This window comes from Vicia villosa, linkage group LG1 (assembly GCF_029867415.1).
Source record: "Vicia villosa cultivar HV-30 ecotype Madison, WI linkage group LG1, Vvil1.0, whole genome shotgun sequence".
Lineage (NCBI taxonomy): Eukaryota > Viridiplantae > Streptophyta > Magnoliopsida > Fabales > Fabaceae > Vicia > Vicia villosa.
The window spans coordinates 23,118,013-23,190,101 of NC_081180.1; the positions used below are offsets into that span (position 1 = coordinate 23,118,013).

General features: G+C 34.7%; 8 protein-coding genes and 1 non-coding gene across 11 annotated transcripts; 4 read left to right on the forward strand and 5 right to left on the reverse strand.

The window, feature by feature from the left end:
• Positions 1–5,705: 5,705 nt before the first annotated feature.
• On the reverse strand, positions 5,706–6,436 carry LOC131602724 (ABA-responsive protein ABR18-like). The gene has a single exon (XM_058874903.1). The coding sequence runs from the start codon at positions 6,352–6,354 to the stop codon at positions 5,878–5,880; it is 477 nt and encodes a 158-aa protein (XP_058730886.1). The 5' UTR covers positions 6,355–6,436; the 3' UTR covers positions 5,706–5,877.
• Positions 6,437–9,033: 2,597 nt separating this feature from the next.
• LOC131602733 (ABA-responsive protein ABR18-like) lies at positions 9,034–9,789 on the reverse strand. The gene has a single exon (XM_058874911.1). It carries the CDS (start codon positions 9,698–9,700, stop codon positions 9,224–9,226), a length of 477 nt encoding a protein of 158 aa, XP_058730894.1. The 5' UTR covers positions 9,701–9,789; the 3' UTR covers positions 9,034–9,223.
• A 2,524-nt stretch (positions 9,790–12,313) lies between these two features.
• On the reverse strand, positions 12,314–13,111 carry LOC131602741 (ABA-responsive protein ABR18-like). The gene has a single exon (XM_058874923.1). It carries the CDS (start codon positions 12,979–12,981, stop codon positions 12,505–12,507), a length of 477 nt encoding a protein of 158 aa, XP_058730906.1. The 5' UTR covers positions 12,982–13,111; the 3' UTR covers positions 12,314–12,504.
• Positions 13,112–26,364: 13,253 nt separating this feature from the next.
• On the forward strand, positions 26,365–26,475 carry LOC131645400 (small nucleolar RNA R71). Its single transcript, XR_009297025.1, has one exon. It is a non-coding gene; the product is annotated as a small nucleolar RNA R71 (small nucleolar RNA).
• Positions 26,476–33,479: 7,004 nt separating this feature from the next.
• LOC131602747 (nodulin-13-like) lies at positions 33,480–34,370 on the forward strand. The gene is made up of 2 exons (XM_058874936.1): positions 33,480–33,716; positions 33,890–34,370. The coding sequence occupies exons 1-2, from the start codon at positions 33,533–33,535 to the stop codon at positions 34,192–34,194; spliced, it is 489 nt and encodes a 162-aa protein (XP_058730919.1). The 5' UTR covers positions 33,480–33,532; the 3' UTR covers positions 34,195–34,370.
• A 470-nt stretch (positions 34,371–34,840) lies between these two features.
• LOC131602757 (large ribosomal subunit protein eL14) lies at positions 34,841–36,400 on the reverse strand. The gene is made up of 5 exons (XM_058874946.1): positions 36,346–36,400; positions 36,138–36,239; positions 35,366–35,495; positions 35,175–35,287; positions 34,841–35,054 (listed from the first exon to the last, which is right to left on the reverse strand). The coding sequence occupies exons 1-5, from the start codon at positions 36,346–36,348 to the stop codon at positions 35,001–35,003; spliced, it is 402 nt and encodes a 133-aa protein (XP_058730929.1). The 5' UTR covers positions 36,349–36,400; the 3' UTR covers positions 34,841–35,000.
• Positions 36,401–44,344: 7,944 nt separating this feature from the next.
• Positions 44,345–45,390, forward strand: LOC131631174 (pathogenesis-related protein STH-2-like). Its single transcript, XM_058901956.1, has 2 exons — positions 44,345–44,696; positions 44,950–45,390. The coding sequence occupies exons 1-2, from the start codon at positions 44,513–44,515 to the stop codon at positions 45,246–45,248; spliced, it is 483 nt and encodes a 160-aa protein (XP_058757939.1). The 5' UTR covers positions 44,345–44,512; the 3' UTR covers positions 45,249–45,390.
• A 192-nt stretch (positions 45,391–45,582) lies between these two features.
• On the forward strand, positions 45,583–47,335 carry LOC131631164 (uncharacterized). 2 transcript variants are annotated; one of them, XM_058901938.1, is made up of 3 exons: positions 45,583–46,214; positions 46,317–46,413; positions 46,500–47,335. In XM_058901938.1, the coding sequence occupies exons 1-3, from the start codon at positions 46,197–46,199 to the stop codon at positions 47,267–47,269; spliced, it is 885 nt and encodes a 294-aa protein (XP_058757921.1). In that variant the 5' UTR covers positions 45,583–46,196; the 3' UTR covers positions 47,270–47,335. The 2 variants fall into 2 exon arrangements, with proteins under 2 accessions (XP_058757921.1, XP_058757927.1); XM_058901944.1 differs by having other exon boundaries at positions 46,329–46,413.
• Positions 47,336–47,470: 135 nt separating this feature from the next.
• LOC131631151 (uncharacterized) lies at positions 47,471–55,597 on the reverse strand. Of its 2 annotated transcripts, XM_058901929.1 has the most exons (13): positions 55,239–55,596; positions 55,006–55,143; positions 54,803–54,918; positions 54,239–54,393; positions 53,717–53,805; positions 53,079–53,625; positions 52,650–52,805; positions 51,820–51,977; positions 51,579–51,658; positions 50,726–50,834; positions 48,449–48,523; positions 48,206–48,367; positions 47,471–47,847 (listed from the first exon to the last, which is right to left on the reverse strand). In XM_058901929.1, the coding sequence occupies exons 1-12, from the start codon at positions 55,326–55,328 to the stop codon at positions 48,224–48,226; spliced, it is 1,857 nt and encodes a 618-aa protein (XP_058757912.1). In that variant the 5' UTR covers positions 55,329–55,596; the 3' UTR covers positions 47,471–47,847; positions 48,206–48,223. The 2 variants fall into 2 exon arrangements, with proteins under 2 accessions (XP_058757912.1, XP_058757917.1); XM_058901934.1 differs by lacking the exon at positions 47,471–47,847 and having other exon boundaries at positions 47,862–48,367; positions 55,239–55,597.
• Positions 55,598–72,089: the final 16,492 nt, after the last annotated feature.

Consider the following 72,089-nt stretch of genomic DNA (forward strand, 5'->3'; position numbering starts at 1 on the left):
CTTCAATATAATAAAATTTATATACAAATAGAATTTATTTATTTTGTATAAGTTTATTATATTGAAGTGGTACTAAAGATCGAGAAGAAGAAAAATTAAACTTTAAATTTTAAAATTAAATATGTTTATTTTATAGAGGATGAAATATGTTTTATTTATGGATTAATATTATAAATCTTTAATTTTTGTATTTATTATACGAGCCTTGCTATTTTGACACTAGAAAAACATACACCGTATCTTACACCCTATGAATTGCAGCATGATTATGTATTTGTTTGCATGAGAAATAAATAAAATATAATTATTATACATGATAAACATACAAAACCGTAGACAACTACGGTGTAGTTGTCAACATTTAGTGTATGATTAGCCTTTCTCTTATTATATATGATTGGTTCAGAATTAGAAATGAGCGGTAATGTTATTCAGTTAAGGTCTTTGGGACAATTTTATACTCTTGACATCCATTAAAAGTCTTTTTCAATCTTTGATAGGGGTGGTAATGTTTAAGAAATCTTCAATGTCCAAGATAAACAGTTTTCATTTCCTTCTCCAACTGATGGTAATGTTTAACCTGAAAATTTGGTAAAAAAATGTTAGTCTTCCAAAAACAAAAGTTTTTGGTTACACACAAAATCGATTAGATTGATCCTAAGGTATGTGTTTTTTATTTTAAACTCTATTATTGAAAATGAAGAACATTTCGACTATGTTCATGTTCTTATTAAAATGTTTGTTTTGATCTAAGTAATTCTTTATAGCAATATTGTAAACTTGTTAAGAAAACAAAGTAAAGGCAATTAAAAGTAAATTGCAAGTATGTGAAATTCCGGAAATGACAAGTTATATAAACTCTAAAAAAAATTTTAAAAAAAAAGTGTTTACACATACATTCTCAGAAGACTCTTTTCTCAATACGCAGATACTTTGAGTTTTAAGTGAGATTTGTACAAAGTGGATGAACACACTTTAGTTTAACGCTAAGACTCACACACACACACACACACACACATATATATATATATATATATATATATATATATATATATATATATATATATATATATATATACACACACACACACACACACACACTAAATCGAACATAACCGCTTTCAAAGGACTTTCGCTTAGAACATGCCACATTTTGCTCGGTGTGATTTCCTTTCGCCCTGAAGCTCCACGCGTCTTCTAATAAAACGGATAAGGATGAAAGGCAGTTACGTCTTCTTTCAAACTCAACTTCCCTGTCGAACACTTCTCTTCTTTGTCGAGCCAACTACAAAACTTAGTAAATATTTCTAAGTCCGTGTCCAACACTTCCTTCTATAAGGAATGACTTCGACAGGCTTTCAGCAAGCTGTTAGATGGAGATTTCGACATTTAGTTAAATTGAATTTGAGAAAATCATGTTGTACAAGAAGGTATGAGATATGGCTTCATAAGGCCATTTATGAGTTTTTAGTTTGACGCGTCGAAGTGGAGTCTAGAATCCAAAGGATAAGAAATATTGCAAAATATTTGGAAGAGCGCTTCGACAGTCACGTTGGATAATTTCAAAGTTTCGAGTGGGAAAAGTTTAAAATTCAAACTAATTTGTCTTCGCTAGAAGGACGCGTGGAAGCATTAGGATTTACGCATTTGAAAACGTCGAACATGGCGTAATTCTATAGCAAGACCGTTAGGGTTGAATTAGTTTAAATAGGAGTTTTAGATGTTAGGATTCAGGGGGTATTCATATTTTGTACAAAAATCACTTAAATACTTGAAGTACTAGAGCGAGAGAAAAGAGTTTGCTGATAATGTATATGTAAGAACATGAGTTATTTTGCGTTTCTCAAATACAAGTTACTTTAAATACTTTCATATTCTTTTTCATTTCGAGTCAGATCTTTACATTTCTGTCAAACCTTTCTATTGTTATCCTTTATATTCCTAAAATATTTAAATCCATTTCCTTTTAGTTCTAATTAGAATTCATAGTCGAACTTTAGCATCTTTAGATAATCATAACCATAGAAAAATCTTATTACCATTCATAAGTCAAAAATGATATTTAACTATGATTCAGATTGTAAAAGCACCGAGACACATGTCCTGGAATCAATCTACTCGATCCTGTAAGTTACAAAAACGTAGAGTTTGAAAGACTAGCAGTTATTTGTCAGAAATCACTAGTAAACAAATTGGCACGCCCGGTGGGACCGTGTCAAAGTGTCTAATCACACGTAGTTGATTTTATTTTTCTTCAAATTTGGGTCTCTATTGTTTTTTTTGTGAATTTGTCTTTGCCATTATTGTATAAACCTTAGGAGTGGTAAGACAACCAACAACAACCAACAACAACCAACCAATACCCAAAAGAATGTATACCAGAAAGATGGTTAATACTACCAATGATGGAGGGGGACAAAATCCTCCACAAGGATTAGACACAGTCGTTAAGAGTTCGACGAATGCATCAACTACAATCGCTGGTTCACAGGCCATGCCCACGTCCACATGATCTATGCCCACGTCCACAGGGTCCATACCCGCAAGCAATTCGACAACCATGCCTATCTTTGTAAGTACGACAGAGATTCCTTCGAATACACAAACTGGGATTGTATTGACATATATTGGAAATCAAGCCCAACCTACGACCCCTAGGCCACCAGGGTTCGAAAACTTTAGGCCTTGGAGGGAGCAACCCCAATATGGGATGCCAACTTCCTTTATGTCAGGATTACACAATAGTACATCTACATATACACAACCTGCCATGACATAGACGAGTACCGTAGGTTGAGTATAACTGGTCGATAAGTTTAAGTTAGTGACGAGTGAGTATATTTGCATGCCTGATAAGTTATTTCTCTCCTAAGAATGTGTTCTTTTTTCCTGTCTATATCTTTTTACCTTTAGTTCATTCAAACCCAAGCTCGAAATCATATAAGCTATTGAATGACATTTCACCTTCTCTGTGGACACGATAAATCCTGGATGAATATTTCCAAATCTTTTATTGCTTTCCGCTATGCCTGCTTCAACAATATACAGATCAAAATAAAAATTATGTATTATAAAAAAATCAATGTTTTCCCCGCGATTGGAACCACTACTACGAATAATACATTTCATGACAAAACTTTTACCTCATCCAAAAAAATCGAGGTATTATGCCAAGGCGCACCATGTTTTATTTTTTTATAAAAATAAAAAAAAAATATTCCCTTGGTTTTTAATATAACTGAGGAGAAAAAAACTCAGAACATGCTTCGAATCACAGTTATTTCAATTTATGTTTTTATTTGCTTATAAGAGAAAAAAATTCTATCTCTTCGGTTTTCTCAATACCGAGGGATAAAATAATATGAATTTCCTATTAAAACAATTGTAAAACACATTTTATCATAATCTTAACTTAGATATTTCTGTCCCCAAACTAATACGCATCATTCTTTGGGATAGATTGAAATTAATATTCTTCTATCTTCGAACAAAATATTTTTTTCTTCCCTTGCAATCTATATCAAATAATGGTGTTGATGTTGTATTTTTGGAACTACTCTCTGTTAAAGAATGTTGGAAAAGTTCCCTATGATAGATTGCAAGTGCAAAAAATCATTCTTGCTTCCCGGTTAAACAAATAAAATTGTTCTACCTTTGAAAGGATATATGCAACAAAATTTGGAATTGTAAAACTGATGATGATGAATCTGGATTTTTTTTAAGTATTTTGTGTATACAATGTAATGTTTTAAAAAAATTAAAATAAATATTATTCACCTCGGTGTTCTTCTAAAACCAAGAGACTTACATATTTTATTTTATTCTATTTAAAAAAGAAAATATGTTTCCCCTCTATTTTTTTAATAAAAACTGAGGGAATATGTTACACAGCTACAACAATGAATCTCTACCTTGCATTCTTAAAAGAGCAATGCTCAAAATATTGCCTAAACATCAATCCACAACATATTATCTATATTCACCACTATATATCTTTCTTGTGAAAGCATTTGTCTTGATAACATTTGCTCAAGATAATGAAATTTTAGAACTTAAAGAAGCTTGAAAAATTTCTCTATGATGAATTGCAAGTACAAAAAAAAAAAACATTTCCAATGTATAGAACTAATAACTCCTTACTTGGAGTAAATTGCTCCTTAGAAGTTGATTGCGTGCAATCCAAAGAACTTTAAAATAATAAGCACAAAATGTATCCAATGGGATCTGGATTACAGCAAAGATGTGTTGTTCTCCAAGAATAACAGCTACTATGATAATGCTACATTTATTGTAATAATGTAATTTAATATTCTGTGTAAATATTTTAATGTTAAGAAAACTTATACACATCGATTTTCTAATGAAACCGAGGGGTAAATATTTTTTACCTTGGTTTTTGGCATGGTAATTGAGGATATTCGTCCTTAAACAAATTTGTGTCGTCCATTTCATGAGTATCAACGCTCAAGACACTTAGATTAGTGATCCACGTGAAACCTAACAGACATCCATTATAAAGGCATTCTAAATATAAAAAATTGTTAATGAAATATAAAACATAAAAGTTTTGAAACGTAAAAAACTTGGTAAAGTTCTATACGATGGATTGCAAGAGCAGAAAATAAATTGTGTTTAAGGTATGGCTATTCATGATACAATTCGTGAGAAAACTAAACTGAACGTAACCATAGTAAAAGTTCACTCGAGCTGAACCAAAATGTTTCAATTTACTAAGAACCGTAACGAACCAAAATCATTGGTTTGATATACTGTTTTGGAATTCTGAACTGTACTAAACCGTTAAAAGACAATTTTTCTCAAACCGAATTGTTTATTAAAGAACCGAATCGTTAAACTATTTTTCAGTTTAAAATAAATTAGTTTGTTTTAAGTATTTTCATTTTCAGTTTTGGTTCAGTTCGGATTCAGTTTCAATTCCGTTTGATTCTAAAAATGTTTGTGCATTATGGTTTGATTCACTAACCAAACATAGCGATTCAGTTATTTAAACTTCAGTTCGGTTCGGTTTGATGGTTCAGTTTAGTTCTTGGATTTTTTTAACAACCCTAGTTTAAGGTTCGTGTTTTTCAATAATCATTTTTTGTGGTGTTCTTCAATAATCATATATTCATTCATTTAACTAACTCTTTTCTTGTTTTACATCATAAACAAATAAATACAAAAGAGATCTGGAATATATTGCATCCAACATTTTATCTTCGTCGACATTTCAATGAAACGAGGATCCAACATCTAATCTTCACCAACAATGATGATGATGAATCAGATTAAAAAATTTATATATATTTACAAAAATATTATGTGTAAACAATGTAATATTATGGGTAAAAAAATTAATTTATTAACATTTTGTAGTTTGCAACGAGTTTAAAAAAATATAAATCATACCCCTCAGTGTTATTGATAAACTAAGAGGCATGATGCGCTAGTTTTGAAAATATTAAAAGTATAGAAGTTGAGTTTCGAACTCATGTGCATAAACATTTTCCCCTCAGTATTTTAAATATCGGGGTATAAAGTTGATACTTTTCATGACGCCCTTCATAACTTCGTTTCTGTAGCCAAAATTAAATGCATTTCGCGTCCGAGATAAAATGTGTTATTTATAGTAGTTAACTACCAACCGAGATAAATACTAAACTTTCACCTCAAGTCTAAAAGAAATCGAGATATAAAGTTGTGTGTGATATAAAGTTGCATTAAGGTTTTGATTATTGATAGGTGAAATAATACAAACTACAAAGATACCAAACCTCAAAGTTCAGAACCAAAAGAAACAGACACTTTATTAGCATTAAAAGATAACTTGTATTAAGGAGATAGCAACAAAGCTAGAAAAGGACAGTAATGATAGTATCAGTTGTAATTAGGATTGGCCAAAACGAAACCCTCAATGGCTTTGAAAAGAGCATCACTCTTAGCCTTGCCTTCCTCAACTTCCTTTTCAATAGGCTTAGCATCTCCTTTGGTGTGATATTTAACAGTCATCTTCCCAACAGATCCTCCATTTGGACCTTCAAACAATTTGGCCTCAAATGATATCTTCTCAACAATGTCCGATATACTGAATCCTCCAACTATACTGTAATTATATTCAAACTTTGCATCATCAATGGTTTCAATTTTGTGCAACACATACAAAGTTTGTCCTCCTTCAACGAAAGTGATCTTCTTTACGGTTCCAGGGCCACCATTTCCTTCAACGATTTCAACAGTTTTGATGGAATCAACCACCTTTGGAACGATGACATCTGCATCATGCACGACAGCTTTGAATAACTTAGCAGGTGCAACTGTAGAAGTGGTATCATTCTCAAATATGAAAATACCCATAATACTTATTGATTTGATAATATGACAATGATGAAGTTGTAAAGTAAAGAGGAGTTTCAGAAGAAGATAGTACTAGTATTAGTGTGTCTGTTGGTGTATATTGAGCATAGGAAAGGTTTGTATTTATAGGCACTCTGCCTTCTTTGCCTACCTCAATTTATTCCCCGGCTGTCAGCGTGAATTCTTTGACTCACCGTCACAGTTCGTGGCACATTGTTTTTATTTTTCCATTATTGTATACACACGACACACTTTTATTTTAGGTAAATTCTTAGGTACTCATGATAAGTAGTTAGGTACCAGTACCTGTAAATTAATTAAAAAAATTAATTTATATTAAAATAAAAATAATTTAAAAGATAACATGACAATGAATAATTTTGTTTGATTGGATGAGGATACCAATATTCAACAAAACTAAAGGATACCGGAGTGTTCACCTTTATTTTATATCAACATTCATATACTGCTATATCTGTTTTCAATTATTTTAATAATGTGTCAAATTCAGCAATTGTGTGCTGTTTGTGAATTAAATTATATTCAGAGATAAAACATTATATTCAGAGATAAAACAATAACCATGAGAAATATAGGATGACATTTTATATGGACGGAAATTTTTGATGCCCTTCCAGAGGGGGTAAAAAAAACTTTTTTAATTCATATTTTAATTTTTAATTTAATATTTTTATTTAGAGTTCAATCATTGCTAAAAAAATTTAATGTGTGAGATAAAGAACAATTTCAATCAGACAAATGACTTAAAACAATAAAAATAATAATAGGTGAGAACACAAGAAGTTTAGTTATCAAGTTCTATCAAATGATTTTACCTATGAAAGAGAGTAGTTTTCTAATTCACTATAGTTCAAAAGTTATTACAATAGATTACAATGAGTTATAAGAAAATAGTCTTTCAAGTTCTCAAGAATAAACAGTATTTTCTATTCAAATATTTTCCAATCTTTTTATTTCAATATAAGAATCACACAAACTCAAGGTGTTTAGAAGTGTTTCTCAATCTCTCTTAAATACCTTCAAAGGTTTCTCAAATTGCAAGAACACATTCTTAAAAAAATTTCCCATCTCTAAATTTACCACTAGGATTCTCAAACTCCTCATAATGTCTTCTACTATCAGAATTCTAAAGGTTATATAATTATTGAAACCCTATAGATCTATGACAAGGCCAAAATATAGTTCATAAATAAATGGATCTATAAATTAAAACAACGAAGTCTAATACACGTTAATCAAAAAAACTAGACCCCAGCTCTTACAAATCGAATTGCTGCCGATCCACTGTCGCTGTGCCACCACTGGCAATGATGTCAGCCGTATTTCTTGTTTCTACAATTTCAAAACATGTTTCATTTCGCTTCATCTCTTAAGGTTTTCTGACATATTTATGTTATGCGTGATGGATATAATAAATAGTCTAATTGCCTATATCTTATTGTCAGAGGTTTCCACTTAAAAGTTTCTCACATTGACGACAGCCATGCACCACCTGTGTCCGCATTCCCGAAGGCACTCCTCTCTTTCAAGAGGATTTGCGGCATATCAAACCCTGATAAGGTTCTTCGCTTTGCATCGAATTAAACCACATGATTCACCAAATAGGATACTTAACGTATCCCCCAAATTTTCTTATCAGTTGTTACTTGTTTTTTAAAACGTGTACTATATGTGATGATTATAAATTTTTTGTTGGGATTAACGGAGTGGATGGTTGCAAGTGTTGGATGTAAGTGTGAGTAGTTAAAGTCCCACATTGTCTATAAATGAGTCTTCTCTCTTATAAATTTAACATTTCATTCATTTATAGACAATGTGGAACTTTAATCACTCACACTTGCACCTAACATTCTTCTCCACTAGTGTGAGTCCCCCACATTCTATAATAAGATCCAATACTTAATCCAACTCCCACTCCTCCACCAAGCGGAACCACACTGATACTACTGTTGGGGAGTCCGGAAGAGTTTGAAGCATTATCGGGACCAATGCTCCATAACAATTAGGTGAAGATGTAGCGTCTTTCTCTCTTGTGGTCCTGAAGCATGGTCTCATTGGTGCTCCCGACTTCCCTTGAACTCCCCAACCGAAACTTCAACATAAATATTTTCAATCAAACCCAACAACATGTTCATGAGATTTATGATCTTTTGGAGCCCTTTCAACCCGTGCAGGAGGTTTTTGATGTGTGCAGATGGATCAAGGTTGCTGATAAACAGTTCACGGTTAAATCGAGTTATGGTGTTGTTGCTGCTTGTTCCGAATCACTTATGTGGTATGGTTCAATCGGAACTGCTCTCAAAATTCAATTGCACAGTAGGAGTTTATCCAAATTAACCAGACTGTTATACAACAAAGTTTCTATACCAAACTTATGAATTTAATAATGAGAGATGGAGATGTTACTATTTTCAACTAGATTCAAACTCATCCAATCTTTTCATATGCTGCTATCATAGAATTCACTTGTCCCAAAATAACTACATGAACCACCAAATCCTTACAACCAAAACTCCTTAAAACAGCACGACCTTCAAATTAAATGATATGTGATATATATAGACAAAAGTACTAAATAAATCAATAACTTAAATCAAACTCTAAATTCCTGCCAAATGATTTTTTCATTAAAAAAATAGGTGAATTTTAAAAGGAGACTTCTCCAAAAACTATTAAGTTGTCGATTATCGATAAAGTGAGATACAAATTACAAAGTACCAAACCTCAAAGTTCAAAAGCAAAAGTAACAAACAAGACAGCAGAACACATTATTACATTGAAAGCTAACTTGTATTAAGTAAACAACAACAAAGCTAGAAATGAAGGACAGTGGTGTTGTATTACATCATCAGTTGTAATTAGGATTTTCCAAAACGTAACCTTCAATGGCTTTGAAAAGAGCATCGCTCTTAGCCTTGCCTTCCTCAACTTCCTTTTCAATGGGTTTAGCATCTCCTTTAGTGTGATATTTAACCCTCATTTTCCCAACGGATCCTCCATTTGGACCTTCAAACAATTTGGCCTCAAATGATATCTTCTCAACTATGTCCGATATACCGAATCCTCCAACTATACTGTAATTATATTCAAACTTTGCATCGTCAATGGCTTCTACTTTATGCAACACATACAAGGTTTGTCCTCCTTCAACGAAAGTGATCTTCTTGACAGTGCCAGGACCACCATTTCCTTCAACAATTTCAACAGTCTTGATTGAATCAACAACCTTTGGAACGATGACATCAGCGTCATGCACCACAGCTTTGAAGAGCTTGGCAGGAGCGACGGTAGAGGTGGTATCATTCTCATATGTGAAAATACCCATAATGCTTATTGATTTGATAATATGGTAATGAAGTTGTAAAAAGGAGTTTGAGAAGAAGATAGTATGTATAGTATTATTGTGTATAATGAGCATAGAAAAGATTTCTATTTATAGGCACTCTGCCTTCTTTGCCGACTATAATTTATTCCCCTGCTGCTAGCGCGACTTTGTGGACTCACCGTCACAGTTTTTTTTTTTATTTTTCTATTAACAAACAACCATTATTATATATACACACAACACACTTTTATTTCATGCTTCTAGATAATAATCAATTTCAACATTTGCGTTCTGTTTGTTTGCATCCAATGTTGTGAATTAGATGACATTCATACACTACAAAAAATTTAACTTATAGCAAAAACACAATTTCATAGATAAAGGTTGCAAAACCGTGGGTATATGCCATAAAACCTATACCGATTAATATTTTGTTCCGGGATATCTATGAAAAGTTTCGGTTCCAATAGCCTAAAGCTACGGAATTTTAAGGTTGTTGGACAAAATCTCAAATATATACCCACACTATAATAAATTAATTCTCCCACGCATTTTTCTGTTGATATAGCATTGGAAAACATATTTTTTAATTATATTAAAATTTTAATAAATCTCACAAACATCTCAAACTAACAAAGTATGTTAAAACACCAAAATAGAGTCACCTAAGTAAATCTCTCAAAATTGATGATATTCCAAATAACTTAGAGTATCGCAAAATCGGTATAAACTTAAAAAAAATAATATGACAACCTTTGTAACAAGCATATTCATTATTGAGTTTGACAAGATGTTGGATCTCACTCATACGTATCCTCTGGTGCGATGAAGAACTCAAGACTACGTAGTTCTTAATAGAAAAGAATTGTGTTTGGTTGATTTTAGTGAACGATGCTAAGATCGCATTTTAGCAGTTAAACATTGTTTGTATGCTCGCGCGTGGGAGCTAGGCTTAAGCGTTTGTTTGTATTGTGGTAGAATAGATAAAATATGTTCGCTTATGAAATGCTTGGAGTCACGCTAGGGCAGAAAAAAAGAAGTTTAATGAGTTGAGATTGTTTTTAAATGGGAGATGAGTATTTGAAAGGCAATCTATATGTACTCAAGAAAAAAGGAGCATACGCCGAACTAGTTCTTTCATCCCTTTTGTTGCGAAAAGTATTTGATATGAATCTAATTAAAATCCCTTATCCCTTGCGGGAGACGAGTACTAGAAATGCAAGTTATACAGCAGGTATCCAAGTACTCAAAGAAAAGAGGGTCATATGTCTAACTAGTCCTTTTTCGTCCGAATGGGAATGAATTAGATTCAATTGTATTATTATGTTTTGAGAGGGAGACGAGTACTCAAAATGCAAGATATACAACAAGTATTCGAAACGCCTAACTAGTTCTTTTTCGTCCATTTTTATTAAGAAAAAGATTTGTAAACGTTTTTTATTAAGCGATAAAAGAACTTGGTGTTGGTCATAGGGGAAGGAAAAGATTGAGAAAATTACACTTCCAATGATAGAAACCATAGGGAAAAGAAAAGATTGAGAAAATTTCTTTTTTAGAACTAGAAATCAAGAAATCGAAACGTGTATATGGTAACAAGAAGAAGAATCAAGGACATACATCAAGGGAAACTAAAGTAAATAAATTGAGAAAAGAGAAAGAGAATTAGAACGAGAACGAGAAAATGCAGCGGAAAGATTGTTTAAGGTGGATACCAGATTAACTCTGATACCATGTTAGGAAACATGACATCCATGAAAGGTGGGAGAGAAAAGCTTCAAACTCATTATATTGATCAAGATAAAATATTACATATGAGTATAAAGTTATTACATTTGCCTACACTTAGGCAATTTATAGTTACTAAAAGACTAGTAACTAACTATGAAACATGGACACCGCAACACGACACGGACAAGGGATCTCCGACACCGATATGTCAAAAATGTAGGATACCGGCAATGCTATAATATATGTCATAGTATTTAAGATTCATTTATTTATCTAATATCAAAAATAATTAACAATATTCTAATTAAAATTAATGTCTTTGATTCTTCATTGATAACATTATTTCAATACATGTTTAACCCTTTTAATCGAGTGTTAGATTTGTCTAGAAAATCTATAAAGTGGGTTGAGGAAAAGAAAAACATGATTTTTGTAAAAAAAAAATAAAAATTGTCTGAATCATCGGACACGTGTTATATGAATGTCATATGGGTATCGATGCCGATTAAAAATATGTCGAAACAAAGGAAAAAAAATAAACTTATTTGATTTTTCTTACACGTGCTGTTCGGATGTCATACAAATGTCGGACACTGCAACACATATATTTCTAGAGGTGTTTGTGCTTCATAGTTTATAGATACTCACTCATAGCTATTTCCTATATCTCTAATAATATCATATCAAGATTCTTAAGAAAGAGGCAAATTGGAATGAAATCCAAAGAGACCTCAAAATCCTACATCTTGGTTTAACGGTACTTCAGAAAAACAACATTCAGTTTAGATTGTAGAAGAAAGCCTAGTTTGTGGGCATACTGAGAAAAAAAATTACAAGGGCAGTAACAAATATGTGATGATTATAAACTTTACAAAAGCTACTAAATTCAACAACAAAAGTATTATATAGGATATGCTTTCATTTTGCATTAAGTTGTTGATTATTGATAAGGTGAAATACAAATATGCCAAACCTCAAAGTTCAGAACCAAAAGAACAGACACTTTATTACATTGGAAGAAAACTTGTGTATTAAGACAGCAACAAAGCTAGCTAGCAAGAACAGTAACGATAGTATCAGTTGTAGTTAGGATTTGCCAAAACGTAACCTTCAATGGCTTTGAAAAGAGCATCACTCTTAGCCTTGCCTTCCTCAACTTCCTTTTCTATGGGCTTAGCATCTCCTTTGGTGTGATATTTAACCGTCATCTTCCCAACGGATCCTCCATTTGGACCTTCAACCAATTTGGCCTCAAATGATATCTTCTCAACTATGTCTGATATACCGAATCCTCCAACTATACTGTAATTATATTCAAACTTCGTATCATCAATAGCTTCAATTTTGTGCAACACATACAAGGTCTGTCCTCCTTCAACGAAAGTGATCTTCTTGATGGTTCCAGGGCCACCATTTCCTTCAACGATTTCAACAGTTTTGATGGAATCAACAACCTTAGGAACAATGACATCAGCATCATGCACCACAGCTTTGAATAACTTAGCAGGTGCAACAGTAGAAGTGGTATCATTCTCATATGTGAAAATACCCATAATGCTTATTGATAATGAAGTTGTAAACAGGTGTATGAGAAGAAGAAGATAGTATGTATGTATGTTGGTGTGTGTGATTTATGAGCATTGCATAGCTTTGTGTTTATAGGCAGTCAGCCTTGTATGCCGACCTGAATTTATTCCGCTGCTCCATGTGTGAATTTGTTTATACAAAAAGCTGTTGGCCCAATGTTTCTATTTTTATATTCAAATTTTTATGATAGGAGCATTCAAATTCAAAGAAGTGCGGCAGATGAAATTCAACAATAGTATACTGTTTGTTTAGATCGAATCTCATGAGTTAAATGACGAAGCAGAAACAAATAATAAACAAAGAAACATACCAATGCGACGGTGTTTTATGTGGACTCATTTATTTTACACCTTTCGAGAAAGAAAAAAAACTATTAATTTATTTGTTTTATATTTTAAATTAAATTTTAATATAATAAAGAATGAAGTGGTATTAAAGATCGAGAGGAAAAAAAATTAAATTTTAAGTTAAATATGTTTTTTCTATAGAAGATGAAATATGTTTTAATTATTATTAATTTTTTAATTTTTTTGTATTTATTATATATTTTTCGTTCAGAATTGAAAATGATCGGTAAAATAATGAGGTAATGTTTTGGTGTGGTGGATTGTGTTTCTAGTACGGTGGAGAAAGAGTGACCTTCAATGTTACTCCAACGCTCAAGTCACTAAGGAAGTAAAAAGTAATTGAGAGTGAAAATAGATTTGGATCATATCTTTTTCCTCAAGTGGGGTACCTTATATACGAAAGTTAGTTAAGAAGTTTCAAGCATGGATCAGGCGTGGGGCTTTCTCTTATTAAGTTTTTGGTTCGCCCAGAACAGTTGCCACCAAAACTTTTTGTGGCATGGCAGCAAAAATTCTTTCAAAGAACTAGGTCGTGTTCCTCGTTTTGAGGTCACTAGTTTGAGAAACGAATCAAATAGGGAACAAGTGTATTAAATATTAATCTTACCATTGAGACGTTTTGCAAGATCATTTTGACTCATATCCCTAGGTTTCTCGACTAGGACATGGCGCCTCATCCTAAGATGTTCAAGTGCACTCAAATGATATTGTATTTTTGACGTGAAATTCAATTGTTGTTTCTCGTCTCCTTATTTTCTTTCATCCTGGGCCATTGAATGGCTCTATGTGTTCCCCTATATAAGGGTCACTTAGTGTTTCAAACACTCTTTTCATCTTTTGTGCAACCCTTAAGTTTCCACTCTGCTACAAACTCTAATTGTTTTCTCTGAGCTCCGACGACACCCGTTTTATCAACCCTTTTCCACCTTTGGGCCCTTTATTTCCTAGTTCATCGCAACCTCGTAGTCACCTTTCACTACAAGAAACAAGTTGTCTTGCCAGGAATTTATGCTAGGGGTTAAACCCCGGACAAATTACAATGCATTGCTTGGGGTTAAACTCATTGCACAATGCAAAAAATAAATAATAAATAAATAAAGAGCTTAGGAGGTGTATTCCCTCACTAAAAAAACAAGTGTACGAGGGGTGACCCCTCGCAACACCGGAGGATGAAAATGGAAAATTTTGAATTGCACATTGCGAAGGGTTACCCTACGTGTAAAACAACAGTGCAAACTTAATTTTACTTGGGGAAACAACTACCATGGAGAAGATACGCCTTTTTAGGTGAGGAAGTGACCTCTTTGACATGTGCAGCATTTGCAAGGGGTGTGTGAATATATGTGCTTGCAAGTATAAAGTTGATAATTCCTCAAAAGATCATTTTTGAAGTGAAATTCTGGTGACAGCAGACTCAGATGTCATATATGGATGTCATGACATCTGATCTAACATTATAAAAACAGACAAGATAGGAATACAAATTTGTTAGAACAAGATTTGTTCTGATCAATTATCTTAGTTTTGATGATAACAATAATATGAATTTTGCTTAAGATAATATGGTACTCTAATCCAATGCAATTTCCCTTTCAGGAAATATATAAAGAGTACGCATAATTCAGCGCTCAGAAGCTTTGTCTCAAGGGTTCAGCATGCAACATCAGAACATGGTCTGGCAAGACATCAGAAGATGGTCGAAGCAGAATCAGAACATGGGTCTATGGAAGCATCAGAAGAACATGAGATCAGAAGCACTGAAGCTCAGAAGATGGTATCACGCTCAGAAGCACTTCAAGGTCAGAAGATCAGAAGATGCTATGCACCAAGCTGTTTGACTCTGATGATATTCAAACGTTGTATTCACAAACATCAGATCAGAAGGAAGTACAAGTGGCAAGCTACGCTGACTGACAAAAGGAACGTTAAAAGCTATTAAAGGCTACGTCAGTAGACACAGCGTGAACAAGGCTCGAGGTAGTTGACAAAAGCGTATAACATTAAATGCGATGCTGTACGGAACACGCAAAGCATTAAATGCATTCAACGGTCATCTTCTCAACGCCTATAAATATGAAGTTCTGATGAGAAGCAAGGTTAACGATTCTGCACCAAAACAACTTATATCAAACTTGCTGAAACGCTGTTCAAATCTAAACTCAGAATCTTCATCTTCATCAAAGCTCACTACATTGCTTTTGTAATATATTAGTGAGATTAAGCTTAAACGATTAAGAGAAATATCACAGTTGTGATTATCGCTTTTAAGAAGCATTTGTAAACTCTTGAATTGATTACATTAAGTTGTAAGGAACTAGAGTGATCGTGTTGATCAGAATACTCTAGGAAGTCTTAGGAGTGAACTAAGCAGATTGTAACTAGAGTGATCGTGTTGATCAGTAGACTCTAGAAAAGTCTTAGAGGGTATCTAAGCAGTTGTTCCTGGAGTGATCAGTGTGTGATCAGAAGACTCTGGAAGACTTAGTTGCGGACTAAGTGGAAAACCATTGTAATCCGTGCGATTAGTGGATTAAATCCTCAGTTGAGGTAAATCATCTCTGCGGGGGTGGACTGGAGTAGTTTAGTTAACAACGAACCAGGATAAAAATAACTGTGCAATTTATTTTTATCTGTCAGTTTTTAAAGCTACACTTATTCAAACCCCCCCTTTCTAAGTGTTTTTCTATCCTTCAATTGGCATCAGAGCGCCGGTTCTAAGGTGCAAGCACTTAACCGTGTTTAGAAAAGATTCAGGAAGAGAAAAACGCTTCAGTAAAAGATGGTTGATGAAAGTGAAAAGTCTACACCTACACCTGCATCTACATCTGGCTCTGCTGAGCAATACAACGGTAACAATGGTTATACTAGACCGCCGGTATTTGATGGTGAAAACTTTGAATACTGGAAAGATAAACTGGAAAGTTACTTTCTGGGTCTAGATGGTGATCTATGGGATCTTCTGATGGATGGTTACAAACATCCGGTAAATGCCAGAGGCGTAAAGCTGACAAGGCAAGAAATGGATGATGATCAGAAAAAGCTTTTCAGGAATCATCATAAATGCAGAACTGTTTTGCTGAATGCTATCTCTCATGCTGAGTATGAGAAGATATCTAACAGGGAAACGGCCTATGACATATATGAGTCCTTGAAAATGACTCATGAAGGAAACGCTCAAGTCAAGGAGACCAAAGCTCTAGCTTTAATCCAGAAGTATGAAGCCTTCAAGATGGAGGATGATGAAGACATTGAAAAGATGTTTTCAAGATTTCAAACTCTTACTGCTGGATTGAGAGTTCTTGACAAGGGATACACCAAGGCTGATCATGTAAAGAAGATCATCAGAAGCTTACCCAGAAGATGGGGTCCCATGGTGACTGCATTCAAGATTGCAAAGAATCTGAATGAAGTTTCTCTGGAAGAGCTTATCAGTGCCTTGAGGAGTCATGAAATAGAGCTGGACGCAAATGAGCCTCAAAAGAAAGGTAAGTCTATTGCATTAAAATCCAATATCAAGAAATGCACTAACGCTTTTCAGGCTAGAGAAGAAGATCCTGAAGAATCAGAATCTGAAGAAGAAGATGAACTGTCCTTAATCTCCAGAAGGCTAAATCAACTCTGGAAGACCAAGCAGAGGAAGTTCAGAGGCTTCAGAAGTTCAAAGAAATTTGAACGTGGAGAATCTTCTGATGACAGAAGATTTGACAAGAAGAAAGTCATGTGCTATGAATGCAATGAGCCTGGACACTACAAGAACGAATGTCCAAATCTTCAGAAGGAAAGTCCCAAGAAAAAGTTTCATAAGAAGAAAGGTCTTATGGCAACCTGGGATGAGTCAGAAGATGACTCAGAAGATGAGCAGGCTAACTGTGCGCTGATGGCGACAGAAGATGACGGATCAGAATCTACATCAGAATCAGATTCTGAAGAGGTATTTTCTGAACTTACTAGAGATGAGTTAGTTTCCGGTCTAACTGAACTACTGGAACTCAAGTCTCAAATTAGTCTCAAATACAAAAAGCTGAAAAAGCAATTTGAATTTGAAACAAAGAAGCTTGAGTTGGAAAATTCTGAATTAAAAGAAAAACTTTTAAAATTATCCAATAATGTTGGATCTCCTTCTGATTCAGAAAAATCCACTCCTAGTCTAAACCATATTCTGAAAGAATATGATTTAAGTTTCAGGAAGTTCTTATCTAGAAGTATTGGCAGAAGTCAGCTAGCTTCTATGATATATGCTGTGTCTGGAAACAAAAGAGTAGGCATTGGTTTTAAGGGTGAAACCCCATACAAACTTGAACCTGTTGATGAAATGAAATTAACATACAAGCCATTGTATGATCAGTTCAAGTATGGCCACTCCCATGATATTAGGCACACTTCACATGCTCAAAGTTTTCACATAACACACACCAAAAAGCATGTGACACAACCTAGGAAATATCATGAAACTCACATTAAGAATTATCATGCTGTTCCTCCTATTGCTTACAATGCTAAACCCAAGTTCAATCAGAACTTGAGGAGAACTAACAAGAAAGGACCCAAGAAAATGTGGGTACCAAAGAAAAAGACTATTTCTTTTGCAGATTCTCTTGGTGACAAAGAAGATAAAAGTCAACATGACATTTCTCCTGGACTCAAGTTGATCTCAACACTTGAAGGGAAGAAAGATTATCTTCCAAGTTCTGGTTCTTAAATCTGTTGAAGAAACTATGTTTGTAGGAATTCAGAAAAGAAAGTTTATTAGTCTTGGAACCATCTGTTTTGTTTGTCTCTAAAGCATTGATGTTTCATTCTTGATTATTCTGAATGCTCTAAATGCTACAGAATATACAACATTGAAACATTGATTGTGGACAAATCAATAAACATCTGTTTTGATGATAAACTTGTTTCTGATGAAACAAGAGCTTAAGAATTTCTGCAGATACAATTTTGTCTTATCAGAAGCTGCAGAACAAAGAAGTGAATCTCCAGAAGCTGTGTACATCAGAAGTAATGAATCAGAAGATCATTCAGATTTATATCAGCACACTTCAGAAGGAATGTTTCCAGAAGAGAAAGTTGATCAGATCAGAAGCAGTGATCTAAATCTGAAGGCGTAAAATCTCTCTGATATTTACAGCTGTCATCTATTATCTGATGATGAACACGTGTCTGTACGGTTTGTACAAAGCGTGCAGTTGAAAAGACGCCGACCTAGGTAACTGTATTAAATCATTTCATTTACTGTGTTCTCTCTCCTAATGTCATTTCTCATTAAATGCAAAATGATTTCTTTTTAAATCTTTTAAATAACCCGCTTCATCTTCATTCCCTCTTTTTCTCTCTTTCTCTCTCTTTTGTGCATTCACTTCGTTGCATCTCTCTTCAAACCCTAGTTCTTGATTTGATCTCAAAGCATTATCATAATGAATCCATCTTCTCGTTCATCAATCTCTAAAGATAGAATCACTTCCACACAGAACCGTTTAAGCAAAAATGATGCTCCATTGAAAACATGCTTAATACCCACGAAAGAACTGGAAGTTCTATGTGAATCGGCTGTGGACGTCAACAACCTTAAAGCAAATGGCTTTCAGTGTGATGCAAGAATCTTTGAGCAAGGATGGTCTAAATATCTTGATAGATTGGTTGGTCCAATTTATCCTGAACTTGTAAAGGAGTTTTGGGTACATGCAACAGTTACCCCAACTGCCATCATTTCATTCGTGCTAGGGCATGAAGTGACTATCACTGAGAAACTCATCAGAAAGCTGTACAATCTTGATGATGAAGAAGGTTGGTCTGAGTTTCAACCCCATACAGTTGACTGGACTTTAGTTGAAAAACAAATCTCTACGGTTGTTGGAACTGATTCTCATTTTACGGGCAACTTAAAGCCTTTTTATAAAGTATGGGCTGAGATTATTCTGGGTTCTCTTCACCATAGAAAAAAGATGCGCTGCTCCTCCTACATCAGTCCGACTCACAAGTATACTCTTTTCTGCATTGGCAAAAAGATAGAGATCAACATCTCTCATATTCTATTTGAGAATCTGAAAACCTCTATCTTTGAGTCAAGAGAAGATGAAAGGGCGAAGTACCCTCATATTCCAAGAACAACCATTCCTTTCGGAAGGATGATTTCAGACATTCTGATTGAAAGCAAAGTGGTGGACTCCATCAGAAATCGTAATGCCTCGCATTTTCTTGGAGTAACTCAAGGTCCCATCTTCAATGGTGTTGATCTGTTCGGACTGGAAGTCATTAAGAATGTACCTGTTATGTGCACAAGCTTTCCTGACATTCTGTCAAGAAGAATTGCTGTTGAAGGATTCATATCTTTGTATCATAAAGAACTTGATCAAGTTGTCAAGTTTTACTTGGAAGATTGTGTGAGGAAGCAATCAGACGTTGATCCTGCTTGGATCCGTGGCAGAGTACTTCCATCCAAAGATGATATTCTGAAGAAGGATAAAAAGGAACGTCAGGCAAGGCTAAAAAGAAAGGCACAAGAAGATGAGGCTGAGAGAGCCAAGAAGTTGAGGGTCACCTATGATCCTGACAAGGTGGACTCTAAAGAACGAAGAGATAAAAGGATCAGAGATTCCTTTCGCAGAACCAGATCTTCTTCTTCTGTACAAATCTCCAGAAAGGTCTTTACTCCACCTCCTTCTGTCCCTAAACCATCTTTCCAATCACCTCCATCTGAACCAAAAGTAAACTTCACCCTACCAAATCCTTCTCCATCATCCTTCTCCTCTCCCATTCTAAACCCCACACCTTTAAGTATTCTTCCCTCAACTCCTTCTGATAAATCTCTCTCACCAATTCCCTTTATAAACACTCCATCCTCGTCTCAATCCATCATTCCTGATATTCCATCCTCATCAATCATTCTCTCAGATATCCCCTCTTCCTCATCCACCGTACCTCCAACTTCTATATCTCATCCCTTACCTATCGAAAATTCCGAACCTTACTGTCTTCTCTATCCTGACTACAAATTCACCTTCAATCCGCCTGAACCTGAACCCTATACCTACCTGGAACTTTTCAGACTTGAGGTGATTAGCAGTCTAGACCTTCTGAAGGATGCATTCCTAAATGGTCTGGATGATGTTTCTACAAGAAATCTCTGGAGAAGATTTCGCAAGGATTTTCAAGTAGAAGCAATAGCAGTACAGAAAAGACTAGTGGCTGCTGCCCCTGGTTACCCTGGTTACCTTCTGGAGGGAGATAATGGTATATACTACCATCCTCTCAGAAATTGTGTTGCTGCTGAGGAGAAGCCCTTTGTGGATGAATTGGAAGTATTAAGACTGGCTGCTGAAATGGAAGCAAATCCATGCAGGGATATGGTTATCTTTATTCCTGACTATCCTGTTCTGCTCGGAGATTTCAAGACTCTCTTTGACTATCTGAGGGAAAACCCGTCTGAGAAAGATCCAAACTTGGTCATTCCAGAAGTTGTTGACCCACCAGTAGTTGAAGGTCCTTCTGCTCCAAGGAATCTAGCTGCCATTCTTCAGGCACTTGAGAATGGAGACTTGGAAATTCCTGCTGCAGAATATGGAGATGCTTCTATGCAAGAAGCAGATGCTAAAGATCATGTTGCTGAATCAGATCCTGTTGAGGAAATCCCTGCAAATGATCTATCTATGGAAGCTGCAGATCAACATGCCATTCCTGTGGTTGAAAGCGGTGAAGCTTCTTCTGGTGAATCTTCTCGTCTTGCAAGGACTCTAGAAGAAATTCAGAAGAGACAGGATGAGCAAAGCTTCATTTGATTATGGAATTATATAAGGAAAATTCTTTGCCCACCTCCCAACCTTCTAGTCCACCTCTGGTGAAAAACCAAATATACCCCTAACTTCGGAAATGCATTTCCGAAACGCAAGAAAAAGGTGTTTTTGGAGATGCATCTCCGAAAGCGCTTTTTTTTTCAAAATTTGTCATATTTCGGAAATGAACTTCCGAAAACCCCAATTCGGAAGTTCATTTTCGAAATACTGCGCGTTTTGCAGATTAAGCAAAACAGCCCCCCTCCCCCATTCATTTAACCCTAATCCTATTCTAAACTCAACCTCTCTTCAAAATTTCTGCAAAAAGCAAGTGTGAAGTATCAGAGATTGCCAACATCTTCTTCCAATCTCAATTTAAATCATCTCAAACTCTATTAGTGGTAAGTTTAGTGCATTTTTTTCAATTTTTAGATCCATTATTATATCTCTATTAGGGTTGTTTAGGTTGTTTAGATCCATTAGTCAAACTCTAAACTGCTATTTAGGTTGTATAGAATGAATAAAATTAGTTATATTTTAGGATTTTGGGGTCTGCCATTGGAGGTTGCAGAGAACTTCTTCGCAGGGGTGTTTCGGAAGTTCATTTCTGAAAACACCTCCATTCCCAGTTTCGGAAATGAACTTCCGAAGTTTATCAGAATTTCAATTTTTTTTAGTTTTTTCTGTTGTCTTGCATATTAATCGATTTCAATTGTTTTCATGAACATGTCAGGCAACCAAGCATGCATCATACAAGGTAGAGAGACACAGACTGCGTCGGCTAGAGCGAGCGGGCGGCGGCGCAGCTGGCGTCGACACAGGGACGGGGGCAGGGCCGGGGACGACGTGTGCGAGTTCCCTTGGAGATGGACGAGGGTACCTCTACATCTGGATTGAGGAGTCGGCTGGCTCGGGTATCTTCTTCCCGCCAGCGAGAGGAGGAGGAGGAGGAGGCAGTGCCATACCACGAGGCGGAGGAGGTACTGGATGTTGACCCTCCACTCGGGGAGGAGGATGAGCAGGAGGATAGCTACCCGGGAGGGCCCATTGACACTTTGTGCCGATTACCTACCACGAGCACGTCGCTCGGCGTATCTGGGAGGGAGAGGTATTTTTTATAATTTGCCCGACTACATTATTTAACCGTTTATAATTTAGACGTTTATTCAATATTTTCTTAACGGTCTATTTAACATACGCTTTTATTTGTTTTTTTTGTAACAGGAGAGAGAGCTGTTGAAAATGGTGAACCATGCCCGGAAGGTTTTTAGTCTGTTTAAACCGACTGCTGAGTGGTTTAACGACTCGGTGAGAGCTTCAGGGCTTAGTGGGCTCTGCATGACGGGGTACACCACCATTAGCCACGGCATGCAGGGGGCCTTTGTGGAGCGTTGGCACAAGGAGACGTATTCTTTCCACTTGCTGGTTGGGGAGATGACGATCACCTTGCATGATGTGCTGTGTCTTCTCCACCTGCCGATCAGGGGTCCGCTGTTGACCCACTCCCGGATCCAGAGGGTCGAAGCCAGTCAATGGATGGCGCTCAATTTGGGCATGGAGCCCGAAGTTGCTGACTTCGAGTGCATCACGACATCTAGGCCTCATATCCGGTTCACCACACTGAGCCGCTATTTTGAGCATCACCTGGACGCGGTGGCCGATGCCGAGGATGCGGGTGACGACCTATTTACACATTATCATCGTGGTTGCGCTCTCCGGTGCTGGTACATGCATGTGGTAGGCGTTGCAGTCTTTGTGGACAAGAGTGCAAGGTACATCGACGTGACCTACCTCCTCTACTTCATGGACCTGACTACCGTTCACCAGTGGAACTGGGGGGCATCTACTCTGGCATACATATACCAGAAGCTGAATGAGGCCTCCAACTGGAGGACGAGGCAGTTGACCGGATCCTGCACACTACTTACGGTACGTTTCATTTTAATTGTTTCGTATTTATTTATGTTTCGTATTTATTTTTAATACATTATCGTGTTTGTGTTCAGAGCTGGATCATCTCTTACTTCTCCCACATCCACGGCTTCCACATTGATCCTGTGTACGTTGACGCCATGCCTAGGGCCGCCAGATACGTTCTCCAGAGGGAGAACAATGCGGTGGGACCATACCGTGGGTACTTGGATCGCACGGTGCATGATGACATCACTTGGAGGCCATTCAGCGACTACACTCAGATTGTCCCCTTTGACGACATATCCTTATATTCTGGCTGGTTGGCATGCGGGACCAACATCATGGTCCGGTATCTCCCTGAGCGGTGCATGCGGCAGTTCGGATTTGTGCAGATGATACCCAGGTCACCTTTTGAGGTTGCTCCCGACACAGTGACCCGAGTGCAGCTCACTGCCATATTTGAGGATTGGGAGCATCATGTGGTACCGGAGGAGTACCGTCGCATTTGGGTCACCCAGGACTGGCACAGTGTGGAGGGATACGTCACATGGTTCTACCGGGTGTCACATCCTCTGCTGAGACCCGATGCTCCCGGCGCTCCTAGGCCAGCACACGAGGAGATCCTGGAGAACCAGCAGGCCGAGGATGACCACGCCATTGATCTCCTGCCGATCTGCCAGCGGATAGAGATGCTTGGGCGTGACGCGTTGGATCGAGGTGTCGTTCATCAGAGCGGTCCAGAGGCAGTCGCCATGATGGAGATGATCATCACTGATGCGGGCCGTGCGGCGGCATACAGGCGGCAGAGGAGGTCCCAGGGAGAGAGGGTTAGGCGCACCCAGTAGTGGTCGGGTTTATTTATTTTTTGTTTTCGGATTGTATCTTTCGCACACTATTATTATTTGGATTTGGATCGGCTTGTATATATTACTATTTTTATCATATTAGTATTTTCTGTTTATATGTCGCTTATTTTATTTGCCGTCTTCCTTTAATTAAAAATACGAGACTGTTTCCAAAAACATAAAAAAAAAACACAGTTTCTACATAATTCGGAAGTGCATTTCCGAAACCCCTAAAAATTTGAAAAAAGGTGTTTTCGGAAGTGCATCTCCGAAAACACCCCCCATGAGGTGTTTTCGGAGATGCACTTCCGAAGTCTGAAAAGTATTTAAAAAAAATACTTCGGAAATGAACTTCCGAAGCAGGGGTAATCTGGGGTTTTCACCGGGGGTGACCCCATAGGGAGGTGGGTAAAGAAATTTTCTTATATAATGTATGTAATGGGTAGAATACATTATTTAGGGATTTAGATTTCAATTTCTAGGTTTTTCACATGTTTAGGTCTTGAATGATAAATCATGAAATTGATGTTAGAATCATGTTTTGATGTTTACAATTGAACCTACATGTTAGATATAGGTTATAATGCCTTAAATCGCATAAAAATTGATGTTAAAACGTATTTTGAGTGAAGAAATCGCACAAAGAATCATTTTATCCGCGCAGAACTTTCTGCATATCGTAGAGTTCGCTTAGCGAAGTAGTCTAGGAGCAGAATTTTTGTAAAAATTTAAAAATTCATAACTTTTGAACCATAACTCCGTTTGAGTCCCCATTCGAAGCGTTAGAAAGCTAGCGTGACATTATTTTCAACAAAAATAATTTTGTTGGCAGTGGGTGATTTAATCATTGTGTGATTGTGTAAAATGACATGTATGTGTGTATATATATGTTGAGAATTGATGTTGGATAGGAATAACATTGTTTGGCATTACTTTTTATGTGTTCCTGTGATGTGTTGAATTGATTAATGTTATGAGAATGCATTGTATGTGATTGATGACATGATATATGTATGTTTGTGCAAAAGTGAAGATGATTCATATATGATGAATTAGGTGATGTATGTTTGTAATTAAGATTGAGAGATGGTCTTAATTTACATATGATTGTTGATGTTTGCACATGCATCATTTGTTTTCAAGAGGCAATGTTTACTAATTTCGTGGAAGTTAGTGACTTGTCCCAAATCTAGAGGGTTGGCTTGAAAGCTTAGAGGACATGCTTTTTGGTGGTTATCTGTTTGAGAGATGGACTCAGCAGGGTCGTTAAGATTAACAATTGGTACCACATGCATATTGCATTGAGTTGAATTGGAGTCACATTAGTCAATGTGAAATTTTGTGTTGGTGTGCAGTATGTGTTATTGATGTGAAGATTACATTAATGGTATTTGTGATTGATTATCTTTGATTCTTGGATTATTGAGCAATATTGTACATGCGAAATGTGTTGGAATGTGTTGAATACATGAATATGTGAAGTTTGATGAATTCAATTGTTGTATGTATGTTATGCATTACTTATTATTATATATTTCTATAATAATGTGAATTCTCGCCCTTATGTTGAAATGATATTTTTTACGACATCGCTCAGGTACCAAGGATAGAAGTGCTCCTTGCAAGGATTAGTCGGAGGAGCTAGTTCTTTGTTTATCCTTATCTAGGTAGTGAGTCATATGCTTTGATTATGTAACATGGAAAAACATTTGAACTCATGTTTGTTTGACAGATGTTTTGTTATACTCTATTCCATATTATTGTGTATTGAGATTATGTGATGATTGGCCTTTGATACCTAATATTTTTAAGACATGATGTCTATTAAGAGATTCACTTATTGGTATCATTTTGAAAAGAGAATTATTCCACTGTGATATGCATATGTGTTAGTATATGGAAAATGATTTTAAATGCGTGTTATGAGCATGACCAGGTGTATTTGTGTTGGTTTTGAAATACATGTGACGCCCTCTTTTGATATGCATGCTAATTTACACTGATTTTCTATATTATTACGTTGGGGTTTAGAGGGTATTACAATATGTAGCTCAAAAGGGAGACTACTATGGGGAGGCTTGCTAAAGATTTTCAAAATATTATTCTCCAGCGCTCAACCTTATCATTTTGTCTTTACAGCTCAGTGCTAATTTCTTTACTAGAGATTCTTCCACTTCATCCCTAATCATCACTCAAGACCTCTTCCATCCTCTTCTGCCTTAGAGCCTGTTAAGTATTGGCATTAAAACTCCGCCACGACAGTAACTTGATAACATGGCTACTCATGCACATCAAAAACAACATAAAAACTAAACGAAAGAGCACCAGGTATGCTCATTACTAATTAAGACAGATGACTATAAAACATATGTACAATTAACCCCTTCTTTAGCCCACCAGCAATAGCGCATATCGTCATTCTTGTTATGTATATGAGAGCGTTATAAAACATATTTATAATCAATCATTTCTCTAGCCCGTGATGAGGGAATAACCTCAACATTTCATTAAATTGCTCCCATGCTTCATAGATCGATTCCTCGTCCTTCTGAGTAAAATTGGTAAATTGATTTCTTAATTGGGTTGTTTTACTATACGAGAAATATCTAGATAGGAAAGCAGTTTTCAATTGATCCCATAAAGTAATGGAATCAAAATACAAGAATGCAACCATTCTATCGCTTCGTCCCTTAACAAGAAAGGAAAAAGTCTTAGTCAAATTGTTTCATTTTCACTCTATTCATTTTTTTAGTTTCGCAGTATTTGAAAGATATAGATAGATGATGGTTCGAATCATTTGTTGGCAAACCATAAAACTGGTTCTATTGTACCATGGACATTAAGGATGTTTAAGATCAAAATTATTTACATCCACTATAGAACGCACAATACTGGAATGAGGTTTTCTATTGTTTGGGTACGCATAATCCTTTAACATACAATTTTTAGCAATCGCTTGTTTTTGTTATTGATGTCTACTCTTCTATGCCAAAATTGTTCGATCACAATACCTTTTAAGAAAGCTATCTTTTAGAACACTTGATGTTCTTAGTTAACACTTTCATGTCTTGGTTTAATAGTCTAACTTTTTAACTTTGATATAAGTCATCGCGTTTTAGTGTATCAACCAGTATTTGAAGTTGTCTCTACTATCATAGAATCATGTGTGAAAAACCAAAGAAATCATTGCATTATTATAGATTCCCATATCAAGGTTTAGATAAAGGGTTTAAAAGATGTCTATCATTTTAGAAAGTCCTCATAATCCTAAGCTTATTAGGAAACTATTCACTCATAATATTTAGAAATGCATACATGATTATAAACATATACATTTGCATAAAATAAAGAGATGATAAAAAATACAAACTGAATAAAGCAAGATAATCAAACATACAATTGAAAATGCATAAAGATAGAAAAGGAAGAGCTCTGTTCTTCAAGTTACAAAGAAACCGAAAGTGCAAAAACAAAATGAAATTCTAAAATTTGTATAGTGTAGAATGTGTAGCAGACTCATAAATTGATACTTTACAACATGTTTATATAGTCTTCAACTCATTATGGTGGTGGATAATCATTTGTATTTAATTCTTGGCTAATTAGTTTGTAACAGATGGAAAGTACACAAGTCTGAAAATGAAACAGCAAAAAAAGAAGAAAAAAAAATCAAGAGTCAATAGGGCCATTACGGACATAATACTCATTTCGAGATGGTCATAATGGCCTCCACTGCGCCAATTTTTCTTTTTTTTTTAGAAACTTGAAATCCTTGGGGTCATTAAGGTTGTAATTAGGGGAGGAAATAGGTCAGACCGATAACAGGGACCTACAGATTAGCCTATATAGGCTCAGGTCATGCCACACATTATTTTTAAATAGAAAAGGACTACGCTTTTTGATAAGCCTATTTAGTTAAAAAGGCTAGGCCCCAGGCCCTAAAAGAAGCCTTTTAAGCCTATCAGGCCGACCTATTTAAATAAATATGAATACTTTTTTATCATCATTATGTTATGTTTTATACTTTAAATTAAAATACATAAATAAAATTTGGTTATCTTGAAAAACTTATGAAAATAAGATGAAAACATCTGATGAACATTGTTTTCATAAGTTCTCTTAAACAAATAGTCTTCTAAAACTTATGCTAAGAGGTAGGTAAGTTAAAATAAGTCAATGCAAACAAATTTTTAGTCTCTTGGTCTTTTAGTTATTTAGTCTATTTAAACATTATTTTAATTGCTTATATACATATGTCTAAAACAAATTGGCTTTTATATAAGCTAACAGGCTAACCAGGCCTTCGAAAAGGCCAGACTCGGGCCTAAAATATTAGCCTACGACAGGCCACATGCCAAGCTTAGGCTTCCGTTTTTTGACAGGCCAGGCTTAGGCTTGGCAAAGCCTAACTCGGCCCAGCCTATTTCCAACCCTAGTTGTAATACCTATTACGGGATGATCATTGTTATTGGGCTCAACAATAATCATTGGGTTTACTTAAAGTTAGAACTAAATTATCTATTGTCTTCCGTCACTCACCGTTGAAGACAGAATTGTACGGATGATACAAAAGCATGAGAATTAGCATATGCGTGTCGCTTTAATCATTGAGAAGACGAAGTTAGAAAGTCATCTTAGTTTGTTTTGTATGCTTATATGTATGACAATTATTGTATGTATATATTTAGTCAGGTAATATTTTTATCGATTCAATTATTTGAGAAAAAGTAATAAAAAGTGGAAAAGGCTTATTGATGCTATATCAGAAATTTTATATTTTCGAATATTTTTTGCAAATACCGAAAATTTCAAAATTTTCAATAATTTATATCTTTTGACCGAAAATTTGAAATTTTCAATGAACTCCCACCTGTTACGATAAAAAATGTAAACTTTTTGAGATTTTCATATAATCGCCTGTCCTTTTCAATTTTCCGATATTTACATGAACCCGCGTAAAAGCACTAGAAATTTTCATTCACACCCAACACTATTGATTTGGTGTGTTGATATAAACAATAGATGACCCGCATCAATAGGATTTAATAAGTTGAGCCCAAAAATATATATAAAATAAGAGATGAATGATTTATTGTGTTAATTCAATAATAAAATATTTATTACCTTGAATATATTATTCACTTTATACAGTGATTATGATCAATTAATAAATTTTAACTAACTATAATAAAACTAACTAATTGTTAACTATTTATAATCAAATATAAAAAATGACACAACTAATTATAACCGATAAATCATTACACATATTTAATTTTTATTATAATCTACTTATTATAAATCCAAGGTTGTCATGATGGCAACCCTAGCCACATGTCACCTTGGTAGCAACTCTAAACACAAACCCTAATTGTATTTTTACTAATTTGTCCCTACGTCATAAATAAATAAATAATAAAAATAATAATAACAATAATAATAATAATAAACAAAATAATAATAATAATTAAAATAATAATAATGATAATAATAATAAAAATAATAATTATACCTATATTATTAATATTGAGCCATAGCAATAAAAAAATATAATCATAATAATAATAATAATTATAATAATAATAATAATAATGGTACGGATTAAATTATACAAAATCATTTTAACAATCAAATTAATTTATGATGGAGAAGAAATAAAATAAATAAATAGGATTTTATAATAAATAATATATTATTTATTAAATAGACACAATAATAATAATAATAATAATAATAATAATAATAATAATAATAATAATAATAATAATAATAATAATAATAATAATGAGCTAGCTATAAAAATAAAAATAAATAAATAATAATCAGGATTAAATTATACAAAATTATTTTTACAATCAAATTAATTTATAAAAGAGAAGAAATAAAAAAACATAAATAAGATTCTAATATATTTTTTTGGAATCAAAATATATTTAAATTTTTTTATTATTATTATTATTATTATTATCAATTTAATGAATTGTAATTCCAAGGTTGTCATGATGAAAAATTTGGTAACATATTACAATTTTCAATTTTATATAATTCAATATTTCAAATTAATTATAAAATAGATTAAATTATTATAATAAAGTAGTTAAAAATTAAACTATCCAAAATCTTGACAACATTTCATATTTTATATTTATACTTAAAAATATAAACGTGTTTAATTTTTAAAATCTTGATTTCATAGTTATAATACTTTTATCATGATGCATATAGTAATTAAATATTATTTTCGTGTTATCATTTAATTATAATTAAATATTAAATATTATTTTTATGTTATATTATAAAAAATATTATTAATATATTTTATTAGTATTATAATAATAATTATTCTTATTGCAGTTACTAGACATTAAATTAGTAACAATTATTATTATATATTTCATAATAGTTATATTATATTAAAATGATTATTAATATATAGTAACTAATTATTATCACATATACTAAACATTAAGTTAGTAACAATTATTATTATATTTCATAATGGTTATACTATATTAAAATAATTATTTGTATATTTCAATTACTATTATAATAATAATTATTATTATTCTTATTCAGTTACTAAACATTAAATTAGTTACAATTATTATTTTATTTCATGTCTTTTAATATAAGTAAACAGTCCAACAAATTTTATTTAATGTATTAATTTTAAAATTCAATATTAATTACTTCATCTCATTACTCTACCACTAATTCTACGTACTTCAACCATTCAATCAACAAAATTCTAAAAAAAAAAAGCTTCTCACGCTTAAATATTTTCTTTCTCTATTTTCAATACTATGTTTTGTCAGTTACTAATTCCAAGAACTCCAACTCCACTAATTAATTGTATTGCGTCCATTCACATTATCACATAATGATTTTAGTACAAATACATATACACCCCATCTATTTTTCATATTCTCCAAAATTTTCAGCAGGTAAGTAACTTTTTTCTATTTTTCTTCTTCATCTTCTTTCTTTTCTTTTGATTTTTAATTGGGTTTACTGTTTCTTTTTATTTTTGAATTCTACATACAAATATTGCACCAAGATTCCTCAAATTTCTAGTATAGAAGTTTTTGAATTTCTATTTTGCTTGATGAAAATGTGAGTATTTCATTTGTTGTTTATAACCTATTATGTGTTATTTCATATTTTACCAAGTTATTATATTTTCAATATAATTTTTTCAGTGTTCAAACATCCAAGTTTCAGTTAAACCGGCATTATTTGGTGATTTTAAGTCATCTTAAAGAGGACTCGTACTATATAAGTTGCAATATATTATGTTACTAGAGAATTCACTTTGTGGCTAAAAACTTCCTCAATAAAAAATAATAACTGCATCATATTCCAGTGTAGTAGTGCAAATTTGAATTCGGTGTACTCTATTTATTTAATATTAAAAAAATATTTGTAGTCATTAAACTTCTAAGAAAAAAAACTTTGTAATTGTTTCGATTGAGAATTTGATTTTTATTTTTATAAAATTTTGAAATCCAAAACTAAAATTAAATATGAATCATGTGACTTCACATGAACTATCATTATTTATGTGATTGTGTGAGAGAGGCTCACATCTAGATGGATACATATTTTGAATTTGATTCATATCAATATTTTTTTGTTTTTGTCTTTGACAATGATAGATATATGCTTTTATGTTATTAATCCATAAAGAAGATTTTTAATTTTTTAAACGGCAGACAAATCACTTTAAATATAAACTGAAAAACAATAAAAAATTACAGTAAAAAATAAATTAAAACCATTTTTTATTGTTAATTATTATTATTATTATTATTATTATTATTATTATTATTATTATTATTATTATTGTTACATTGTTAATTCTATCAAATATTATGCGTCCTTTTATACTTTTAATAAATAAAAAAGATACTCTTCCAAAAATAAATAAAAGAATAAAAGGATAGAAATAAATGTGGTTTATTTTATTTTGTATCAGTTTGTTCTAATTTTTAACCATAGACTCAAGCACATGTGATTCATTAATCGCTCTAATAGTAGTTACATTTTATCCTTAAATAATTTTTTTCATTAACCACTAATTCCACCCACGTACAATGATTTTTTCATTAAAAAAATCACTCTGATTAACACATATATAATTTTTTATAAACATAATTTTGTATTTATTTATGTAAATGTTAAAATGTAAAATAATTATTACTCTATAACCCTTTCATATAATAATAATTTTTATAACTAATTCAAAAATGCAATATTAATTCAAAAGATTGTTCTATTCAATTACACATATAACATATTTAATTTAACAAATGAATAATTTTTTTATTTAAAACGGTACTCCAATTTATAATAATTTTATACTATTATTTGAATGTACTCTCTCCATTTTTTATTTTTTATTATAGATTATTTTTTAAAAATTATAACAAAGTCATTTTACACGTCAATAAATTATTTATCATATTTTTTTATTATACTCTCAAATATTTATTATTCACTTTTCTTTCAATTTTTTAAATTCATTATTTCTATATCATCAATAAAAGATAATTTTATAAAAAATTTATCAATTTTTTTTAATATAATAATATAATAATAATTATCTATATATAATAATAGATAGAATAATATCATACTATTATATGTAAATTTTAATGCTATATTTTCATTCCAAATCTCAATTTTTTCTAGAAAAAACAGAGTCTTCCTCTCTTGAATATTTAATGTTATATTTTCGTTCCAAATCTTAGTGTGATCCTCCAACCATATAAAATTTTAATTCCACTCTCGAATATAGAAATTGATATCATATATATCATAAGTATACAAAAATTAAAAAACTAATGATCACTTTTCCTTTATATTTTATTAATATATATCATGGTTAAATTTGCGGTGGATGACGCCAATTACCACTTCAAATTTTGTGATATTTTTTCATGTTTTTGTATATGTTTTTATTGTACGGATACACCTATAACTTTGCATTTGATAAAGTATAAAGATATAAAATTTTGTTAATTTATATTCATTTTTGTTTTAAAAAAATAAATCATTTATCCATATTTTTGTCCCGTGCATCGCACGGGTGAAAGTACTAGTTACTCTAAAATTAGGGATTCTAATGTGCTGACTGAATAAAAAAATTTCCACTCTGAGTGCATGGCAATTAAACTATATATATATATATATATATATATATATATATATATATATATATATATATATATATATATATATATATATATATATATATATATATATATATATATATATATATATATATATATATATATACACACAACAAGTCCTAATTAATCTAACATCCATAGATATAGAGGTTTATGTTCAACATGTGAGTGGCGACTTTTTCTTATAGCTTAATAATGCAAGTATTTCCCCACATCAATTATTATTCTTTCTGTAAGAAAAACAAGTAAGATTAATTCAATTAATTTGACAAATAAAGCATAAACAAATCATCAACATGAAGTTGAAAAATGAAACAAATTAAATAAACTTTCGTGTTCTAAAGGGAACTTCACAGTAACCATTTTCAGCTCCTATAAATGAATGCATATACCAACATATTAATCCACACACAAACAAAGAGCATACATTGTCCAATCCTTAATCATCATCATGGGTGTTTTCATTTCAGAAAGTGAGTATGTTTCTTCAGTCTCCATTGGAATACTATACAGAGCCATTGTGCAAGATGCAAACATCGTCTACCCGAGAGCTTTACCACAATTCATCGAGAGAGCTGAAACTCTCGAAGGAGATGGAGGGCCTGGAACCATTAAAAAGATTACTTTTGTTGGAGGTAATTAAATATATTTTTTTGTCAAATAAATTAGTAGCTACAATTACACATTTAAACATGAATAAGTGGGATGTTACGGGTTGAACTCTCGTCTCTATATCAACTGAGTTGTTTTAACAGGACAATTAAATATGTTTAGTACATCTAAAAATGTATTATTAAAATTGTTACAGGTCTTGGGTCTACTAAGCAGCATGTAGATGTGGTTGACAAAGAAAACTATATGTACAGTTATAGTGTATATGAAGGTATTGCTTTGTCAGATCAACCTCTAGAGAAGATATGTTTTGAATACAAGTTTGTTCCAAGCACTGAAGGAGGATGCATTGTGAAATCAACAACTAAGTATTATACTAAAGATGGTGCTGAAGTTAGTGAGGACTATTTGGAAGGTGGAATTCAGAGATCTGATGGTTTCAACAAGGCTATTGAGGGTTTCCTTTTGGCTAATCCTGGTTACAATAAAGACAGCAACTAGTTCTGCTTATGTTGTGAATTAATGAGATCCATTTATCTGTTTCTCTGTTGTGTTTTCTGAGTATGTAGTATTGCTTTAAGATTTCAAATGTGCATTGTGAAAAGAGTTTGTGAGCTTATTCAAAAGTGGTTTCTAAACCTCTTAATAAAGATTTCATTATCCTACTGTTTTTAAAACAAATTTATTTTCATTTTTAAGGCTTGTATAGAAGTTATAGGGCCTTAAATAGATTAAAAGTCAATCTCTAACCAGTTTAGTATCTCAAATTATATCACTTTGGTGACAAATAACGGAATGAAATATATATCACTTAAGGTCGATCAAAAAATCTTTATAAAAGTTTTTCTATTTATAAATAATTCCTACTTTTTGTCAGATTAGAACTAATATGGTGACTCAACATTCATTTTATGCTGGTTAGATTTGTAACCACCTAATAGATTGTTGTCACCCAACCAAGGCCACTAGTGTAACTTACTAGAGGATTTAACCATCATGAAGATAAGACTAGATGTGATAAAAACACAAATGCAAAATAAATGACAAAGAAACGGCAGTTGCCATCAATATGCAGTTCGAGACTTCTATTAGTCTTAGAACATCTTTGACACAAATTATGCAAATCATCCGCAAGCAAAAGAAAAACTTGGCAAGAACTGAATATCAATCCACTAATATGAGCTTTGAAAATAACCCTTTCTAGGAAGTCCCTCAATGATTACATAGAATATCATAAAACAAACCGGAGTGTACTAATATCAAAATAAAGTCATTGGAATATTCAAAATTTGATCACTAACTAATGCCTAAGCTGCAGTCTTCTTCAGCTTAGCAAGCTCTTGCCTAACACCAGCAGCCCTCTGCATAAGCCAAAAATGAATAATTTAAAGTTAATAATTTAATTCGACCCCCATACAAGCCACTCAATCAATATTAGAAACAGGAAAGAAAATAACATAGATGTGTAAATTGAAACAAACCTTGATCTTTGCCAACATTATCTTGAACCTATCAAAATCATTGAGTGCTGCTCTAGTCTTCTTCACAATCAATTTTCTGCCCCATGAGCTCTTTGCCCACTTGTTCTGAACATCTGTTTAAGAACAAAACAAATCATTAACAAAAGAATCCAATATCAAAATCAAATTTCTTTCTAAAAAGTAGTACCAACCAGCAGCCTCCAAAGCTTTGACGAGATCCTTCTTCTTGGGAACCCTCTTAATATCAATCTTGAGGTCAGTGAGTGAAAGTCTCTTGAAATTTATAGGGGACCTCTCCATATCAGGAGCATCAACAAGAGCCTGATGAACATAAAGTATACAATTTATCCTATATACCTTCACCATCAAATTTACAACCAGGATATCCAACTCAAACCAAAAATGCACACAACTCAATCTCTCAATTTTTTCAACAAAATTTATTATCATAAGGTATCAAATCAAAATTGCCTAGATTCAATGTTTTGAAAAAACCATTCCTTACGCGAACACATTCAGGTATTATTCAGATACCAATACCGTAACAAAAACAACAGCAGGTCTTATTCCACTAATTGGGGGCGAGTACATGAATCAATTTTTGCCACATAATATTCTATCCAGAGTATGCTTCTATCCAAATCGTTATCGTTAATGTCAATAACAATACGGTTCATCGTTTTTATGATAAAGAAAAATGGCAATTAATTCACACTACAACCGCAAAACCTTGCCTAGACTAACAAATTGCTAGAAACTTCATTTAATTCAACACACGAACACAAATCAAACAAGTAGTCATAAAAAACGTTAATTCACCAATAAGAACCCTACTTTTTTGGCAATGAAAAAATTCAAACATTTTCGCTTCAAGTTTCTAAGGAAACAAAGCTAACAGATGGGCACCACTTGGATCTGATATTTAAAAAAATGTAAGAGAAATTGAATTATAAATGTGCATACTCTGGTCTGGTCGATGACATCAACGATGACAACGAGTCTACCGTAGTCTTTTCCGTAGTTGATCAGAGCAACCCTCCCAATCTCGACGAACCTCTTGAAAGGCTGCAAAAAAGTTCAGAAAAAACAATACAGATGAATATTGTTAGAATGAGGAAACTCGGAAATAGGAAGCAACGAAATGATGAGAAAGTATAGTGAGAGGACTCGCCATTTTTTCTAGGGTTTCTGAGATTCAAGGTTGAAGCACGGAGAGACTGAAAAAAGTGAGAGACGGGTTTTTGTTAAGGTGATTTGTTGGGCTTAGAGTGACGGGTTCGGGTTGCATGTAAGACTAGCTCAATCTTTGGGCCCAATTTGAAGTTTTCTTTAACTCTAGAAAGCTTGATATAAGTTGTTGGAATATTTAACTATTTGTTTCTTCATAGTATTAACTAACACCTATGATTGTAAATTCAATTAAAAAACCTAAATAAATATATTATATGTTTCTTGTTAATTTAATCCAGTTGATAGTTGTGTTGAAATATAATATTTGATGATAGGGACATATATTCAAACTCGTGTTATCCACAAATCAATTTTTAAAGAATGTAATTTTATTCATTAAGTTATTGACTAAAAATAATTAATATATATGTGGCATAAAAAATAATAGTTTAATTAAAACTTTGATTCCCTCTCATGTTTTTTTTTTTTAAGATTTTGTCATCATATATTAAAATTTGAAATTTTTCCCTAATTTTATTTTTTTTGGATTTGAGTTGAGTCCTTCAAGAAAGACTTAACTTGAGTCCCTCTGATGATATTTAAGTTGAGTCTCTCATGTGAGATTTTGAATTGAGTTCCTCATGCGAGACTTTGAGTTAAATCTCTCAGACAAGACTTTTAGTTGTGTTATTTATTTAGTTGTTATTAAAGGGTTCATGATATGGTGTATTTTATGATCTAACAAGAGGGCTAGTCAAGTGGGTTGACGAAATCTGTGAATTCTTAGTATTTGACCAATATTTATATTATCCTTTGGCCAAAAAGGGTATTTCATAGAGGATCCAGCATTTATATTGCCTCTTTGGGAGACAATGACTCTTTAGAAAAGATCCAGCTTTTATTTTGCCACTTTTGCCTCTTGGGAGGCAGGACAATTTAAAGAATATCCAACATTTATATTACTTTTTAGAAGGAAATGACTCTTTAGAGAATATTCAACTTTTATATTGCCTCTTGGGTGGTAGAGATTCTTTAAAGAAGACTCAACCATGGGCGAAGCTACAGCCCAGCGAACTCGGGCACGCGCCCGGGCTCAACCCCTCCTTTCGTTATATACTCCCCACCTAATAGTTTATTTTTAGACAACATCAAGGGCAACGTTAATAATTTTTAGACAAAATTAAGGGCAAAATTAGTATAAAAAAAAGAATGTGAAAATTTTGGACAAAATCAAGGGCAGAATTTTTAGACAAAATTAGTAGAAACAAGGTGTACAATTAGTAAAAACAGGGAGTAAAATTTTTGTCCAGGCTCCCTAAAATTTTTGGCTCCGCCACTGGACCCAACATTTATATTTTATCTAACGGCAGGCCTTCCTTTGTAGGTTTCCTACTCTAGGCGAAGCTGGTAACATAATAAATTTTAAGGAATTTCATACATTGACAGACTAAATGACCATTTCCTTATTACAAAAATAAAACAGTAAATGGCTAATTGTAAAAGTATCTCAAGTTAATTAAGTTACATGTTTTAGGGATGAGTCTTCCATCTAGCTCTTCGTGTTTGTAAACTTCATGACGTAACTTCTGACATATGCGATATGGACCTTCCTATTTAGATTGTAGTTTCCCCATGCAAGCTGGTACGACAACTTATATGAGCACGAGGTTGCCCTCATGTGATTCCCTTGGGAACACTTTGGAGTTATACCTTCTAGAAGCCCTTCGTTTGGTGGAAAATTCTCTGATATAAGCAACATCGTGGATTTCATCGATTAGGTCGGTTGCACATCTAAGCCTTGCCATATTATTTTCTTCCTTGAATTGAGAGTGTCTTTATATGGGTGTATCGATTTCAACAAGCAACATGACAACAGCATTGTATACCATTGTGAATGGAGTTTCTTTGGTAGTTGGATGAGGGTGGTGTGATATGACCATAGTATTTCATGGAGTTATTCGCCCAAGAGTCCATTGGCTTCATCCTATTTTTTCTCTATCCCACCGAGTATTACTTTGTTCATCAACTCGGTCTACCCGTTCACTTTTGGCTAGACAGTTAAAACAAACTTTGTCTGCACTCCCACAAGTCAAGGCAGAAATCAACCATAGTGGAGCAGGAATACTAAGTATCTTTGTCTTAGATTATAACTTCTGGTAAATAAACCTACATATGATCCACTATCAATATAACAATGAACCCTTTCTACTTCGATTTTCTAGATGCCTTCAGCTTCTATCCACTTCGTGAAATATTATATTTCAATGATCAAGAACTTCAGTTAGTCAATCACCAGCACGAAAGGAAATAGGATGTCAACCCCCCGTCGGTAAAATGGCCATTGTGATGTGATAGAGTGAAGGGCCTTAGTTGGTGCATAATGTAGGTTTGCATGTTTTTGGCATTTTTCGTATTTTCTAACATATTTAACACTACCAATCATCCGAGTAGGCCAATATTAACACGCATTGAATAACTTGTAAGCTAGGGATCTCCCACCAATGTGACTACTGCATGTTCCTCGGTGGACGTATGTAAGGACCAAGATGATTTCTTTTTCCCTTAGACATCTTAGCATGAGGGAGGCATTTCACATCTTATAAAGCTTCCTAGACATCAAGGTATACTTTGTTGCATTTTTTAAACCTTTTTTGCTTCCATGTGATTTGGGGGGGAGTTCGTCTGACAATAAACAGCGTGTCATGGACACAATTCAATTAGTGGTAAGGGCCACTTCAAGAGTGTTGGTTTCCTCCATATCAATTTTGAGGGTGGTGAGATTTTCTTAAATTACAATACGGTTATGGCCTGCTCTTTTTGTATTTGTGAGCTTGGAAAGAAGGTCAGCCCGAGAACTTTGTTCCCTGGGTACATATGTTATCTCAAATGCTTTAAAGTGTTTAGATAATTCAAATAACTTTTTCATATATTTGATAATATATGGCTCTTTCGTTAGATATTCCTTTGTAATCTGATTTGCCACCAACTGTGAGTTGTTTGAGTTTGAGGCTTGAAGCACCCATCTCAAGGGATAGGATATGCCAGTATGAGGGTTTCATACTCGACTTGGTTGTTCTTGGCCTTTAACTAAAACTTCATATACTGCTCGATCAGTAGGTCTTTTGATCCATCTAATACTATTATGGTGCCACTTTTTTTCAAGTTCGAGGATGTCTTATGGGTTTATAAGGTGGTTTTCTCCTTATGATGTCTTGACAGTCATATCATTGATGTAGAGTTTCAAGTTGTGCCCTATTTATTTTGAGAATACAAAATCCATAAGATTTTGGTAGGTGGTTGTTTACTAGTATTTTTAGATAATATATGGCTCTTTCTTTAGATATTCCTTTGTAATCTGATTTGCCACCAATTGTGAGTTGTTTGAATTTGAGGCCTGAAGTATCCATCTCAATGGATGGGACCATGCCAGTATGAAGGTTTCATACTCGACTTGGTTGTTTTGGGCCTTTAACTCAAACTTCATATACTGCTCGATCAGTAGGTAATTTGATTCATCTAGTACTATTATAGCACCACTTCTTTTCAAGTTCGAGGATGTCTTATGGGTCTACAATGTGGCTTTCTCATTATGATGTCTTCACAGTCATATCATCGATGTAGAATTCCAAGTTCTCCCCTATTTATTTTGAGAATACAACATCCATAGGCTTTTGGTACGTGGTTGTTTAGTAGTATTTTTAGTAAATCAAACCACAATTTTTTGTTCACTTAATGGATTAAAGTCGGGAAAAATCCCAAGGATAGTTTGTGTAGAAAAGTACAACGAAAAGTGTTTGTGATTGGAACATAGATGTTTGAATGTTGACAAACTGAACATAAACTCAAGTTGAAACGATATGGAATTGCTTTAGAAGAAGTAAATAGACAAAACCATAATAAATGTCATTATAGTAAATGATTCAATTAAAAAGACTTAAAGAATTTAAAGGAAAGGACGCAAACTTATACATTTTGTCACAAAGTGTTTCTCTCCATGATGTGGATACTTTAGTTCTGTAGAAAATAAATGAAACTTGTGACCTTGAATACATCAATGAATTTGACTTATATATTAATTCTTTAGTAACTATCGGTAACAGTTATTCCTTAGGCATTCTACACGTGCCTCCCCTACGTGGGTTTCCATCTTCCGATGTACTTCCACGTGTTTTTGGTCTTGAAAACTGCTATCTCACCATCTGAAAACTATCTTTACAACTTTCAACCACTCATGTTGAGGGATGCTTTGCTCAAATCTTGTTGTGACGTTGAAATACCTTCAAATCACTTAAACTTTGAACTTAAGAATATACCAAGTTCCCAATATCTAATGAGTGTGTTGAACTCAACCTCTACATTACATATTCACGTCGAACACGCTGGTTAGTGCAAACCTTTTCGAGATTCTAAACATGTTTTGAAGAGAGAATGATCATAATCTTCTGGATATGTTCTTGAGACTCTTCCAAACCAAACTTTGTGGGTGTTAAAATATATAATTTCTTGGACCATCTGATAACTTAGATAATCTTTAATCAACATGATTAGTATGTCAAAATTATTATTGTGTCTCTTTACACTTACCATTTTCAAGCATGTTCATTACCATCCTCTGTCGAATCCTTCAGTCAAAATTTCTAGGCTAACAAATGCCCCACGAAAATTCCATTTTCGATCGTACGTATAATATGGAAGAAAGGTGGAGTTTTTAGTAATTGCCCAACACTTTTGCTCACACCATAGCCATCAAGACCACTTTTCACTAAATCGTCACGTCAAGGATGTACGTGCAGACTATCATCATCACTGTGATTTCCTAGGACGACTGTGGGCCATAAAATTAAATCATATTAAAAGAAATCATTTAGTTTAATTTTTTCCTAAAAAATTAAATGACAATTGTCCATTTTGAGATGCCGCTTGTCTAGATTCAATGGAGACACTCAAATATTTTCTCCATCATAAAAACACTTTCACTTTCTCAATTTCCTTTTTTTTTTTGCATTCTCAGTGTTCAAGATCCTAAATGTCTTCAACCTATGTGTCTTCCTAATGAAATTACTTCAAAAGGACCACATATATTATATGGCACCACCTCTAATGCATCTTTTGATCTTTTAGGCACTTATGATGCAAAAGTTAATCTACCTTGGTTGCCTCTTAATTAGATTTCACATTTCATGGTGCTTGCACTTACCTTAGGTAGACCACGAATAAACTCTTATAGCTTAGTTCATTTAGTATTATAAAACGTAGGTGTACATACCTCATGTTCCACAATAACTCTAGTTCATCAATACTGGTCATGAATATCTCTTTGCAGTCTGAATATTACACGTGAATTTCATGTTTTTGACAATTTTAACTTTAGAATCAACTTCTTATTTTTATCAAACAGTTGCAATGCATCACCCATCACGTTAATAGAAAAATCCTTCTATATTAATTGTTTTATTCTCATCAAATTACACATCATACCAGACACATAGAGTATATTTTTTGTCAATGCACTCTTTCCATCCTTTCTTTTGCTTACAATATTTGTCATGCCTTATGTTGTAAGGTAACTTCTATTTGCAAATCTCACACTTGTTTTCTTGCTTGAATCAAAATTGTGAGTCATTCCTTGTTCCCAATCATATGATTTGAGCATCCTAAATCAATAAACCACAATTCATACATTAGATTTCTTTCATAGGTGATGGCCATCAGCACCGCTGCTTCTGAGTTATAATCATGTCTTGAGCTAGGTGAACCTCTTCATCACTCATTTGATTTTTCTTTACTTTTTCTTGTGCCAACATTTATCAATAAAGTGTCCTTATTTTTCACAATTATAGCATTGTATCTTTCTTTTATCAATTTTTCCTTCTTTGATTGATTTGTGCCAAAACCTTCTCCTCTTTGGAGGATTCAACCTTGTCTTCCTTTTCTTTTGCATTGTTAGACTAATTTGAGTTCTTGAAATTGCCATTTCCTTTCTTATTTAATTTATTTCCATTTCCATTCTTCCATGTCACTTGTGCTTGTTGAGTTCTTCTTACAATTCCTCTATCAATCACCATTAGTTCATGTGCCTCTAATGAGTTCTACAATGCCTCAATTTTCATTATCTTAAGATCTTTGGATTCTTGTATTGCTACCACTATGAAATCATATCTTAGTGTCAAAGATTTCATTATTTTCTCAACCACTTGTTGACCAGTGATTCCCTCACTACAAGTCTTTATCTAGTCACTGCAATCAATTCTGAGAAATAATCATTGATTTTTTATTCTTTTCCATTTGTATCATCTTATACCTCCTTAATGAGTGCAATTTCACTTGTTTAACCTTCTCTCCATCATCATGATACTTCTATAGCATCTCTCATACTTCCTTCGATTTAGTTACTTTAAAAATCTCAAAATGATAGCAATCAATATTTTGTTGAATGTAAAATAATGTTTTGCAGTCTTTTGAAGATGGCCCTTTGTCCCTCTGTAGGATCTACACCTAGTTCTTCGTAGCCCTCTTGCATGATTTCAAGCACATCTTGTGCTCCAAATAGTGATTTCATTCATGCAATCCATCTTTTTCAATTGCTTCCATCAAGAATCACGATATTCGTTGAGAAGCCACCATTTATATTCATTTTGCTTCTGTTTCAAGAAACTCTTCAAGTCGTTCCTCCCTCTGTGTTGCCCAAGTGTTTTCCTTACAAATCTCACTTGTGTTTCCCTATAGATCAACACCAACCCTTTTATGTTAGTAAAAATATTCTAGATGTCAATTGTTAGCACAACTTTTTTAATTGCTTGCTTTGCAAGCAATCAAAAAGAAAAGAAAATATAAGAAATAACATAAGCAATTGAATTGGTAATGAATTGCGTGCACACTTGTATTGCATTAGGATTACAAATGAACTATATATAGTAACTTGTGTGTTAAGCAACATACTTAACCACATTCTATCTAACCAACTAATAGTTAGTTATAGTCGCTGACTCACTCTTAACAAACTAGTCCCTATATTCTAGAATTATTACAACAGACACTAGTCTTTATTACCCCAATAATTATTATGTTGTTGTTTCTTTTACATATATCTTTCAACACCTCACTCCAAAGAGCTAGACCACCATTTTTGAACTTCCAGTCAAGCATTAAAATACATACCTTATTCATTTTGTCCAATTGTTTTATACCCAATTAGGGAGGCAAACGGGCATGCACGTCTATTTAGGTTTGTCTTGCAAATATCTTTTAAAAAAACAAAGCGAGTAGGGCGGAGAATGGAGATAGTAGAGGGTAAATACCTAAAACTTTAGCTCAACCTGTAAATAATTACGGGCAAAATAGACATGACCGACGGACCTAGCCAGCCCTAAACTAAACCCTCCTTCAAATTTCATACGTGCAACCACATCATAGCTAAGAAGATGCATTTTTCGATACAAATAAGATTTAGTTGCTTTTTTTGAACTTCATACAAACATGACTTAGGAATCATAGATTTTTTTTATTTTTTTAATAATTTCTTTAAAATTTGTATAAAATAATCTTATTTAACCATTTTTGTGGAACAACAAAAGAACCCTTTTGATACGTTTTATGTTGAACTTTGACTTTCTATGGAAAACTAATATTGAATATAATGTTTCTTTGCTTCCTCTATAGCTCCTGTTCATTTTCATATTACTACAAAAAAAATCCAATGTAAATAAAGACTCAAAATCTTCAACCTTTGATGAAAAATCACATACACGAGGTAGGTAAAAAACCATTCTGATTGAAGAAACATGAATCCAACGTATCAGGTCTATAATGATCTTGGAAAATAACCTTATTCTACCAATACCAACTATATGTGGGGCATATAAATTTGAATAATGAATAATTAACCTAAGTTTTGAAACAAAAATACAACAAGCAGCCACAATCATTGAAAGTCCTCAAATAAAACAAATTCCAACCTTTGAACAATGCTAACCACCAAACACATGTCATATTATGTCACATTCTCAACATCAATTCAAAATTCATTGAATTCTATCCAAGATAACTTCCAAGAAATTTCATATCAAGGACTGCTTCATCTATAAAACACCAGAATCTCTCCCTTTTGATCCATATCATTCACAACTTTGATCCTTGTAATTTCTTCAATCTAAAAAAAAACATTCATCATGGGAGTCACAGTCTTTACAAATGAGTACTCTTCATCGGTCTCGCCGATACGCATGTTCACGGCTCTGATCATAGACTCAAGAACTTTGATTCCAAAGCTCTTGCCAAAGTTTGTGAAAGATGTGAATGTAATTGAAGGAGATGGAGGAGCTGGAAGCATTGAACAAGTCAACTTCAATGAAGGTAAGCACTTAGCAATCAAACATAAGTTAGGGTTCCGCCGTCGGATCCAATATATATTGAGGTCTAAGTCGAATGTTAAGACGAGACATTTTTTAAACCTATAATAGTGTTTTTATAAAATTACTAACTTTTAGAAATTTAAGACGATTTGCTGATGACCTTACCGGTCGATTCCGACCTAAACTATAATAATTTGCTTTTCTTTTGTTACTTTCTTGAAAAACTTCTTATGTATTTCTTTTATGTTGTGCAGCTAGCCCCTTCAAATATTTGAAACAAAAGATTGATATACTTGATAAGGAGAATTTGGTTTGCAAATACACTATGATTGAAGGGGATCCATTAGGGGACAAGCTTGAATCTATTTCTTATGAGGTGAAGTTTGAGGCTAGAGATGATGGAGGTTGTGTATGTAAAATGGCAAGCAGTTACAAAACCATTGGAGATTTTGATGTTGATGAGGAAGATGTAAAGGAAGGAAGAGAAAGCACCATTGGAATTTACAAAGTTGTGGAGGCTTATTTGCTGGAAAATCCACAAGTCTATGCTTGATTCTTTATTTGTTACATAGATGATATTCAAATTATTACAATCTTATTCAAATTTATATTTGTTTTTTATTTTGTGCAACCAGTTATAGGGACATTTAGAATGGTTGCTAAGAGTTGAATTCCTTAATACTACCTCCGTTCCTTTTTATAAGAGAAAAGTCACTTTTTAGGTTCATTGAATAACCAATGTATTTGGTATGTTTATAGACTAGATACATTGATTATTCTACGAACCTAAAAAGTGAGTTGTCTCTTATAAAAAGGAACGGAGGTAGTAAGTCTTTTAAGATATTTGTGGCTATAAATGGCTAGAGAATAATGGTTTGGCAAATGTATTTGTACAATAAGTTGGAAATTATATATTGAACTTTTCAATATTTGAGCTTTTAATTTTACTTTTTTTTATATTCGAGTTTTTGTCTTTAAATCATCAACACTTTTGAAAAAAGGTATATCCATGTCAGTGTCGATGTCTGAAACTGAATCTGACACTTGTGATTACGATTAATTTTTTTTTCAAATTATTACTGATGCTGAAATGTCATTGTCGTGTTTCAGTGTCTACTTTTATATATTTATATACTCTAATTACATACAGTACATATCATGTTATGCATACTCTAACTACATGCACAGTAGTACAAATCATGATCATTCATGCAACTTCTACCAAAAACTTCTATGTCAAAATAAGGTGCATCTTAACATTATGAAACATTATGAACTATATATGTAAAGATGTCAAGCTAAAGTAAGGTATATATACATGTCTCTCTCTGCCCTTCCACCGATACCTTTTTTGTGTTTTTCACATATCTTGCCTTTTACATATTCCTTACATATTTCTTACATGTTTCTAATGTATTCCATTCAAATATTCTTCATTCATAATCTACTTCCTTATTAATAAAAGCAACATTTCTTGATTTTTCTAACTTTACAGCTCTCCATGGTTAAGGAGTCACAGGTAAGGCCCTACAAATCCAAGCATTACTTTGTGATTATAGTTTTTTATCATTTTTTTCTTTGTGACTAATTATGATTTTGATCAATTTAAACATATGGCAAGCATCAAATGCAGACATCTCGGATCACGCATATACAAGTTCGAGTTGATTGTAACGGATGCGCGCAGAAGATCAAGAAAGCACTCAATGACATCAATGGTGGGTTTATATTAATTTGACATGATTTTCCTTCTAAAAGATGCACTATAATCACACAACTGCTTTATGAACTTTCTGTTTTGCAGGTATACATGATCTTCGTATCGACTTGGATCGACAAAGGCTAACGATTATTGGATGGGCTGATCCAGAAAAAATTGTCAAAGCAATTAAGAACAAGACAAGGAAGAATGCCACCATTATTTGTTCCAATGTTGAAAAATCTTCATCTAAAGCAACAAAACCAAAACCAAAAGAAAATGCACCAGACCTAGATGCAACAACACAGCCGATTCCAAAGGAAGCTCCGCAAGCTCGCAGAACCATCTTAACAGAACCAATGCTTGAGGCAACAAGACCAACATCACCAACACCTACATGGTACAATGCAAGACAACAATGGCAGATCATTCCAGAAACTGAAGATGTAGAACAGGTTCATATGACACACCAGCATCAACCTACATGGGACAGTGCAAGACAACAGAGGCCGAACAATCCAAGAAATGAAGATGTTGAACAGGTTCATATGACACACCATCATCAACCTACATGGCTTAACTATGTCAACAGGTTCAGTTCTTGCAACAACTATGTTGAACAGAGAGACAGACCATGCGATAACGAACCTGCATTTCAACAAGAGCCATCCCGATTCCAACCAGTGAATGTCACACATAGTTATAATACATACATGCCATCGTCTTATGTTACTGAATATGAATGTGTGAGATCACCATCATGGCACACACAATACAACTTTATGGAACACTACATTGGAGATTACAGTAACAACCATGTAGACATAGCAGCCATGTTCAGCGATGACAATCCAAATGCATGTATAATAGTCTAGTATAGGGTGTTAGACGTAGAGAAGAGAGACACTACATGAAAAGTAAAGGCTTAATTTGCTTTCCAATACTGTAACATAATAACATTTGAAATTTAGGTGGAAAATAAAGTGTTTAATTGCACAAGACATGTGAGAAGGGAAAACAAGAATAATATTCCTATCTTCCAGACGGAGGAATAAGTCTTGTACTGCTTGATTCCTTTTGTCTATAGCAATTTTTATGTAAATATGCAATTTTCTCAATCGGTAATCGAAACATGCATGCGAAGGTGTTTTTTTCATAGGGAGGACACATTCTTGAGAATAGGAGTATTTTGAGCATGTCTTCGTGTAGCAAACACATGAACTACAATTATGTATTTCTATTAATCAGTAAAAAGCTCAAATTACACAATCTTTTTCATTTGACAAATCAAATTACATAATCTAGGGATTGTTTTTTTAACAAATCTGAATAACCAAAATTTGCTGAGAAAGTAAACAAAATTGTGAACAAAAAGCTGGTTAGAATCCAGTATATATTCTCTATTCCTCCAAATCTTCGTTTGCAGCAATTGGGATAATTGGGAACTCTTAATCTGTAATAAAAAAAACTCCTATCATTAAGCTTCTATGGTTTTATATAATAGTTTGGAACCATAAACACCATGATTCATGATACAATATAATAAATATCTAAGTTAAAATATCCTGCATCAGATAGAGAGGGGAAAACCGTGAACAATGCCACGGAAAAGGCTTTTTGGCAATACAAAGCAAAAAAAATCAGCAACAATTGAAGCATGTCTAGACATTCCATACTAAATCCTGGTTGAGTTTCAAGGTTGATCCTGACTCCAGGTAAAATCCTATATCCTTAAACCCTAGATTTAACTCCCTTGCAAATTTTTGTAAAAGCTATTGCATAACAAATGAGAACTTCTGTATATGTAATACCGTTCATTAAAAGGAAGACTAGTTTTCATCATCAGTACTTATTTCGGATGCATCATCTTCTTCATCATCCTTATCCTCGTGATAATATTCATCTTCCTCTTCACTTTCTTCTGATTGGAGATCATTCACCGGATGGCTTATTTTCTGAGAAGCCTTATCAATCTGAAAGCATATGCAAATAAGGCCAAAAAATCCAATAACATTCCCCAGATGGCCAAATTAATTTTAGAAATATGAATATACCTGCGATGTAACCAATTGTAGTCGACCTGATAGTTGTAACAAAGACTGAAGAGTTGCCGCTCTGGAATTTGTAATCTGAAAAGTGGAAGGCAAATATTGAATTTCTCAAACAGTACACCTTATCTAAGTAGAGCAATATCTGAGCCAGAATGACCTTAAGAGGCAAGCTCGGAAAGAAACACATCAGAATAAACTTAGTTTTATGCTAATAAAAAACAATTATTCAATAAAAGTTACCAATCAATGCAAAACTTATACCATCATTCCTCTTATATATCTTAATTTTACTTCTATGCCATGCTCCATCATAAAACTTGTGAATAAAACAGAGTGCTGACACTCTTTCCAACGCACTCTCTCTTATTGTGTGAAACTTGTATGGGTACACCCTAAGTGTGGGAATAGACTGAGGTGGGAATAGGCCAAACAGCCCGCCAGGGGCCTATGGCCCGACCTACTTAAAAATTAAAACTCGGCTCAGCCTAATTTGTTTGGTAAAGAGGCTAGGCTCAACCATTTTAAAAAGCCTATTAATTTAAATAGGCTGGAGTATACCTATTAAGCCGACCTATTTATGTGTAATTTTATATATTATACTTATTTATTTATGCATAATAATTAATTTTTTATTCTTTCAAATTTTCAATTCAACATTTTATTTTATATTTTTACTTTCTTTTAACTATTTAGATTTCTAATGTGATTCGTGGACTCTAATCTTCCGGTATTACCTACTGTCTCATTATTTTCATTCTCATAACATTCTCAATTAGAATTAGAAAGTTAAAAACCCTAAATATTTACAAAGACACATCGGAGAGAATATATCTTCAATTGTCAAGAATCTAAAAAAGACAAACTCCTTAGTAAAATCCTGTCAACTTTATTCAAATACATTACAATGAAAATTGAATGTACAGACTCTATAAAATAGGCTTTTAAAGTGAAGTAGCCTTTTAAAAAGGTCTAGTCAAAATAAAGCTAGGTTATGCTTAGGCCTTAATTTTTTTAATAGGCTTGACCTGATTAAGTAAAAGTTCAGCTCGGCCCAACCTATTCCACCTATGATTTTAAATTGTGGTCCACAACCGCAATAATGCTGATGTGATAGCCTCCGCAACCGCATCAGACCGCAATTGCACAGTGATCTAAAAATCACACATCCGACTGCATTAAGAACTCCATCAGACAATTTCGTCTTTGTTTCTTCAGTATTTTCATCAAATACGAATAATTTCAGAACTCCAAGACTCAATTTACTTTTGATTTAATGAAAAATCTTAATATTAAGAGTTTTTCAACGTTGTATTTAGAACTCTTAATCAAAATTCACGCCGCAACGACCGCATTACACATCGCAGCCACCGCAATTTAAAACCATGTTCTCACCCCTAGTCCACCTATGATTTTAAATTGCAGTCCACAACCGCAATATTGCTGATGTGGTAGCCTCCGCAACCGCATCAGACCGCAATTGCACTGTAATTTTAAAATCACACATCCGGCTGCATTAAGAACTCCATCAGACAATTCCGTCTTTGTATCTTCAGTATTTTCATCAAATACGCATAATTTCAGAACTCCAAGACTCGATTTACTTTTGATTTAATAAAAAAATTTAATATTAAGAGTTTTTCAACGTTGTATTTAGAACTCTTAATCGAAATTCACGCCGCAATGACCGCATTACACATGGCAGCAACCGTAATTTAAACCATGTAAAAACTAGAAGTGCAAAAGCAACTTCAATGCACTTTAAGCAATGTCGGCGTTGGAGTTAGGTTATGTTGACCATAGTAATGACCCCAGCCATGAAATTAGGTCACCAAATGGTTTGACACCGTTTGATAAAAATGTAAACAAAATGTAGAGATTCATATTTTTAGAAACAGAAAAAAAATTACGAAATAAAGGCATATTTCCTTTCAGATATGTTTGCACGAATAATATTAATAAGCCAACAAGGCATCATAGAACAATGTCAATATAAACCTTGTTAAATTAATCGATCCGTCGGTTATTTCACTATTTTTCAAGTCATGTCAATTAGAAACGTTTACAAATTTAACCATATAATGAAACTCAACTAAAGTAACTTCTATCAAATTAGGACAGCAAATTTATCCATCATAATTTCACAAGTAGGAATAATGGCAGAAAATGTGGACCTAAATTATAGGAATTATAATTAATATTTCAATTTTCATTTTGAAATTTTAAAATTCAGTTGCCAATACCAAGCATGTATACGAGAAAGAGAACTTAGTCCATAATTACCTTGTGCACCAAATCAAGCATATGTGTTGCAGATTCTTCAGCAGCATTATGACCGTGAGTAACTACTATGCTGTACATCCATGGAAGCACGGACTCCCTGCTAGACGACCTGTCGATAAAGATTTAGTTATGAAGTGAAAGTCAAGAGTAACAAGTGCATGAATATTGCCCTTCTTGGAAAATGAAATACAAAAAATATCATAAAGTTCAGTTATCAAGTATACGTGTCATCTAATTGTAAAAGAAAATTATGTGATCTCTGAAGAACAGAAAATAGTGCAATAAAAGGCATCAACCATATGAAGCCTTGATTATCATTCTGTTCTATTTAACATATCTATTTTGCTTCCAACAACAAAATGGTTCTTGATCTTTAGAAATTTCATCATCATTTATGTTTTCCTATTCCCAAGATCTCGATTCTTGAAGACAAACCCAAACTTTTAGTGGCAACCGCTTCAGCGCCACCTTCTCAAAGGTCTACCATGCGGAATTTGGGTTGCTCTCTTTCTATTAAAAAACAATAAACAGAGAGCACCCCCCTCCACCCCCTTCATGTCAGCGTAGCAACCCGCAACAGCTTCTCAGGAACTTACACTTTTTTACAATGATTCTCAGAAACTAGAATGGCCTCTAAGGATTGAAATTATATTGATGAGCCACCGATAAGAAGAAAGGAATAAACTCCAATTAAAAAAATAAAACTCTACAGAACTGAGGGTCTACATAAATCCTATATAACTTTTGGTCATTTTATGTTGCAATAAAAATGGAAATAACAAGTGGAAATTGAAAACATTCCATCAGATGCAAAACACCTTAACAGTAGAATGTGCAAGAAAAGAAAAGAAACCTTGATTGCCATATAACCAGCAACACTCCTAGTAGCTTGAATGCTTCACTTGGTTCCATAGACAAAACAGCTGCTCTTACCTGATAAATGCATCTTAACATTATATGCATAAACAATTACCATGATTCTTAAAAAACAATGGATAACAAACATACTATAATGAACATAAAAAAATATAGATAACAGAACAGATGGAACCAAAATTAATATCAGAAGAGAACCACTCTGACTCATAACTAACCTTTTTCTTTGGAAGAGTAGCTTCCAGATCAATACCCTTTAACAATTTAGAACGAAGTTCAAAATTTGATGCACAGTCACTCTCACTGTAAAGCAATCCTAGTGATCTCATCCGGTCCTCCATGCTAATTACATCAGTCTCACTTTGGACAATACCATCTGCACAGATTGTAAAAACAGATTATGGAAAGCAGGAAGAAAAACTGTCAATCCATCTTCTGTTATCAACCGAGCAGCGTGAATATGCAGGAAGGTACTTTACGGTTAGTTATGCTATTAACCATAACCAATTAAATCCCATGATTTTGTAATAGAAAGATCAAGAATATGCTGTCAACAAAAATTATCAGATCATTCAATAGAAGTTGTTTTATTGTTCAGTTATTATAATTATTTTAAATAAAATATCCGACAAGATTGAACATGAGTCATATTTACAAATTAGATTGCTTTAAGCCAGCATATGGTAGCAACACATTGTCATTCAATAGATTGTCCTCTAGAATTTTTTTTAAAAAAAAAACTATTAATAAAGAAAAGTATAAGGAAAAAACTTATACGAGATACACAAATACAAATTCCAATAAGTGAACAAGGTACATTGAGATCTTACTGTACATAATCTTTGCAATATTCTATCTTTCGACCCCACCTCGCCTATGTGCTATCTTAAGGTTTATAAATACTATTCATCCACAACTTCCGTTTTTTAGAAAAAGAATGGATTAATTTAGCACAAAAATATAATAAGCCAAAAGGAATGCATCCAGTTGTCGAAACAATTGATATTATCTTCCAAAAACAATAAAATATGATGAAACTTATTAATACCATCTATTTCCATGGAATCGGTGCCACTTGTAAGCAAATCGTCCTCCACATCCTTGTCCGAAGTGACTTGAAATGATTTATCTTTCTCATGAGAATCAAAAACTTTAGGTATTGGAAGCAAGGCATCCTCGGCATTAGCACGATCTAGTGCAGTTACTGTCAGAATATAGAACACCAGTTAGTAACTAAAATAGGATCAGGAATCAATTACTCAAACAAGAAGATCAACTTATTTTAAGTGATATATTTAAAATGGTTAACATGATCAAATAACAAGATTATGTATGAGCAACAAACAAGGCATAATAAAATGAAAATGTAGGAAATATAAAATCATTTATGAGTTTCCACCCGATAGATTTAGCTTATGAAATGGTTAATCCTTAATGCTCTTGAGAAAGAGTTAATCAAAGGCAAAGAAAGTCTTACCTCTTTGTACACCTGTTTTCTTCTTAGATTTGACAAGAGATTGACTCATTGGAAGAAGAATGCCATCACGAGAGACACTCAACTTCACGTCTGTACCGGAGTGCAAAAGAATATTTTGAAAAGATGGTTTTACAAGCATTCCAGATACAAGAAAAACCTGCCCAGAGGCGGGCTTCTGAATGCTTTGTAATTTTGCAGCATATATTGCAGGGAGTGCGCCTTTGTAATTTTTTGTGGACATGTCTTCCAATGATAATGATATTTTTGTGGGTTTTGAATTTCGTAGTTCTTCAATACTATTTCCAAACCATAAATAACAAACACCAACTTCTGATATGGCTAAAACACATAAGCCAGCCTCATCATGTTCTCCTTTATCAATGCGCCTGCTTTCAAGAAAGACAGCAGGGTGCTCCATTGCAAGAATACAACTAGCTGATTGCTTTTTAGTATCATCTAATTTCCAAACAGCAACGTATCTTTCAGCAGCGGCAGTCGAAAGGATATACTTGCCATCTTCTGTGAAGACCATACACCGGACAGATCCCTGATAGTTAAATTAAAAACAATTAGTATACAGACAAAAAATACGGTATGATCACAGCATATAAAAAGAAAAAAAAACATATGAAACTTACAGGATGACCAGAGAATTTTTCAAGCTTTTTTATATTAGAACAGTTAAAAATCTTCAATTGTGCTGCTGCAGTAGCTAATTTCTTGCCATCTGATGTAAATAAAAGGGAAATTAAATCAGAAATCATCATTGCAATATTAATATTTCCGACACATTGCAGATTTATCTTAATCATGCCTCACTGGAGCCCTTCTGACCAGGACACGTTGCTTACAGTTTAACATCCAATCAACAAAACATGTAGCAAAAAGGTAAACCTTTTAATTCTAAATTTCTAATAATAATTAAAGTAGAATGCACTTGCAAGTAGACGGACTGCGTAATTAAAATTGTAACGCTATCGTAAGTTAAAATGCACAATAGGGTAAAAAAAATAATTCAAGGAACCTCAATCAAACTGTACAACATATCACATACAATTCCTACAAACAGATGGATTCAGTTAGTATCCCAACGGCAATGCAGTGATTAGATTTTCTAAACACACATAAAAAAAAAAGTAATATCCACAGTGGATACATACCCGGAGAAACTGATATAGAAGTTACTGCCTTCGAAGAAGCTTTGAACTTCTCCAACAAGTTTCCTGTTGTGAAATCTATTGCGCATATCATTCCATCCGCACCTGCTGTATAAAAGGTTGATCCGTTTGCCAAAGATGAAATGGCCCTGACACCTCTGCAGTCAAACTGAATAGTAAGAAAGAGAAAAATAGGCAAGATAATGTAATTAAACTATAACTTTTCATAAAATAATAAGGAATTCAAAGTTTAAACCCAACAATCACATTCATTTAATTAACAATGGTTACAATCTATGATGCAGACACCAGAAACACGACACTGAAAATAATCTGAAAAAATGAATAAATTAAACGTAACCACAAGTCTCGGTGTCAATTTCGACACCGATACTAACACAAACACAATTTTTTTTAGAGGTGCCGGTGCTACATAGGTTAGCGTCACTATTTCAAATTATCATCCCATATCATTATCACAAAGGAAAAACATTAGAGTTATTATTATCCATTAAAATACTAGAACACAAGTTTACTTGAAAATCACAAGACAAGCTCATGTCTTACCCAGGATGACAATCATTAATTTTCCAAGACAATTGACCAGCAGAAACATCAAGTGCTAAAACATCACCACTACCAGTTCCAAGCAACAACAAAGAGGTAGAGTGTTTCCTTTTCTTCTGCAAATAAAATAATTCAAACTATCATTCCTGAATATAACCCCCAAAACACCACACTCGAAAACAAAAACAACAAAACCTAGGTACCTTTCTTTCAAAAGACAACCACTTGATACATGTGTAATCAACAGAGAGATGTCCTTTAGTATCAAATAAATTAGTATCATGAGTTGAAGTGAAATCCGCGAACTCGGTCTGAACTTGACCCTTGAGTGTATCCCATATCTACATAGAGAAATTGCAGAGAAAAAACAATGAAGTGGCGAATACTGTTATTGAAATTGAAAGCGTGAAATGAAGTGAATAGAATGGGAAGATACCTTAATGCGGCCGTCGCCGGTGGTTATGGCGAAGAAGTCGAGAGAGGGATTGAAAGCAGTTAGAATGTCTCTGATGTGTGCTGAAGCCATGGTGAAAGAGTTGGAGGTGGAGCTTTAGTGTGAGAAGGTTATCGTCGGAGATAAGAGGTGACGGCGCACGCGAATGTGGCGGAAACTGAGAAAAACCAGAACGAAGGAGGTGGGAGGGAGGTGAAGACGATGGAACGGGAAGACAAACGGCGGCGACGAGCTCTCACAATGAAGACGCGGGCAGTGTGGAAGTTGTTACAATGAATGATGATGAGTCTGGTCTGACCCGGGTCTAGGGTTGCTCTATCGGGTCAGTGGGTAATGGACAATTAAGTTGTAGACGAAAATTTAAAACTCTTCCAAGATTTTATTTTTTTTAAGGGTTAAATAAGTTTTTGGTCCCTATAAATATTCCAGTTTTCATTTTTAGTCCCTCTCTGCCTTTAGGCAACGGTTTTTACAAGAAAACCGTTGCCAAAACCAGCTAAAACCGTTGCCTAAAGGTAGGGAGGGACTAAAAATTAAACTGCAATATTTATAGGGACCAAAAACTTATTTAACCCTTTTTTTAAATATCTCATTACACCTTTTAATTCTCTCAGTCATCTAACAAAATTTTAATTATACCTCCAACTTTTCTAGATTAACATTCGGAAGCACCTTTTTTATCAAAAAATTTATTTCTCCGTATGTACATCTACGGAAGTATATACATCTACGGAAGCGTTAAAAAACATAATGAATATTTGCTTAATTCAAATTATTCCAGTTCAACAATTCTTTTGTAGTTACATCTACGAAACGTGTTAAAAAACAGAGTGTTTCGTAGATATACCTACAGAACATTCTGCTATATTCTCAAATTATATGTATTTCACTCCAAAACTCAATTTTTATAACATCTATGAAAAATTAAATCATAGTAAATTAAAGTAAGGCAATTTAAAGGCAATAGTAAATAGTACACACACAAAATTCATTGTAAATATTGTCGGCCAACATGTCGAATACATAATCAAAGTAACGTACATAAATGAAATCAAAATACAGATATAAAAAAATCACAGGCATTATTATTGTGTATCGGACATCATCATACGTCTCCCCTCTGCCTTTGGCCCCGCCTCCGTCTCTGCGTCCACCACGCCGTCTGCTAGCTACTCTGCCTCTACCGTCAAGTGCCCCACCTGTTCTAGCATGATGTCGATGGTACAAAAATGCCTCCTTTGCCAGCATAATCATACCATCTAGTACACACATAGCATCAGACCCCTCAGGAAAGAAACCATCTGCAATGCCTGCCCGCCCCATGTCAACTATTTGACGACACCGAGGAAGAACATCCTGAGTGTGGTCCAACTGAGCCTGATGAGTCCGCAAAATCTCTTCGTGGATTGGTCTGGGCGGTGATATCGGTGTTGTGGGAATCATGTGTGGGTGTGACACTCTGTAGTATGTTGAATGCAGTATAGGGCAAGCAACATAAAAGATTTGGAAATATTGATCCGGGAATTATCGTCCTCAGAGATGGAGAGATGCCATTCAACAGTTTCTACGGTTTCGAGCTGGGGTTTGAATGAGCAAAAAGTAAACAAAGATATAGACAGGAAAATAATAAACACATTCTTAGAAGAGAAATAACTTATCAGGAATGTAAATATACCCACTCTTCACAAACATACACTTACCAACCCGTTATACTCAACCTACGATACTCATCTATGTCATCACGTATCTCTCACATAAGCGTCCATCTCTGGAGCACAAACGAGATCATCTCACAACTAAGGTTATCTCTAACGCGAAGTCGCGAGAACATTCGTATTCTCGCGTCGGCGATCTCTCGCGCGCCGCTCAAACACAAAAGCATTAAGAACAGATACAAACAGTGAATGCTAACTCTAAATCCATCTCTAGAGTTCAGAAACTAACAGATAATCATCCTAGATAAGGATTCAAGAAGTTTATCTCTAAAGCACCCCAAATCCCCAGCATAGAGCAAAAATCCAGGATAACATCAACACAGATTCGTAAAGCAAGTTAAATATAACATTATAATCGGTAAATATACATAAGATTCAAGTAAATATACAAACAAACCCAACCAAAGAGAAATACACAAAGAAGAAGAGAAATGAACCGAAAATCTCCCGGTTTGTCAGCTCCGTTCGACGCTCAATCCACCCCCGATCATCCTTATGCAACCTCCGAAGTTGTTTTCTAAGCTAATTTTGATCTAAGAATGAAGTTGATGGTGTTGGGACTCAAAAATACCCAACCCATGACCTAAAAATGTGATTTTGGCCCCTTTTAACGAGCTGCTGTCTTAGCAGGTCCGCTTAGCGGACCCCCTCCGCTCAGCGGACTCAAAATTGCATCCAGACTCTGATTTGCTCCGCCGGAGCTCCGCTCAGCGGACCCCCTCCGCTTAGCGGAGTCTGCTAAAAATCAGATTTTGTTTTCGCCATAACTCGAGAACCGTAACTCCGAATTGCGCCCGATTCGAAGCGTTGAAAAGCTTATTCAATGCTCTATCCAATAATGAATGAATGGAACCTAAAATGATGATTTTGGTCATCCTTATTTTGAGTCTTTGGAAGTCCGCTTGACGGTGGCTAAGCGGGCTTTCACCAAAATTGCGAAATCGAAGCCGTGTCTTTGACACTTTATTCCTCAAGGCTCCAATAAGCATGAATACCTATAAAAACAAAGGAAAAACTATCAAATGGTATAAAAGTATATGAAAATACAACTATTCACAAAGTATACGTATTTATACACAAAACGGGGAATTATTCAAACGGTATTAACAAAAGTATCGATAAGTGCCACTATTTACATACACAAAATAAGTACATTTTGGCACTTATCAAACTCTCCCCAACCTGAAACTTTGTTTGTCCTCAATCAATGTCAAATAAATCAAAGAATCAAAAGTAATAAACCAAAGAATTGTGAATCAACAAGTTTTGAAAACCAAAAACAAATGTATGGTTCAACACAAAAACGTATAAACAAAGTAAGTACTTACCACTATCCTACAACGACAACATGTAAACGAAACAAATCCTAAGTACAAAAAGCATACAAAACATTCTAAAACAATACAAGCTCACATCATGAATCACACCTAGCAAAAATTCATCAATGGATGAAGAACACACAAAGGTGAAGGACTTTTAACACTCATCCAACAATCTTGCAAACAAAAGATTAAATTATGCATTCATCCAAAAATCACATTGAAGATATAAAAGCAAGAATCACAAGGGCTTTTCAAGGTTGTAATGTGGCTTGGTTAACAAACAAGGGATATATCCTAAGGCTAATCGAAACAAAAACTTGCCTATACCTAAGGGAGTGATCAATCCACCAAAGATTCAAACAACAAAATCTCGATTAAACTTCTTCCTTAACCACAAGTTTCTCAAACCAATCACAATACTTATTAGCACAATTATTCACTTCTCTTTTCTTTTTCTTTTTCAAAACTTTTTCTCCTTTTTTTTTCTTTTCTTTTCTTTTCACATTTTTTTCTTTCTTTTTCTTTTCTTTTTCAACCTCATAGCAACAACCAAATAAGTGCACAATCATTTTTCTCCCCAACTTGAATTCAACCACACCATCATATGAATACTCCCTACTTTCTAAGGCAAGGTAAAAATTCATACCAAAAATCATGGTTGAGGGTTCAAGAAAACAAAGAATCAATCATCCATGCAAAAATGAGAACTAAACACTCAAAGATAAGCATTTAGCAAATACAACATGGACATTGACAAAAAGCTCAAAAGGGTTAACAAATGATCACACACTCACAAGGTGAATTGACTATTTGGTTATGGTGGTTGTGCTCAAAATGAATCAAAATGCCTTGATCCTTTTCATGCTTTCATAAAATCAACATAAACAAAAGATTAAGCATAATAAAATCCAGTTAAAACAAAGATTGTGGCCTCCAGCATATGTAAACAATGGAAAGCTTCCTCACATTTATGGTTTGGGAACTAAAGTGATTCAATCAACAAGCAAGTAAGGCAAAAGAATGAATCGTATGGTAATTGTACAAATGAAAAGTTTCCTAAACATGTTATGCTATAGAAAGCGATAAATGAGTACCTTGAATGATACAACTTCAAAAACAATATTCTACCATACATCCGCAAGTTGAAACACTCAAGCTTTGGAAAATCACCTCAAAAATCTTCGAATTACCGAACAAAATTTGAGTACAAACAACCAACAAAAGAATTAGAAAAACAAAACTAGTATATACTAATAATTAGCCTTGGTGAGAGTGGGAAAAAGGAGTGAACCAAGTGGAATAGGAATCCCACTGATACTAAGCAAGAAAACAAAATTTTACTGTCATCGCTTAGCGGAGCTAGGCTCGCTTAGCGGATGACAGAAAAACCTGAAAAATCAGAACAGAAACAACTGTTCCAATTTTCTCCACTTCACCTAAATACCTCTTAAACATAAAAATAAACAAAATTTAACAACCGTTGAGGTGCCTCCCAACAAGCGCTTGTTTTACGTCGTTAGCTCGACGCCTTTATTGTTTTGGTGTTTGGAAAGTAGCTTCCTCCCGTCATGCCATGGTGACGTCTCACCGCACAAGCCTAAAGAAAGTGTCCTAACCAAAGCACTCAACAAACGTTACGGGTACTAATATATACAACAATTATACAAATATAAAAGAAAACGCAAGTATACAATTTTGTGCACAAACCAACACATATGCACAAGTATGGAACACAAACAACTATTATCATACAAAAAGAGAAAAGTGGTGAATGTAAACAAGTAAATATATACAAGTGAAAATATACAAGTGAAACTATACAATATATACGATATATACAAAGATCAAGACCACGGAAACTATTGCGATGCAATTCAAACAACCATCCCCGGCAACGGCGCCATTTTGTTGAATGCAGTATAGGGCAAGCAACATAAAAGATTTGGAAATATTGATCCGGGAATTATCGTCCTCAGAGATGGAGAGATGCCATTCAACAGTTTCTACGGTTTCGAGCTGGGGTTTGAATGAGCAAAAAGTACACAAAGATATAGACAGGAAAATAATAAACACATTCTTAGAAGAGAAATAACTTATCAGGAATGTAAATATACCCACTCTTCACAAACATACACTTACCAACCCGTTATACTCAACCTACGATACTCATCTATGTCATCACGTATCTCTCACATAAGCGTCCATCTCTGGAGCACAAACGAGATCATCTCACAACTAAGGTTATCTCTAACGCGAAGTCGCGAGAACATTCGTATTCTCGCGTCGGCGATCTCTCGCGCGCCGCTCAAACACAAAAGCATTAAGAACAGATACAAACAGTGAATGCTAGCTCTAAATCCATCTCTAGAGTTCAGAAACTAACAGATAATCATCCTAGATAAGGATTCAAGAAGTTTATCTCTAAAGCACCCCAAATCCCCAACATAGAGCAAAAATCCAGGATAACATCAACACAGATTCGTAAAGCAAGTTAAATATAACATTATAATCGGTAAATATACATAAGATTCAAGTAAATATACAAACAAACCCAACCAAAGAGAAATACACAAAGAAGAAGAGAAATGAACCGAAAATCTCCCGGTTTGTCAGCTCCGTTCGACGCTCAATCCACCCCCGATCATCCTTATGCAACCTCCGAAGTTGTTTTCTAAGCTAATTTTGATCTAAGAATGAAGTTGATGGTGTTGGGACTCAAAAATACCCAACCCATGACCTAAAAATGTGATTTTGGCCCCTTTTAACGAGCTGCTGTCTTAGCAGGTCCGCTTAGCGGACCCCCTCCGCTCAGCGGACTCAAAATTGCATCCAGACTCTGATTTGCTCCGCCGGAGCTCCGCTCAGCGGACCCCCTCCGCTTAGCGGAGTCTGCTAAAATCAGATTTTGTTTTCGCCATAACTCGAGAACCGTAACTCCGAATTGCGCCCGGTTCGAAGCGTTGAAAAGCTTATTCAATGCTCTATCCAATAATGAATGAATGGAACCTAAAATGATGATTTTGGTCATCCTTATTTTGAGTCTTTGGAAGTCCGCTTGACGGTGGCTAAGCGGGCTTTCACCAAAATTGCGAAATCGAAGCCGTGTCTTTGACACTTTATTCCTAAAGGCTCCAATAAGCATGAATACCTATAAAAACAAAGGAAAAACTATCAAATGGTATAAAAGTATATGAAAATACAACTATTCACAAAGTATACGTATTCATACACAAAACGGGGAATTATTCAAACGGTATTAACAAAAGTATCGATAAGTGCCACTATTTACATACACAAAATAAGTACATTTTGGCACTTATCATAGTACCAGGTGATGTACCCATTGACGCAGCTCTGGTCTACCTCTAATCTGGTCGCACGAGCCTCGTCAGGAACCATGTGATGCTCCCAGTTTGCAAAGACATCATCTAGCTGCCGACAGGTCATGGCGATAGGAGCGGAGACAGTAGGGTCGCGAGGTATCGTCTGCTAGTAGCCAAACTGACGCATGACGCACTCTAGAAGATAACGAATAATAATGGTCGAACTGGAAGCCAACCATCAGAATATAGGGCGATGTCAACCCACGAAACCGCCTCACAGTGATCAGCATAGCAGTCGCATCAGACGTCATCTGCATCCATGCGATCAAGATAGCGTCTGTAAGGATCTGGCACCTGGTTCCCTCTAAGAGGGACAAAGGCTCTAGCACGCGGCATGGCCTCAGTGTAGCCAGGCACCTCTCCCCACCCAATGATGTCTGAGAAGTGTTGTAATATCCAACTCTGGAAAAAAAACACGGTGATCAAACATATTATCACAAATATATAATAAACTTTGAGAAAATGTAGAAGAATATAAGATTGTTACCACTAAGTGGGTACAGTTTCCAGCCACAGTCCTTGCCTTCCACAGGCATCCCTCTCTGAGTCTATAATAGTTGTACGCCAGTATAACCGCTCCTCAATTATACTCATGGATACATGCGGTATCCGATAAGTACCTCAGATAAACAACGTCTGTGTACGACGAGATCGTGTCCACAAAGAGCTGAGAGTCTATTAAATATAGGAAGTAACATCTCAGCACTCACTCTTTGTGTATATCCGCTTCTGCCTCATCACCAACAGCCTCATGTGCCGCAAGAAGCTCGGCATCATATATCCGCTGCAAGAAGTGAAACCTCACGTGCGCCCTGCGGGTCCTCTCCTCCTCCTCAAGCGCGTCATCAGGATCAGCCACCAGCTCCTCAATCAGCATCTCCATCGCTTCCTCCTTCGTCTTCCTACAGTGACCAAATAGGGTACCCATGATAGGTAGATGCAGGAGGCATGCGACGTGTTATACCCCAAAATTTGCCCGCATCTTTTTTCAAGAAAACTCCAATCAGAAAATTAAGAGTCTCATATAATCATGGATTTTATTTCAACAAATATCCTGACATATGAAATACTTAGTTTTTAGAATTTTTCTTATACAGTAATTTGGCTTGCAGTTGAATTTATTCTTACGCAAACGCCAAATACTGTTTATTACTTCACACATGCTATTTATTTATTTACAGATAAATAGTACTGACACAATTGGTACAGAGTTAAATCTTTTTGCAGGCGCAGAATCAGGAAACTCAGACTGTACTGGTAACAGTCAGTTGACAGCCAAACTGCTGGCAGTACAATTCTCAGTGTTTTGTACCATCAATCGAATCAATCTTTTACAATTCAAAATTCCAAGATTTTTGTTCTAGAAGTCTTCTGAATATCACGCGATTAGCAGAGACTCAACACTGCACAATAATCAGGTACGCTTAACTATCTCCTACACAAACAGTCCCTGACTAGGGTTTTCTTGTTTTTACAGGAGAAACAAGTTTTTGAGACCTCAAATGGATTTCATGCACATCCATATATCTCAAAGTACCATCATACAAATTTTCAAACTTCAATTCACTCAGACGCACCGTCAGCAGCTCAAACAGTCAACAGACGACCCGTTTGACCAAAAAGTCAACAGACAGTCAAAAATGAAATTTTTTGTCAAAGTCCATATTTTGTCAAAGAATTCATCATTTGATCATTGGATGATCATAATTCATCAAGGAAAGATCAAAAATCAACAAAACCCTAAGATTCAAAATTAGGGTTTTTGCCTGAAAAGTCAACTCAACTTTGACTGGTCATAACTCTCTCATCCTTCATCCAAAAAATTCAAACCAAAGCTCATTTTGAAGGAAATTCAATTATCTTTCAAATGCAATTGATCCCGTGGTCATTGCATTCACCATTTGAAAAATATGACTAAAGACATTACAGGTCATTTTCAAAGTCAACAAAAAGACACTTTTTTCAAAAGGACACCCAAGGAGCATCAAAAATCATTTTGACATGAGACCAAAGACATTGGTTAGAGGACTCTTTGAGGTTTCCAAAAAGTGCAAGAACTCCTTCATATGACAAAAATTGAGGGATTTACACCTTGTTGAAGTTGGCTAAATTTTGGAAAATGCATAAAACCAACATTGCTCAAAAATGCATTTTTTCCAAATGGGGCCAAGTTTTCATGGTTCAAACATGTTTGCCATGTTATTATGGGCCTCCCACGACCAAGACCAAGCCCATAACATTTTTCTCCATTTTTTGATTTAATTTTATCATTTAAGATTAAATTAAAAAGGAAAAAAAGGAAGGATAAAGCATAGCTTATTTTCTAAGCTAAAGTCTCCACATGGGACTTAATTATTCAGCAAGGAAAGCAGCAAAGGAAGCCTAGAGCAAGAGTGTGGAAGATTCAAGCAATGGTTGCTTAGATTTTAAGTTTGAAAGTCAAGATTCCAACAAAGACAATCAAGGCTTATTAGCTTAGTTTCTAAGCACTTCAAGGCTTATAAATAGGCTAGAATATTTCAGCAACAAGAGAGAGCAAAAAGAGAAGAGAGAGCACGAAAATATTGCCAAAGCATAGCAAGAAACTTCATAAATTCTCTCAAAATTCCATAAACTTTGTAATTTTCGAATTCCATATTCCAATCAATATCAATACAAACAATCACTTCCAATCATCTCTTAAAGCAACATAGAGTAAGAATAAGCTCTTTGTTTGGTCCCATGAGAGTCGTTATAAGTGTATAAAGTTTTACATAAACATACACTCATAGCTTTCGTTTTCGTATGCGCGCTTAACTATAATACAAACTAATCATTTCTATGGGTTCCTAACATGATATAGAGATGATCCAACGTATCACATGTGAGCCATACACCCTAGAGCATCGTATGCCATTTTTGAACTCTAAAGATGCAAAGCTTTCGTTTTCATAGATAGAGTGGGTTTTAATCAAAACTAACACCACCAATGAACTCAGAGCATCCTAATTAGGAGATCTGGGTTGCTTTTGTTGTTTGAAACTAACGTTTTTGCAGGTTTCTAAAAGTATGGAAGAAGCAAAGAAAATCCGCAGGTAATGTTGCAGCTAAATCCGCAGCTAAATCCATAGGTAAAAGGTTGAAGAAGATGAATAGTATGTTGGAAATCTTGACCAGCACGCGTGGCACTTCTGGCACCTCTCATTCGCCAGTCAACCAGTCCTCCCATCCACGCGTGCATGGTGGGGCCCAACTGACTTATTGAAAGTCTTTGTGATCCCACGTGATCACTCTCATCCACGCCTACCATGTTCCCTCCAATCTGAGCCCTTGGATCATCTCAAATTTTCATCCAACGCATCAGACAAGCAATCCATACCATGGACTCACATGCGTACCACATCTGATCAGTATCATTTTATTTTCTATTTTATTTTAATTTTCTTTGCAAAATTAATTAAAAATAGTTTTAAAAATCCAAAAAATACACAAAAAATATTTTTAGACTTCTAAAATAATATACTATTTTCTGAAATAAAAATATTTTATTTTTCTTCAAAATTTCAATATTTTGCATAATTAATTAGTATATATTTATATATTTGCTTTTTAATTATTCTAACCAATCAAAAAAATCATAAAAAAAATTGTTCTTTATATTAAATATTGTTTATATATTATAAACTAATTTTGTACATATTTTGAATAATTTTCTCTCTAAGTTTTAATTATTTGTATAATTATTTGCATAATTATGTATTAATTAACTTAAATCAATTTCAAATCAATTTCAAAAATTCCAAAAAAATTAGTTTTGTTTTAAAATTAATTGACAAATATTTTGTACATTTTTTTTAAACTTAATTTCTAGGTTTAAATCTATTTTCATCTTTTTCCTTCATTTTAATTTAATTAATCATGCATTAATTATAATTAAAATCAATCATAAAAAATCCAAAAAACATGCCTTTTATTTTTCTTGCAATTTAAATTCCTAGATAAATGTATAGGATGTCAAAATCATGTAAATAGGCTAGTTTACATTTCCTGCACAATCGATGTAATAGCGTAGATTTACTTTCCGCACTTTACATTTCCGCATTTTAATTTCCAGCAAATATAAACTGCGTGTATGTCAAAGATAAAATTGAACCGTTAGATCACTAACTTCAAAGATAAAATATCTGAATACAAACACAATCACACTTGCACCTCTTAAGGTAATCCCTTCTCATTCTTTTCAAAATCAAAGTCAAAATTCCACTGTTTCGAGTACAAAATCGAACCTTTTGTTTGTATCCGGTGAAAGGATAGATTTTTAAAGGAAATAAGGATAAAGACCTTACAACTCAGGGTAGACCTCCTAGTTTGCTTGCTCAAATCAAAACAAACAAAATTCTCATACACTGTTGTTTTTCAAAACAAAACTTTCCAAAAAGACAATATTTTGTATACATCCAAACACGGATCATTACAAAGTTAACGTTCTTTTCAAAACATCTTTCGAAAGATAAACAAACATTTTGTATACATCCACACAAGGATCATTACAAAATTCAAATTACAAAGGTATTTGAAACCACATATGAGCATTCTAAAGCAATTGAAAAATGATCGAAAAACAAGTAAGCTAAGCAAACTTAAGAGCCCATGGATAACCATGGATACAAAGGGTGCTAACACCTTCCCTTTGTATAACCTACCCCCTTACCCAGAATTTCTTAAAGGTCTTTTTTCTGTTTCTTTTATAAACCTTTCCTTAATTGGATAAAATAAAAGGTCGGTGGCGACTCTGTGAATTTTCAAAAATGCGAAAGCATAAGCGATAAAAAAGAGTTAGTTCACGTATCTCTCCCGCTCAGAGGTATGGCCCGAAAAAACGGAGGTCCACAGAACTGGCGACTCTGCTGGGGAGTCACTTTCAAAAAACAAAATGTTTTCAAAAGGGGTTACCTTAAGAGAATAGATTACTTCAATGTTTTCAATTGTTTGACTTGATTGCTCTATTTTTCAAAGGTTTGTTTGGGTATTTTGCTTGTGTGAAAGATTTTAACCCGAATCTCGAGATACCTTAAGTATATGACAATAGACCAGGGAAACTGTACGGCATGTACCGATACGGTTGATCTGGTAGTCATCGTTAGTGCGATACTTTGGTTTATACTGATGTCCCTTGAAAACGATCAAGGAGTATATTAGGCTTCCAAAATGTCATTAAACACTAATTTGTCTTAGAACCTTTTTAGTTGAACTTGACTTATGGCCTATTAAGTGGCTAGCTTTGAAATTGATCGAAGTTAGTTATCCTCGAGGAATATTTTGATCGGCCGCTCGAGCGCCGTATTGAGATGTTACTTCCAAGGATCATAGAACCCGAATACTATTCTAGGACAGGTTTTAACCAACTCAACTTCAGTGGGGAGGGTATCACCTATCAGCTCCATGCAAGCCTTTAAACCTAAGGCTATTGTTTGATTTGTTTTTGTGTGCCACATGTTTGCATCATAAGCATATCATTTTCTCACAAAACACTTCAAGGATCAAAGAGTTTACCTTTGTTTTTGCAGGTAATGGCTCCCGCCACCCGAGATTACATCCGAATCAACATCTCAACGGTACCATCTGAACTAAAAGACTTAGTGTCAGAATTCCCCAGGAATGTTCAATTCACCGAAAGGCATGGTCACCTACTCCATTTGGTTACCTCAAAATTTGAAGAAGACATGATACGGGTCCTGTTCCAGTTCTTTGACCCTGAACATCATTGCTTTACCTTTCCAGATTACCAGTTAGTACCCACTTTGGAAGAATTCTCTGAACTAATTGGATTACCTGTTCGAAATCAATTACCTTTCACTGGTTTAGAAAGGATTCCAAAACCTGAAGTCATTGCTGCTGCTTTACATCTGCGAAAATCAGAAATCGAGTCCAATTGGGAAACAAAGAGTGGAGTTAAGGGTTTGCTTGCCAAGTTCTTATTGGAAAAGGCTCGACTACTGCTAGAAAACAAAAGTTATCCAGCTTTTGAGGAGGTTATGGCCCTTTTGATCTATGGGTTCGTTTTATTCCCAAATCCCGACCAGTTCATAAGTGTACACATCATCAACCTTTTCCTAACCCGTAACCCGGTACCAACATTGCTGGGAGACATTCTACATTCTCTACACACTCGTACCATGAAGAAACGAGGAACTCTCATGTGCTGTATACCACTACTGGCTAGGTGGTTTACATTTCATCTTCCCCGATCAGTGTTGAGAAATGAACAGAGAATGCAATGGTCTCGCAGGATTATGTCTTTGTCTCATTCAGATATCCGGTGGAACAACTTCTTTCAAAGAGACATTACTATCATTGATCATTGTGGAGAGTACCCTAATGTGCCACTCCTTGGCATCAAAGGAGGCATCACTTACAATCCCTCTTTAGCTCTACGCCAATTCGGATATGCAAGGAGCAACGGTCCTCATGACATGATTATCCGTGGCATTGTGTTTGATTACGAGAATGATTCTCATAGACACCGACGAAGTTTCATACATGCATGGGACAGTGTCTATAGAATAGAGAGCAAAACTTTGGGGCAATGGAATTCTATCCCTATGGAACCTTACCTCAGATGGGTCCGCACTCATGCTCAGAAACTCATTATGCCATATCCCGCTATTTTACCTGTGACTATTGAGCCAGAGGTCGAAGGAGACGAACCTCAAGTTATTCTACACCCGGATATGCCAACTGACCTAGAAGAGTTGCAAAAATCTTGGGTTCAACTAAAAGAGGAAAGAGACACCTTCAAAGCACACTGTCAGGACTATGAGAGAAGGATATTGGAGCTCACCGGACAGCTTCAAGAAGAACAACATATCAACACATTCCTGGGGGCAAAGAGAAAGCGTCCATGGGAGACCTGAAGGATCATTTATTTTATGTCTTATAAGCCCAAATGAGGCAAAGAAAAAAAGAGAATAAATTGATTAACTAATGTTTGTTTCTTCTTTAACAAATCTAAACTCTAAGATCCTTGAAAACATTGCACACACATTTCATTTCATGCATTGCATTGCATTCATATACATTGCATATACATTTCATTCATATACATTGCATCCAGTCATACACATCGCATAGCAGGTTCTCATGACGGATTTCTCATCTCCTCGCTGTTTATTTCAGTCAGAAGAGATGGAATCTGAGACAAGCATCAAGAACCTTGAAGCACAGAATGCCCAAGTTCAAGTGGCAATTCTGGAACTGGCAAAGGGGCAACAAGAACTGAAAGCCCTGATAATCAAGAAGAAAAAGAAGCCCAAAGGATCTGTAGGCTTGAGTCACCTGAAAAGGAAGATTAAAATCCCAGTCAAAAAGTTTAAAAAGCCACCGATCCCTGAAACAGTCGGTGATGGTGAACAAGAAGACAATCAAAGCAACCAGGGTTCTGCTAAACCCTCTCTCTCTTCAAATGAAGAAGATGATCATTCTGGGGACGAACCGGATGATGACAAATACCAACAGCTGGAAGACCGTATGAAAGCTATGGAGATACAAAAAGTACCTGGTTTAGATTTCAATGATCTGGGGCTCATCTCGGATGTTGTTATCCCTCCAAAATTCAAAGTTCCTGTCTTTGCAAAATATGATGGAGTTTCTTGCCCGAAACTACAGCTGAGATCCTATGTGAGGAAGATACAACCCCATACAACAAATAACAAATTGTGGATTCACTTCTTCCAAGAAAGTCTGTCGGGTACACAACTCGAGTGGTACTACCAGCTGGAAAATACCAAGGTTCATACTTGGGAAGAATTAGCTGCTGCTTTTTACAAACAGTACCAATACAATGCTGATCTTGCGCCAACCCGTACTCAACTAAGGGGCATGTCTATGGGACCAAAAGAAAGTTTCAAAGGATATGCACAAAAGTGGAGAGATATGGCTGGAAGGGTTCAACCACCCTTATCTGATCGCGAGCTAGTCGACATGTTCATGGGCACTTTAACTGGCCCTTTCTATAGCCATTTGCTGGGAAGCTCATCATCAGATTTCACTGACCTGATACTGACCGGAGAACGTGTCGAAAGTGGCATTCAAAATGGAAAAATTCAAATAGGTTCCTCCTCTGGTACTACAAAAAGGCCCATCAGCGGGAGAAATGAGGTCAATGCAACACAAATTCAGAAAAGTCGCAAAAGTGAGCAGCATCAATCTGTAGGGGCAGTTCTGATCTCCGCATCTGCACCTCAAAAAGAGCAACAGCCAAAATATACGCATCGACCAGATGCACCAAGAAGAAATTTCACCAGAATCAACATGCCAATCTCTCAGGCATTACAGCACTTGCTAAAAGCAGATCTGATCACATTAAAAGGTCCTCCAAAGAATGTCAACACTTCCTCTCCGAATTATCGCCCTGATACAACATGTGCCTATCACTCAAACTTTCCAGGACATGACGCAGATCACTGCTGGGCCTTGAAAAATAAAATACAAGATATGATAGATGCTGGGGAAATTGAGTTCGATCCTCCAGAAACTCCAAATGTCATCACTGCACCTATGCCAAAGCATGACAAAACTGTTAACGCTATCCTGTACACTGTTTACATCTATGATGTGAACGAATTATCAACTCCACTCTGCAAAGTCAAAGGAAAGCTAATCCAAGCTGGTTACTTTCCAGGGTGTGACCCTGACTGCTTTTATTGCTCATACCTGCCCAATGGTTGTGAAAATCTGAGGATGGGAATTCAAAAGTGGATGGATCGCCGTATCATTATGTTTGAGAGGCTCCCTTCTATGGACGTGCTGTGCGAAGTCTTTGCAAACGGGATGAGAATAGAGGATGCCTCAGTGATCTCCAGCTTACCATTCAAAATCTCTGCCAAGGCTCCATTCAAAATTTCTGCTACACTCAAAGTGGCATCAGTAGTCATTGCTAGTCCAACTCCATTTCCATACTCCTCAGACAAAGCTGTCCCATGGGGATACGACACTAATGTTTATGTTCATGGAGTTAAGCAGGGTACCTCGACTGAAGAGGCCGCAAAGTTAACTACTCCAACTGTGGGTAATATTGTGGGTACCAGCAAGATCACGAGAAGTGGAAGAATCTTTTCACCAGAAATTTCTCCAAATGTTGCTGCTGGTCCAGTCCGAGTCCCAGTTCCTAATCAAGATAACAGCGCTCGAGGCAAAGAGCCACAAGTTGAACAAGTTCAAACCCCGGTGGAGATCACTGCTGAGGATCCATCAAAGCAAGAAATGGAGGAAATATTGAAAATCATCTGCAAGAGTGATTACAATATTGTTGAGCAACTAGGGCACACCGCTTCAAAAATCTCAATGCTATCTCTGCTAAAATATTCAGAAGCTCATGCCAAAGCTCTGATGAAGTTCCTAAAAGCTGCGCATGTGCCTCAAGAGATCTCCGTCGACCAATTTGAGAATTGTGTTGCCAATTTAACCGTGAACAATGGCCTCGGTTTCTCTGATGTGGATCTAACCCCTGCTGGAAAAAATCACAACAAAGCCCTACATATCTCCATTGAATGTAATGGCACCACTCTATCTCATGTGCTAGTAGATAACGGTTCTTCTTTGAACGTGTTACCGAAAACAGTACTAGAAAAGCTTGACTTCGAAGGAATTGTGTTACAACCAAGTGATGTTGTGGTAAGAGCCTTTGACGGGTCAACAAGAACGGTATACGGAAAAGTGAATCTCCCAATCAGAGTGGGTTCTCAAATCTTCGATTCTATCTTTTACATAATGGAAATTCACCCAGCCTACTCCTGTTTACTTGGACGCCCTTGGATACATGGGGCAAACGCTGTAACTTCTACCCTGCATCAGAAGTTAAAATATCCAGTAAAAGGAAAGATTGTCACAGTCTATGGCGAAGAGGAATATGTGGTTAGTCACCTAAGCAATTCCAAATATGTTGAGTTAGAGGACGAATTCATCGAAACTCCATGCCAATCATTTGAGGTGGTCTCCCCAGATGTCTCTACCACCAAGCATATTCCTGCTACTCCAACTACAACTATGGCTTCTCTCAAAGATGCCAAAGCCATGATTGAACAGGGTGATTGCACAGTATGGGGACAGCTTCCTGATATACCCTACAAGTCTGACAAGCTAGGCCTGGGCTATGATAGTGAAGATCAAAAGAATGATCAAGGTCCTCGTTCCGGAGGATTAATGTCACACTTCGTCAGCCAAGAAGTAAACGCTATTGAAGATGAAGGAGTGTTCTTGAACCATATCATTCAGCCATATCCAGATGAGATTCCACCCATTTCCATGGGAATGTGGGATGCTGTGGGAGAACCAAGTGACGGGTATAATTATCAGTATACCGCACCTCAGAATTCTTATATTGCTATGGAAGACATTACCCCGACTGGATGGGGTGATCAAATTGAAAATGACGAA

Bases quoted from the DNA above. Each gene is read 5' to 3' on its own strand.
- LOC131602757 (XM_058874946.1), bottom strand. The intron at 35,496-36,137 runs GTATGCACATTT...TATGTTCATCAG, and splicing joins ATGTCATCGACCAGACCAGA to GCTCTTGTTGATGCTCCTGA. The intron at 35,055-35,174 runs GTTTGTTTCAAT...TGGCTTATGCAG, and splicing joins TAATGTTGGCAAAGATCAAG to AGGGCTGCTGGTGTTAGGCA.
- LOC131631174 (XM_058901956.1), top strand. From the start codon at position 44,513: ATGGGAGTCACAGTCTTTACAAATGAGTACTCTTCATCGGTCTCGCCG. The intron at 44,697-44,949 runs GTAAGCACTTAG...TATGTTGTGCAG, and splicing joins ACAAGTCAACTTCAATGAAG to CTAGCCCCTTCAAATATTTG.
- LOC131602741 (XM_058874923.1), bottom strand. From the start codon at position 12,981: ATGGGTATTTTCACATATGAGAATGATACCACTTCTACTGTTGCACCT.
- LOC131602724 (XM_058874903.1), bottom strand. From the start codon at position 6,354: ATGGGTATTTTCATATTTGAGAATGATACCACTTCTACAGTTGCACCT.
- LOC131631151 (XM_058901929.1), bottom strand. From the start codon at position 55,328: ATGGCTTCAGCACACATCAGAGACATTCTAACTGCTTTCAATCCCTCT. The intron at 54,919-55,005 runs GTACCTAGGTTT...TTTTATTTGCAG, and splicing joins GGTTGTCTTTTGAAAGAAAG to AAGAAAAGGAAACACTCTAC. The intron at 53,806-54,238 runs GTATGTATCCAC...TATTTACATCAG, and splicing joins TTCTATATCAGTTTCTCCGG to ATGGCAAGAAATTAGCTACT.
- LOC131631164 (XM_058901938.1), top strand. The intron at 46,414-46,499 runs GTGGGTTTATAT...TCTGTTTTGCAG, and splicing joins AGCACTCAATGACATCAATG to GTATACATGATCTTCGTATC.
- LOC131602747 (XM_058874936.1), top strand. From the start codon at position 33,533: ATGGGTGTTTTCATTTCAGAAAGTGAGTATGTTTCTTCAGTCTCCATT. The intron at 33,717-33,889 runs GTAATTAAATAT...AAATTGTTACAG, and splicing joins AAAGATTACTTTTGTTGGAG to GTCTTGGGTCTACTAAGCAG.
- LOC131602733 (XM_058874911.1), bottom strand. From the start codon at position 9,700: ATGGGTATTTTCACATATGAGAATGATACCACCTCTACCGTCGCTCCT.